Below are 72,089 nucleotides of genomic sequence, written 5' to 3' on the forward strand. Positions count from 1 at the left end.
TTAAGCTGGGAAGGTATGGCAATGTTCAGTACACTTTTCTGATCACTTATTACTTCAGCATCTATCACAATTTGCATGTCTTTTTCACTGTCAATGCATTACCTTACACTTACTTGAAGATAGGTATAACCTGACTTCATTACGTACAGTCCTGGCACTTACAAGAAGGTATTTACAACTTGACTTCACTCTATAGTCCTTACATTTACAAGAAAATATTTACAACTTACAATTACATGAAAATATTTACAAAATGCCTTCATAATGTACAGCACTGGGTAAGGCACACTGGCAGAGTGAGGCAGAGCGAGTGTGAGGGGGGAAGCGAGTGAGTGCATGGCCTTGACAGCCTGGGAGATGGTAGAGGAACAGTTACCTTACATGCCTGCCAATTTTTACCCACGAATCTTGAAAAATGCGGTCACAGTGAAGTTTTTTATTTTAGACCATTTTAAAACGGCACTGGCACTGGCCACAACATTACGTCAGACCGTTTTCAAATGGTACAGGCATGCAGTTGGTTAAACATTTCAGCAAAATTTACCAGCATTTCTCCTCTTTCATTCCTTTCTCCCACTCCAAATTTTCCCATACATGCTTCTGCATTTTTCAACTTCCCAAATTTTGCATTCAAGTTGCCCATGAGTACAGTATAAATGGTCTTTTCTTCTTCCACAATCTGGGAGATGTCATCATAGAGTATTTCTATTTCTTCATCTGAGCTTTGAGAAGTTGGTGCATATACTTGTATTACTTTCAGGGTATATTTTTTGCACAGTCTGATTACACCCACCGCTGCTCTGTCAGATACACCCCCTCTCTCACACACCTCTCCACCCCATCCCTCCATCTCATCCTCGGCCCCCCTCCCCCTCCCCCACCCTACCCCACTCACACACACTCTCCTCCTCAGTCTCCCACCCTCCACCCTCTCCACATCGCCAAACCACCTCGGTGTGTTCCTCATAACGCTTCCTATAACATCCACATCAACACCACAACACTCCTTTATATCCTCATTCATCAGCCTGTCTCTCCATGTGACTCCACAGGCTTCTCGTAAATAACTCATTTCCACTGCTCTCACTCTTGACTTGTGTCCTTCCAACAACGTCCAAGCTTCACTTCCGTACGTTAGAGTTGGTATCACAATACTGTCATGTAGTAACTTTTTCACTTCCATGCTCACTTCCCTGTTTCTTATCACTGCTTTCAAAGAACCAGCAACCTTTCTTCCCTGCTGTACCCTTTCAAGCACTTCACCCTCCAAACCTCCATCCTTACTCATCACACTACCCAAGTACTTAAACATACTCACATTTTCCAATTCCTCACCATCTAACCTCGCTGTACATTCACTGACTTCACCTCTCTCAAAGACCATCACTTTACTCTTCCCTACATTCACCTTTAGATTCCGTTTCTTACACACTCTCCCAAACTCATCCACCAAGCCTTGCAGCTCCCCTTCGTTTTCACCCAACAACACAGTATCATCTGCAGACAACAGTACAGTGAGTTTCCAAACACTGCCCTCTCTCACTAGGGCCACTCCAACATCTACTACCCTACCTTGTACCTCTTTTATTACCCCATCCATGTACAGATTGAACAACCATGGAGACATGACACATCCCTGTTTCAACCCAACTTTCAAAGAAAAAAATTCACTCAGTTCACCATCCACACGCACTGCAGCCTTAGCACCATCATACATACTTTTCACAGCATACAACTTCCCATCTACTCCGTATATTCTTAATACTTTCCACAATCCTTGTCTATCCACCTTGTCATATGCTTTCTCCAAATCCATGAAAGCCGCATACAACTTTTTTCCCTTCTCTAGAAACTTTTCCACTAAAGATCTAAGAATGAATATCTGATCTACACAACCTCTTCCCTTCCTAAAGCCTCCCTGTTCTTCTCCAACTAATTTCTCTGTTCGTTCTCTAACTCTGTCAATAAGTACCCTACCATACACTTTTCCTATTATACTAAGAAGACAAATGCCCCTATGATTACCACACACTTCTTTTTCCCCTTTTCCTTTGTACAAGGGAACAATTATACCTGACTTCCAATCCTCCGGGACTCTACCTTCCTCCCAGGCCAATCTGCACATCTTCCACATCCATTCTACTACTATCTCTCCCCCATGCTTCAGCATTTCACCACACACTCCATCAATTCCTGGGTCTTTCCCCAATTTAACTTTCTTCATTGCTTCCACAACTTCTATCCTACTGATTTCTTCCTGTCTTCTCACCTCCCTCCTTCTCCCAGCCATTCCCCAGCCACTTATACTCGCATTACTTCCATCCTCTACGTTCAACAATTCCTTGAAGTGTTCTCTCCATCTGCTCACTTTTTCTCCCTTCTCCACTAGTAATCTACCATTCTTATATTTCACTCCCCTGCTAACGTGTATATATTTGGTTTTACTAACATTAAATGAGACAAGGTTGTTTTCTCCCCATTCATTGGTCGCAGATAAATTTTGATTTATGGAGATGGCTGTACTGAGTTGAGAGTTAGAGATATTAGACTTTGAAAATGGGTGTTTGAGTGTGAATGAACTATGAAGTGTTGAGTCATCTGCATATGAATGGATGGGTCTGTGGGTGACAGATAAGAGATCGTTAATATGAACCAGGAACAGGGTTGGTGTCAGAACTGATCCCTTCGGCACACCAACGTTAAATGAGTGGAAATTGAAAAATATATCATCTACTTTTACTCTTATTTTTCTGTCGCTGAGATATGAGGAAAGGAGAGGAAAAAAAAAGGATGTTAGCTCATAGCATAGGTGTTTGGACACCAGGGAACAGTGCCATACTCTGTCGAAAGCTTTAAATATATTAAGGGCTACTGCATGAGTTTCTCCATGTAGGTCGATTGATTGATGGATGGTATGAGTCAGCAGACTGCGTATGTCAATGGTGGATATTTCGTTGCGAAAACACTATTGTCTATCATTAATTAAGCTGTTGGATTCAAGATGTTTAATTATGTGCTTATTAATAATAATTTCAAATACTTTCCCAAGAGAAGACGTGATAGCTAATGGTCTGTTATCAGAGGAGTCAGAGGAACTTCCTTTCTTTGGAATTGGGTGGATATTGGCTTTTTTCCATTAATTAGGGAATAAAGAAGTAAGCATGCATAGTCTGAATAATTTAGTCAGAACAGAGACAAGTTCTGTGGAACACTTTTTCAAACCAATTGGAGGAATTTCATCTGGGCCTGGAGCTTTGTTGGCTGGTAAATTGTCTAAGATGGATTTTATGTATCTTGTCTGTATTCTAAGTGGAACACTTTCGGGAGAGTCAAGTTCTAGTACTGGGACATTCTAGCTGACTTCCTTTACGGTAGACTTTCTGGCAAATATACTGGCAAAGATATCTGCTTTCCCATGCGGGTCATTTGTAATGTTGCCATCTGAAGATTTTAGTTAGAGAATGGATGATGACTTGTTAAAATTATTATTGAGAGAATTTAGAGCGGACCAGAACGTTCTATTGTCATTAGGATTGTCAAGTAGTTGGTATGCTTGGTTTTGAAGAAAGTTTGATTTAACGAGATTTATTATAGCTTTTGCATGGTTTCTAGCAATTTTTAAATTGACAGAGTGATTCAAATTTTTATTTTATTTTAAGAAAGAGTTATATGCTAATGACTTTTGGGCTGTTTCCCTGGCACAGTTGCTATCAAACCATTTTGGAGAGTTCGATCTTTTAGTAAACTGTTGACTTGGTTTGAATAAATCAATACAAGTTAGTATTAAGGATTGTGGAAAGTATTAAGAATACATGGAGTAGATGGGAAGTTGTTGAATGCTGTGAAGAGTATGTATGAGGGTGCTAAAGCTGCAGTGCGTGTGGATGGTGAACTGAGTGAATTTTTCTCTTTGAAGGTTAGGTTGAAACAGGGATCTGTCATGTCTCCATGGTTGTTAAATCTGTACATGGATGGGGTAATAAAAGAGGTACAAGGTAGGGCAGTGGATGTTGGAGTGGCCCTAGTGAGAGAGGGCAGTGTTTGGAAACTCACTGTACTGTTGTTTGCAGATGATACTGTGTTGTTAAGTGAAGACGAAGGGGAGCTGCAAGGCTTGGTGGATGAGTTTGGGAGAGTGTGTAAGAAATGGAATCTAAAGGTGAATGTAGGGAAAAGTAAAGTCATGGTCTTCGAGAGAGGTGAAGTCAGTGAATGTACAGTGAGGTTGGATGAGGAGGAAATGGAAAATGTGAGTACCTTTAAGTACTTGGGTAGTGTGATGAGTAAGGATGGAAGTTTAGAGGGTGAAGTGCTTGAAAGGGTAAAGCAAGGAAGAAAGGTTGCTGGTTCCTTGAAAGCAGTGATAAGAAACAGGGAAGTGAGCATGGAAGTGAAAAAGTTACCACATGACAGTACTGCGATACCAACTCTAACGTATGGAAGTGAAGCTTGGATATTGTTGGAAGGACATAAGTCAAGAGTGAGAACAGTGGAAATGAGCTATTTAAGAGAAGCCTGTGGAGTCACATGGAGAGAGAGGCTGACAAATGAGGATATAAAAGCGCATTGTTGTGTGGATGTGGATGTGATAGGAAGCGTTAGGAGGAACACACTGAGGTGGTTTGGCCATGTGGAGAGGATGGAGGGTGAGAGACTGACGAGAAGAGTGTATGTGAGTGAGGAGGAGTGGGGGAGAGGGGGGGATGCCGAGGATGAGATGGAGGGATGGAGTGGAGAGGTACGTACATGAGAGAGGGCGGTTTGGTGAGTTGGGAGAGGGGCAGTGAAATGGCGGAGGACAGGGCGACGTGGAGGCGATTTGTTTGTGACCACCCCGTATGGGATTGAGGCGTCTGGCAGTAGATAGACAGATTAAGTCTTTAATGTTGAATCTTTCTCTCATGTTAGGACGCGTCGCTTATATTAATAAAAAATTGTATTTCTGTAACGAAACTTTGCAACGAGGTTGTTTGTCACGAGAGTTTAACCATGTTTGTAATCATAATTATGTTAGGGTCTTTGGTAGTTGCATAAGCAATTAATTCATCTATCTTTTATATATTCCTTTTGACATTCATATACACAGCACGTATATTTTGGATGTATTTCGTGACGTCGCGGAATTCGCTTAATACAACGTCATTTACTCGTTCATGATATCAGTAGACCGCAACGTTTCCCTGGGAAAGCGGCTGACTTATTGTCTGTTGTCGTCCATTGTACGACTGAGTTGGCCAAGGACACTAGGACAGTGACTAATGCCAGGGCAGGCTTTTAAATCAGAGTGAAGGACTGTGGCAGTTAGTAGTGTGGGTTGAGCAGATATACTGGCTGGCAGTATGATCCTGTAGACTTAAACAGACTCATGCGACTAAGTCTTTCTGGACAGGAAGAACAGTCGCATAATGCTTCTGGGTAAAATCATTTAAATGAATAAGTAATGGCTAGAAACAACAGTAGGCCAGAATTCTGAAAAAACTGAAACAACAGCACGACGCAACTCCTTGAGCCACTGTCAGTATCCAAGCAATGTCTTTCTTGACCTAACTATAAAAGTTAATTGTTCAATGATGCTTGAATTAACGGCTGCTTCCTAAGTTATCGCATTTATAATGTGCATTCTCAGTCTGTCTGTCTGTCTGTCTGTCTGTCTGTCTGTCTCTGTCTGTCTGTCTCTGTCTGTCTGTCTGTCTGTCTGTCTCTGTCTGTCTGTCTGTCTGTCTGTCTCTGTCTCTCTCTCTCTCTCTCTCTCTCTCTCTCTCTCTCTCTCTCTCTCTCTCTCTCTCAAGGCTCTGGTAATTGACTAATCTAACCCCCAACATTCCATGAACCAATATCAGCCTGAATTTTTAGTTTTCATTTAAGCCGATAACAAGAAACCTCTCTGCCTCCTCCTTCCCTCCCCTGAACATATCTCACCTCCACCCTTCTTCGCCGCCACCATTTCCCTCCCATCACCCTCCCCTCCCCCCCACCACACTTTTCTCATCACCTTTTTTTTCACTCTTCCCTCCCATCACCCTCCTCTTCCCCCCACACACACTTTTCTCATCATCTCTTTTCTCACTATTCCATCTTCATCATTCCTCTCATCCAACTTCTAGCTCTTCCCCTTCGGCCCCAACCCACTCCCCTCCTCCCTTAGTTCTGCTAGGAATCTGCCCCAATAATCTTAAATGTCTCAGCTCAATCTCGCCCTCAGTACAGTTCCAGCGTGTTTGTCAAGGCAATGGGCAACGCATCCCAACCAAGTGCAGTTGTTACAGAGAATACATTAAGATAACAAGGAGATTTTTGAGAAGTAAACTGTGTAGCAAATTGTCCACCTCGCGACCGTCGTACGGAGATGCGGGAATCAAGGTCACAGGGAGGCTTTCTAGTCAGATAGGGAGGGTAAGACAACTAGCACTGTGAGCAGAGCCAGGATAGTGACTGGCAGTATGACCATGAACGACAGGACTGGAGCAATGCAACAATACCTTTTATGAACACGGTTGAAGGTCACACATTGTTGAAGCAGTATATATATATATATATATATATATATATATATATATATATGTATATATATATATATATATATATATATATATATATATATATATATATATACAGTAGGGATTTTTCAAGTCTTTATAAAGTAGGGAACCCCCGGCTAAGGACCTACGAGTTTCGCGACTATGAGCCGATAGGTGGAGGGCGGTACGCTTAATACCCTCCCAGTGCCATGCCTCGCCCAGCATCCTTGGGATCCAGTGGGTTAATGACTGGCAAACCTATCAGTCTCTTTAACCCATTGGAGCCCAGTGTCCAGAGTATTGGACAGAACTGGGATTTTCAAGTCTTTATAAAGTAGGGAACCCCCGGGTGGGGACCTATGAGCTTCGCAACTATGAGCCGATAGGCGGAGGGCGGTAGGCTTAGTACCCTCCCAGGCGATGCCTTGCCCAGCACCCCTGGGATCCAATGGGATATATATATATATATATATATATATATATATATATATATATATATATATATATATATATATATATATATATATAGCGAGAGAGAGAGAGAGTAACGATTACTGCACTTTATGAGAGACCTGGACTCGCGTTTACAATAGTGGAGGCGCCATTGTTATTATTTTCACTACACATAGTTTCATAAAGTTGCCTGATGAAGACAGAACATAATACATTGTATATACTTGAGTTGAAGGGACTAAGGCAATTAGTCCAGATTGTTTTGAAGCCATTCACATAGCCAGGTCGGTCTCTCATGAATACTATTCTCAGATGCTGTCAGTAATAATGATAAATGGCATGTAAATAGTTAACAACTTGATCAAGGTAGTTATAACCCATTAATTGTGAAAGTCTCTCAGTTACTTTAAGGCATCTGATGGCCGTCTTCTTTTATTTTCTTTCTCGTCACTTTAAGAATATTTTATTTTGTCTCTTTCTTCGGTTTCATTCATCCAATTGATAATATTTATTCAGTTCTACTACAGTCTCTCTCTCTCTCTCTCTCTCTCTCTCTCTCTCTCTCTCTCTCTCTCTCTCTCTCTCTCTCTCTCTCTCTCTCTCTCTCTCTCTCTCGCTCGCTCCATAGTTGATATCTTAATTTCTCCAATTTTTTTTAATCAACCAAAATTAGGCTGTTGACTATTAATTTTTTTTTTTTTAATGCGAGGAAGAAGGAACCAAAGGCCATGAGCCCGCAATAACAGTTTCCTCCAAGAGAAAAACAAAATACAATAGAGAGCCAAATTCAAGATCCGATCATTTTGAGATGCCTGAACACACTGTGTTTGAAAGATTGGAGATCACAGGCAGCAGGAAATACAGACAGAGGGAGACAGTTCCAGAGCTGACTTGTTGCATAAATGAAAAACTGGGAGTAACAGTTAACTCTTGCATTAGAGAGTTGGACAGAAAAGGGATGAGAAATTGCTGCCAGACGGGTGTTACTCGCCCGTCGTAGAGGTGGAGGAATGCAGGCAGACAGTTCAGAGGAGCAGTGACCATTAAAGTTGCGATAGAGAAGAGATAAAGATGCAACAGTGCGGCGAAGAGACAGAGGTTGAAGGGAGTCAGTAAGAGGAGGAGAGTTAATGAGACGAAAAGCCTTTGACTCCACCCTATTGAGAAGAGCTGTATGTGGGGAGCCTCCCCACACATGAGAGTTGTACTCCACACAGGGGAGGATAAAACCCTGAATAGAGTCAACAATTGTGCAGGGGTAAGGAAAGAGCGGAGTCGGCTTAGCACACCCAATCTCTTGGAAGCACATATTACAAGAGATGTAATATGATCTTTCCAAGATAAGTCCCGAGTAAATGAAACCCCAAGCATGTTCAAGGATGATGCAGGATTAAGCTGAATATTATTAAACATTAGTGGGTATACCTGTGAAAGATTTTGTCGGGTTGATAGGTGTAAGAACTGAGTCTTAGATGCATTAAAAACAACCATATTATTTTTACCCCAGTCAGAGATACGAGCCAAGTCAGACATTAGGTGTGCCATAGCCTCATCCCTTGTTTGTTGAAGTAACTGTTGAGATGGGCGTTGCGGGAACCGAATGGAAAAGTGAAGGGTGGAATCATCAGCGTATAAGTGGATAGGGTTAGATGTACAGCTTAGAAGATCATTAATGAATAAAAGGAAGAGAGTTGGTGATAAGACATAGCCCTGAGGAACACCACTGTTGATAGATCTAGGTGAAGAACGATGGCCGTCTACAACAGCGGCTATAGAACGACCAGAAAAGAAGCTAGCGATGAAGGCACAGATAGAAGGATAGAAAACATAGGAGGGCAGTTTGGAAATTAAAGATTTATGCCAGACTCGATCGAAAGCCTTTGAGATGTCAAGTGCAATGGCAAAGCTTTCGCCAAAGTCCCGAAAGGAGGATGACCAGGAGTCTGAAAGGTAAGTGAGAAGATCGCCAGTGGAGCTTCCCTGACGGAACCCATACTGACGATCAGAAAGAAGGTTGTGATAGTAAAGATGCCTTAAAATTTTTCTATTGAGAATTGACTCGAAAACTTTTGAAATACAGGACGTTAAAGCAATTGGACGATAGTTGGAGGGTTGGGAGTGGTCACCCTTCTTTGGGACTGGCTGAATGAGAGCAAACTTCCAGCAAGAAGGAAAGGTACAAGTTGACAGACAAAGGCGAAAGAGTTTGCCTAGGCAGGGTGTAAGCACAGAAGCACAGTTCTTGAGAACAACAGGAGGGACCCCATCAGGCCCATATGCCTTGTTAGTACTGAGGCCAGTGATGGCAGAAAATACATCAGCTGAAGAAATTAAATGTCAGACAAGAGGAAGTCAGAGGGGGGAAGTGATGGAGGAACAGCACCGGAATCGTCTAATGTGGAATTGGAGGAGAAAGTCTGTGCGAAGAGATCTGCTTTATCAGTAGAAGAGATAGCTACAGAACCATCAGAGTAGAAAAGAGGAGGGAAGGATGATTAGGTAAAGTTGTTAGAAAGATTTTTGCCAAGGTGCCAGAAGGAGCGGGAAGAATTCGAGTTGGAGAGTTGAGAGCATTTAGTATGGATGAAATTATTTTTAGTAGAGCGAAGGCTTCCAATACTTGTAGGCGTCTCGTATCTGGAGCACCCCTGATGACCTGTGTGTTCTCTTTCATTTGCCTGGTCAGATGGGTATTGTGGCAGTGTCTTGTGTGTGTTTTGGGGGTACAATTATGCAGGTGAAGTGGTATTCTTCGGCTAAGCCTGGTGGTTGAACAGCGTATGTATGAAATGAGAGAGACTCATAATTCTTTGCTGGTAAGTATATTAATACACAAGATGACTCTTCTGCAGGTACAGTGTTTAATTTCTAGTTGTTTTTCAAAAGTAGGTTAGAAATTTTCTTCTTTTTATTGTAAATAGTGAAGTTGAGTGTGGTCTTCACGCCTGGTTGTTTGGCATAACTTCTGATCATTTTTTTTTTTTTAATAACCAAACAGAGGAAGGAAAAACAAACAAAAAAAACAAAAACAAATCCATGCACCAGATTACTGGTGTCTGCTGTTCATTAAACATCTGTAACAGTTAGACTTGAACATCAGTAGGTTGAAGTCTGGAGGGAAACAACTCTGGAGAAGCAAGTTCCAGAGAGATGCAGTTCTGGGAATGAAAGAATTCTAATAGGCAGAAGTTCTGTAGTATGGCTGAGTGACATTTCAGTCATGAGCGCTGCCGGCTGCCCGTGTAGCGCGAGGGAAGGCATGGAGAGGTGGCACCATAGACGCAACTTCGTCTGAACATTTCCTGTAGAAATATCTGTATAATAACGCAAGGGAGGCAACATTCCTTCTTACTTGTAGGGGACGTAGTTTATTAGTAATAGCAGGGTTATTAATAATTCTAACAACTTTGTTCTGAATTTTGTCTACTTGTTTTAATGCAACCTCTCCACATCCGCTCCACAAGGGTGAGCAGTATTCAAACTGAGAGCACAAATGATTCTTATAAATTATAACTAACTGTTCGTCAGTGACCAATAATCCAAGTTTCTTTGAGGCGGTTTTAGCAAGTGATCTGACATGAGAGGTTCAGCTGAGGGCATTGTTAAGCGAGACGCCGAGAATTTCAATACTTTTGGAAATGGGAATATTTGTAGCATTGAAGGTAATATACGATTCTGGCAATACTTGCCTATTAGTAAATTGTATATATTTAGTTTTACTAGCATTAAATGAGACAAGGTTGTTTTGTTCCCATTCACTGATCGTGGATAAGTCTTGATTTAAAGAGATGGCTGTACTGAGGTGAGAGTTAGAGATATCGGACTTTGCAAATGGATATCTGAGTGTGAATGAACTATGAAGTGTTGAGTAATCTGCATATGAATGGATGGGATTGTGGGTGACAGATAAGAGATCATTAATATGAACGAGGAACAGGGTTGGTGCTAGAACTGATCCCTGCAGCATGCCAGCGTTATCTGAGTGGAAAGTGGAATATACATCATCTGTTTTTACTCTTCTTTATCTATTGCTGAGATATGAGGAAATCAAAGGAACAAAAGAGTTTAGTCCATAGCAAGGGAGTTTGGACAACAGGGAACGGTGCCACACTCTGTCAAAAGCTTTAGAAATATCCAGGGCTACTGCATGAGTTTCACCATGTAGGTCAACTGATTGATGGATGGAGTATGTCAATGGTGGATCTTTCTTGGTGAAAACCATATTGTCTATCACTAATTAAGTTGTTGGATTGAAGATGTTTAACTATGTGCTCATTAATTACAGTTTCAAAAACCTTACCAAGAGAAGATGTGACAGCTATTGGTCTATAATCAAAGGGGTCAGAGGAACTTCCTTTCTTTCCATGAATTAGGGAATGAAGAAGTACGTATGCATAGTCTGAAAAATTTTGCAAGAACAGAGGCAAGTTCTGGGGAACACTTTTTCAAAACAATTGGTGGGATTCCATCTGGGCCTGGAGCTTTGTTGGTAGGTAAATTGTCTAGGATGGATTTCACGTACCTTGTCTGTATCTTAAGTGGAACAACGTCGGGAGAGGCAAGTTCTAGTGCTGGGACATTCTGGCTAGCTTCCTCTAAGGTAGAATTTCTGGCAAATGTGCTGGCAAAGATATCTGCTTTCCCCCGCGGGTCATTTTTAATATTGCCATCTGGAGATTTTAGTGGGGGAATGGATGATGATTTGTTAAGGTTATTATTGAAAAAATTGAGAGTTGACCAGAATGTTCTATTGTCATTAGGGTTGTTAAGTAGTTTTGATGCTTGGTTTTGAAGAAAGTTTGATTTAGCAAGATTTATTACAGCTTTTGCATGGTTTCTAGCAATTTTAAATTGAGAGAGTGATTCAGATGTTTTTTATTTCAAGTAATAGTTATATGATGATGACTTCTGGACTGTTGCTCTCTCACAGTTGCTATCAAACCATTTTGGAGAGTTCGATCTTTTAGTGAATTGTTGACTTGGTATGAGTAAATCCATACCAGCTAGTATTAAATCACAAATGTGAGACTGGGTAGAACTGACATCACTAGAGAAGAAAGACTGCCATGGAATGTCAGCAAGATAATTTCTAAATCCATCCCAGTTTGCCCTATCAAAGTCCCATCAGGTCACCCTGACAGGTTCAGAATGGGGAGGTTTGGGGGGGCTAAGTACTTCGTAATGAGGCTTTGATGAGAGTGTGGTCAGAGGATCCAAGCGGAGACAATACCTCTGTCCTGTATTAATCTGGATTATTTGTGTCACGAATCAATTCGCGACATTTCCCTTTTGTGAGAAGCCGCGAACTATTAGTGGAAAACTCACTGTTTTTCGTTCAGTTAACCGCTCATTCGGACGGAAGCTTTGTCAAATCAGTTTTCCATTGTCATACGTGATCGTCTCTGTGTGAGACATTAGCGCTTCCGATGAGCGATTGTTTTGGGCGCGTTTCGTTCACTCGACCGTTAGAAAATACGGCTTAGTGCTCCGCCTTTCTTTCCCACGATTTGAACTGAGTCTTGTGTTTGCTGTGACGGAGAAAGGGTCTGTGCTCAGAAGTGGAGAGGTCAGCTAGCACCCCAAGCTCCATTAGTACAGTTAATCCCGGTACTCCCACCTTAGTGGTGATACATAGTATTCATCGACTGGTATTTCTTTTGTGTATTTTGTAGTTTTAAGAGCTTAGTTAAGGTGTTTTTCCCTAGGCGTAAGTATTTAGCTTTTGTGAGAGTGAGTGAGTGCGTCTCATTGATTTGATTTGAAATGTAACGTTAAATTTATTTTTTGTAATTAATAAATTTAACAGTTCTTTTCCTTGAGCTTCATGTAAAGTAAACTCGTGTTTCATTTCTCCGAATTAAGCTTATTTCCCACATAACTCCTAGCTTGCATAAACGTTTTACTATTCATAACTGGTACTTAGACCAGTCTTGTTGTATTAACTTAAAATCCGTTGTGCCAGGAGTTAATGCATCAGCAAGAACCTGATGTTATTATTATTAGTATTAGTTATTTATTGTCAGGGGTGATGTAACTTTCTCCAGAGGCTAACAGTACAGTAATTCAGCAATTGTGAGTAATTAGTCTCTGCTGTGTACTGTTGAGAAAGTTTATAAATTCTCGTTCTTGAGAATCTTAGCAAGTCAGCGTAAAGTAATCGTTGCTTGATGTAGCAAGACAATCATTGTCTTTGCTCTTCAATATTATTGAATATTATTATCAAATTAAATAATATTTAACCATTTATATCAAAATTACCGTAATATTCAAAAAAACCCCGTGACAATTGGCGATCTCATTCCAGGATATTAACTCCTAGCTCTAAAGCTATTCACGAGATAGTGCTCACTCATTCATATTTAGGTATTTATCATTAAAGTTTATAGACACAAGCTTACTGGTGTTTACCCTTAATTTAGCAAGTGAATTTTGCTTTATTAATCAATAGAATACTTAACTCTAGTTTATTTTTGGTAACGCCAGACAATTTTATTCGCTCCTGGGTAGTCGCCGTACCCATTGTGTTTATTATTGAGTCTTCCCAGTCATTTACATTTTTGATTTATTCTTTGCCAGTTAACTAGATAAGACTGGTCACCACTAGCTTGTGTCTGTATTCTTTACTTGTGTTTATTAGTATTCGTCGCTAAGCAGTCAGTGCTCAATTTCGGTTACTTAGTAAATTGAGCTAGCATCATGGCTACAGCTGTATATGTACAGGAAGCCAAAGATATTGGTCTCACAGACCCAGAGAAAATACAGAGTTACGTTCTCTCACGGTTCAATTACGAGCAAGAACGTGAGAAAGATGCTCGTGAAGAGCGTAGGATTCAGCGCGAATGCGAGCGAGAACAGCGCGAACACGAGCGAGAACAGCGCGAATACGAGCGTGAACAACGAGACAAAGAACGAGAACATGAACTTGAAGTGCTGAAGCTCAAGCGAGATTCCTTGGCTTCAGACACGTCTGGTGCAGTTGGTCAAAGCTCCACGAGCGTTCTCCCTGCACATGTCCTGGCGACCCCACGCATCAAGCTTCCTTCATACAAGGAAAGCGAGCGAATCGAGCCGTACATAGCTCGTTTTGAGGACATGGCAGACATGTATCAACTGGATGAGGCAGCTAAGCGGATCCATATCTCACATATGAGATGATGAAAGCTGCACTCATTAAGGCGTATGGTCTCACAGTAGACGACGCCAAAGTTCAGTTCATGCGAGCCCGTCTCCAAGACAAGGAGACAGCTGTTCAGTTCCTTGATCGTCTCACAGCTTACTTAAATGAGTGGATGGAGAAAGATGAAACTCTTTCCACGCGTGAGGGGATAATTGACCTAATGCTGCGTACACAGCTAGAGAGGTCGTGGCCTGCTGAGCTCATAGCACAGCTTAAGATCTGCCAGGTGCACCTGGAGCAGAAAAGATACTGCCAAGTCTGGGAAGCCGTCTCAGACTGAATCCCAGCAACAAGGCCATTCTCAGAGTAATGGCCAAGGTCCAAAACCGCAGTGGAAGGACCAGGGGCAAAACACTCAGAAACCTGAGTGGAAAAGATACAACAAGTACCCTAACCAACAGCAGTATCAGCCACGCAACCGACCGTCGGGACAAACTTTTTCACCACCAGCTCAAAAGAGGCAGGAAGCGAATGCAGCCTTCATTCCTCAGCAGCAGCCTGGAGGTCACGTCCCTACCAGTGTGGGTACTTCCCCACAGTTCACTAGTCCCACAGTGACAGTGAACCCCCCTCCACAGATGGCCAATGTTCCATCTTATAACTCACAAGGCACAATGTTTGCCACATCAATTCAGCAGCCTCATGAGTGGCTAGCTGCTTCCTCCACAGGTGACAGTACCTTCCTTGTACAGCCAGGGTTTGTGGGAGGCATTCCTGTGAAGGTCCTGAGAGACAATGGTTCCTCAGGTTGCTCTGTCAAGCAGAGTTTAGTTCGGCCTGAGCAGTATACAGGTCGACAGATCCATGCAAAGCTTATTGATGGATCAGTGAGATTGTTCCCTGAGGCATGTATCCAGGTGACATCTCCATTTTATACTGGTATGACACTTGCAGTTGTCATGCCAGAGCCTCTATTTGACTTGATAGTAGGCAATATTCAAGGAGCCAAGGATAGTTGCTCCGATGATGGCGCTACTCAGACTTCGGCTGCTGCGGTGACACGAGCCATGACTGAGGCTCCAGACTGTGTCACCCCAGTGATCATTGAATCGCCGCAAGATCTGATGTGCAGTCAACTTGTTGTACAAGAACAACATTCTGACCCGACACTTGCTGCCGTGCGGAATAAACAAAAGGGTCGAGTGATTAAGTATTCACGGGGAGGTCGAGCCAAGTTCCTTCGCAAACAAGGACGGCTCTACCGTGAGTCACGAACACCCGAGGGCGAGGTTCGACTGCAGTTTGTCGTTCCCGCCAAGTACCGCCTAGCAGTGTTACAATGGGGTCATTGTTCAGTCTCAGGAGGTCACATGGGCAAAAGGAAGACCCAGGGCCGTATCCGAGCTGACTTTTTCTGGCCAGGGATGGGGCGGGACATAGATAGTTTTGTCCGTTCTTGCAGTGTGTGCCAAAGTATCACCACTAATCAGGGACATGCCCTTCCTGTGCCATTTGTAACTACACCTGTAATCTCTGAGACAGTTGAGAGACAGGGTAGTGGTGAAGTGGGTGCAGACCTGATGTCTCGCCCATTGGCCCCACAGGACACATTATGTCCAGGGCCTGTACATACATATTGTACTGTAGGTTAAGGGGGAAGTTCGAGAGAGAACTCCGCAGAGGCGACTTGAGGCTATGGAAGACCCAAGTTTGCACAAGGATTCTCAGCTTCCCAATACTAATATAAGTATTGTAGGTTAAGGGGGAAGTTCGAGAGAGAACTCCGCAGAGGCGACTTGAGGCTATGGAAGACCCAAGTTTGCATAAGGATTCTCAGTTTCCCGGTACTAATATATGTACCGTAAGTTAAGGGGGAAGTTGAGAGGCGACTTGAGGCTATGGAAGACCCAAGTTTGCATAAGGATTCTCAGCTTCCCGGTACTAATAGAAGTACTGTAGGTTAAGGGGAAAGTTCGAGAGAGAACTCCGCAGTGGCGACTTGAGGCTATGGAAGACCCAAGTTTGCATAAGGATTCTCAGCTTCCCGGTACTAATAGAAGTACTGTAGGTTAAGGGGAAGTTCGAGAGAGAACTCCGCAGAGGCGACTTGAGGCTATGGAAGACCCAAGTTTGCACAAGGATTCTCAGCTTCCCGGTACTAATGTATGTACCGTAGGTTAAGGAGGAAGTTGAGAGGCGACTTGAGGCTATGGAAGACCCAAGTTTGCACAAGGATTCTCAGCTTCCCGGTACTAATAGAAGTACTGTAGGTTAAAGGGGGAAGTTAGAGAGAGAACTCCGCAGAGGCGACTTGAGGCTATGGAAGACCCAAGTTTGCACAAGGTTTCTCAGCTCTCCGATATTAATATAAGTACTGTAGGTTGAGGCACAGGTTGAGGACCCGTGTGCGGTTCGAGGCTATGGAAGACCCGAGTTTGCACAGGGATTCTCAACTTGCCGACCATAATCGTGTGCTATAATTAATGGCGACCTCGAATGTACGTCGTAGCACTGACTGCTAGGCAGAGAGAGTAATTGCAACTTAATAAGAATTTTGTCTCATTGACACTTTTGATGCTCCACCTCAATTGGTTTTGCAGGTTCAGCAATGGGTGTAGCAGTTTTGCTGTGCGGACCAGCTGATCGTCTGCCGCACGCTGCCGCCTCTTCTCCTCTGCCTTCGTCGTCGCCATATTATTTACTGTGTCATTTTACACGTAGGTACAGTTACACTACAACTGTCACACCTACACTGTGTATTACATACACCACGCTACACAACAATTAGTTGTCAGTGTAAATGTAGCGACTTTTCGCTCAGTTTGACCTGAGTACAGGATTTTCACCGTCGTCACGGAGTTTTTCCCTCAAGCTTGCTTCTATTAACGTAAATACGAGGTTTTTCCGCTCACTGACGACTGCGACTTTCTCCTGTAGCAGGATAGCACACACACCACAGTGTGAATCTTGTGTGACTGAGTTAGGATTTATATGTATGTAAATTGAAATCTTTCTTCTGAAGGAAGAAAGATTTAATTTTCATGGGGCGTAATGTCACGAATCAATTCGCGACATTTCCCTTTTGTGAGAAGCCGCGAACTATTAGTGGAAAACTCACTGTTTTTCGTTCAGTTAACCGCTCATTCGGACGGAAGCTTTGTCAAATCAGTTTTCCATTGTCATACGTGATCGTCTCTGTGTGAGACATTAGCGCTTCCGATGAGCGATTGTTTTGGGCGCGTTTCGTTCACTCGACCGTTAGAAAATACGGCTTAGTGCTCCGCCTTTCTTTCCCACGATTTGAACTGAGTCTTGTGTTTGCTGTGACGGAGAAAGGGTCTGTGCTCAGAAGTGGAGAGGTCAGCTAGCACCCCAAGCTCCATTAGTACAGTTAATCCCGGTACTCCCACCTTAGTGGTGATACATAGTATTCATCGACTGGTATTTCTTTTGTGTATTTTGTAGTTTTAAGAGCTTAGTTAAGGTGTTTTTCCCTAGGCGTAAGTATTTAGCTTTTGTGAGAGTGAGTGAGTGCGTCTCATTGATTTGATTTGAAATGTAACGTTAAATTTATTTTTTTGTAATTAATAAATTTAACAGTTCTTTTCCTTGAGCTTCATGTAAAGTAAACTCGTGTTTCATTTCTCCGAATTAAGCTTATTTCCCACATAACTCCTAGCTTGCATAAACGTTTTACTATTCATAACTGGTACTTAGACCAGTCTTGTTGTATTAACTTAAAATCCGTTGTGCCAGGAGTTAATGCATCAGCAAGAACCTGATGTTATTATTATTAGTATTAGTTATTTATTGTCAGGGGTGATGTAACTTTCTCCAGAGGCTAACAGTACAGTAATTCAGCAATTGTGAGTAATTAGTCTCTGCTGTGTACTGTTGAGAAAGTTTATAAATTCTCGTTCTTGAGAATCTTAGCAAGTCAGCGTAAAGTAATCGTTGCTTGATGTAGCAAGACAATCATTGTCTTTGCTCTTCAATATTATTGAATATTATTATCAAATTAAATAATATTTAACCATTTATATCAAAATTACCGTGATAATATAAAAACCCCGTGACAATTTGTCAGGAACAGATCCAAAAGATGGGCATTATGGTCAGGATTATCTGGTATTCTGGTTGGTTGCTTTACCAGTTGCGTGAGCTTAAACGATTCTGCAAACAGCTCGCACTCGAGACCAGCATCGTCAGTCCTGGCAGAGTGCAATAACCATTCCACATTATGTATGGTAAAATCACCGAAGATGGTAATTTCGGTGTTACGGGCAAGATTAAGGTTACTCAACTGTGTGGAAATGGAATCAAATACACCGGGTTCAGAAGAAGCATTGGGGGAGCGATAAACTACACAGATATATTTGGTGATATTTTGATAGTTTAGTTTATGCAGCGAGTAATCAAAACTGCATTAAGGGAAGTTTAAAATGGTATCAACTGCATATTGGGATTTTATATAACAACAGGTGCCACCCTTATTACGGAAGTTTGTGAGGAGATTGTGACCAGGAAAACAATATGGGGATATCTCAGTAGACTGTGAGATTTGTGGTTCAGTGAGGAACAGGGCCAGAGGGGATATGAACTGTACGAAAAAATGGACTGAAATTAAGTTGGTATTAAGCCCACGGATGTTGGTGAAGAATAAGGCGGCATTTTCACTTCTCTGCTGACGAGCATGGCCTGAAATCGCACTAGTCGCTGCTGGCACAGTCGCTTGATGGCGACTGGGAGGACCCTGTGCCGCCAGCCCTACCCTGCCGGTGGTGGAAATCCGAGGTACCACCTATTTTGAAAGTAAAATTGCAGCGGCCATTGCTAAGAGAGTGGAATAGAGGTGTGATGTCTTATGTGCATGTAGTGTAGTGTAGATAGTTGAAGACAGAGGTATTAAGAGAGTATGCTGGCCTACTCTCTGTGTAAATGAAAGCACTGAAAATATTCAGCAAAGGGGGATGGTCAGGATCAAGTCCTGAGGGCTGGTGAAACGGGAGTTCCAGCTCTCCCTATCACCAGCTTGCTATCCACCTTGGGAGTACTGCCCTGTTCGACTGGTGCTACAGTCTACTCCACCTATTCTTGCTTTTGTCTTGTACTCTCGATGCATGTGGACCTGTAAAATAATTTTATTCGTTGCCCATCCTGGTATAACTTACTAATATTTTCGGTTTGATGATAACATTTCTCTGTTTATCTTTGTACCATCCTATCATCTTCTTGGTTGGCATACTCATTGTTCACAAGGACTTTAGTGGCTCTCTCTTTGTCTTGGTAGGTGGCCCCCCAACCACTTGATTGTGTGAGGCACCTCCGCCTTGACTGTTGAGTCCTTGAATCACTGGGGCATTCACGTTTCCACTGAGGCACAGTCCTGGGTTCGTAGGTTTTGTGTATATACTTGTGTGGAATCTGCTGAGGTTCTGCCGGACAAACGCATCCAGGAAGGGGAGCTTTCCTTGAACACTGGATTCAGTAGCAAAATTGAGCTCAGACATCTCCTACAGTTTCTTCTTCAGGCTTTCTAAGCTTTCTTTGCAGTTCCTATTGACGTCAATGTTCCTGGCATGTACTGTATGTCTGGATTGTTGATGAAACTGAAAACATGTTTTTTAACCATTCCCATGAAGAAGTTAGCTAAGAGGACTCCCAAAGTGGAGCCCATAACAACTGCATCCATCTGTTTGACCATCCTTCCACTGGGACAAAGGAAAGGAGCTTACTTTGTGTGGGTTTCGAGGAAAGTTTTTAGAGACGTCATCTGCAGGTCAGGTTTGGACACATCCATGCTTTATAATATTAAAATGCAATGTATTAACTAATTAAAAAAAAAAAAAAAAAGGGCACTTGCTGTACTGTGCTTTAGAAGAGACATAACCTAGAAGAACCAAATCACATGCTCTACATGTAGCGCTAAACATGTTGTTTGAGCACAATAACAGCTAAAGTGAAATCACCTAACTTTTTCCTTATAATTTTTGCATTTTCTCAATAAATAAATCATTTATTATTATCGCTTATTACTACAAAACGTACAAGATACTGAAATAACATTTACAAAGACCTGCCAAGGAAAAACTCTTGGTGTCACTTATTTATGTATTTCTCTATCTTTTACAGTACTATGAATGTCATTTTCTCTCTCTGTCAGTATTTATTTTTGATCTTATCAAACGATAAAAAACAAGTACTGGCAGAGAGAGAAAATGACCTTCGTAGTGACAGAAAAATATGTAAATGAGTGACTGCAACATTTTTTCCTTGGCAGGTCTTTGTAAATGTTATTTCAGTATCTTGTATGTTTCGTAGTAACACAAGAAAATAAATAATTTATTTAATGCGAATATGCAAAATTATAAGGAAAAAGGTCTGTTTTCACTCTGGCTGCTATTATGCTCAAGCAACATGTTTAGCACTACGTGTAGAGCGTGTGATTTGGCTCTTATACGTTATGCCTTTTCCACAGTACAGCGCAACAAGTGTCCTTATATTCTGAAAATTAATTAATACTTTGCATTTTAATATTATAAAGCATGGATGTGTCCAAACCTGACCCGTAAAAGACGTTTCTAAAACCTTCCTGGAAACCCGCACAAAGGAAGCTTCTTTCCTATGTCCCAGTGGAAAGATGGTCAAACAGATGGATGCAGTTGTTATGGGCTCCACCTTGGGAGTCCTCTACGCTAACTTCTTCATGGGAATGGATGCAAAACATGCTTTCAGTTTCATCAACATACCAGACATACATGCCAGGTACACTGACGTCAATAGGAACTGCAAAGAAAGCTTAGAAAGCCTGAAGGAGAAACCAGATGTCTGGGCTCAGTTTTGCTACTGAATCCAGTGTTCAAGGAAAGCCAGGGATGGATCCACGGGGGGGGATGGGGGATGCATCCCCCCCCCCCACGGGCCATGCATAATTGAATAAAAAGGCAATTTCAACATTGAAATATCAGTATGTCCCGTCAAGTCTTTGGTTGAATCAGCGAATCAGACCCTCTCACCAAAAATTCCTGGATCCACCCCTGAGGAAAGCTCCCCTTCCTGGATGCGTTTGTCCTGCAGAACCTCAGCAGATTCCACACAAGCGTATACACAAAACCTACAAACCCAGGATTGTGCCTCAGTGGAAATGTGAATGTCCCAGCGATTCAAGGACTCAACCGTCAGGGCGGAGGTGCCTCACACAATCAAGTAGTTGGGGCGCCACTTACCAAGACACAAAAAGAGCCAAAAAAGTCCTTGTGAACAATGGGTATGCCAGCCGAGAAGATGATAGGATGGTACAAAGTTAAATGGAGAAATGTTACCATCAAACCGAAAATATTAGAAAGTCAAACCATGATGGGCAACGAATAAAATTATTTTACAAGTCCACATCCACCATGAGTACACAACAAAAAGAGTTATGAACTAACTGACCAGAAGATATGTCAAACAATCAGGTGCGAAGACCACCCTCAACTTCACTATTTACAATAAAAAGAAAATTTCTAACCTACTTTTGAAAAGCAACTAGAAATCAAACACTGTACCTGCAGAAGAGTCATCTTGTGTAACTATGAGTCTCTCCCTCCTCATCTATAAGCTATTCAACCACCAGACTTAGCCGAAGAATACCACTTCATCTGCAGAACTGTACCTCCAAAACACACACAAGACACTGCCAGAATACCCATCTGACCGGACAAATAAAAGAGAACACACAGGTCATCAGGGGTGCTCCAGATACGAGACGCCTGCAGGTATCGGAAGCCTTCTTCACCATGAATAGGGCCCTCAGGATGAACCTACAGGCAAGAGATTTCGCAATCATCATCACACCAACCTGTTCCTCCCCATTCGAAATCTCGGACGGAGTGACAACATCCCTTATATTCCCCCTACTCCTATTTGTTTGTTACAACACTTTATCTCCCTCTGCATAATCTCCCTCATCCAATTGCATGTTTACCTGATTCCTTGACCCACATAAAGTGTGTATATGACCGCTCTTCTTCCCTTTACTCTCAGTCACTTGATAATGTACATAGTTTGCGAAATGTCATGAATATATGACATAACTCTATATGTTTTGCTAAGGCCTTTTGGCAAGAGTATAATAGTATTTAACCAGGAGCAGAAGTCTGCTCCCAGGAAAGTTGAAAGCATTTGGATGATATATATACAGCTACTAATTGTCTTTATTCTACATGTATCCTAAGTCAGCGTCAACATGGGAGATGAACTGTATATTTTTCTTAACATTGCTACAAAAACCTGGTTGTTTGAACACCTATCTAGATAACTCTTTGTATATTACTGTGAAATAACTCTTTGTATATTACTGTGAAATCACTCTTTGTATATTAATGTGAAATAACCAGTTTGGAAGCTAAAAGGAATTCCATACGAGAAATTGGCAAAGGAAAAAAAATATGCAACTGGAATATATGTCTCCATCTTCCTTGTCATCATCATTCACATGATTGTTTTACCTAGCTGATGATGGTGTAAGTCATTATCGAAAAAGAAAATGATATAAAGTAGTAAGTATGAGTGTGTTTGTGCTCAGTGTGTGAGGTGATGGTAAGCTGAGCATAGTTCCCCGAGTCTGATGATGAAGGAACAAAAACTTTTATCCACCCATCTCATAGACCTCCCTGCCTCACTGATCCCCCCACCACCCCAGCCATCCCTATATATTTCACATTACCCAAGTAATATGTAGACTTTCTTTGCCCGGCTGTTAACAATGGTCTTCTTTAAGCTGAGTGAGGTTTTCTGCTTGTGGTAAAAATATAGTAAAAGTTGGTGAGCGTTAGGAAAGAGATAACTCAGTACATCCAAACATGTCCCTCTTTTTAGTGTATGTGTACGTGCTACACCTCCGAAAACGTACGCTGTATTCAAATAAAGAAGTGCCTTTCTGACCTGCGAGAAACATCTATTGACTCCCTGCTACATGATGACTGTGTTCTTACCCACCTAACTGTATCTTTACAGGAATGAGTCAAGCTCATACTGTCCCGTGAATTTGTGTGTGTGTGTGTGTGTGTGTGTGTGTGTGTGTGTGTGTGTGTGTGTGTGTGTGTGTGTGTGTGTGTGTGTGTGTGTGTGTGTGTGTGTGTGTGCGCGCGCGCGCCTAATTTGTGATGCTTGCATAAATATTTGCCAAGAGGCACTGCTGACAATGCTCAAAAGTGGTTAGTTAAATTTATGCATATCAGTGTGTGTATGTGTGTACTATTACGGCCAAAACTTTCCACTCTCGGTGGTGAGTCCACACGGCGTTACATCCTTGTTGGACGGCGGGTTCCTGCTACCTGAACTACCTTCCCACCACGTAAACTAGCACCGGGGCAGTTGAGTATCTTGCTGTATTATTAACATCATTCTTATCACTGTCATTGATTTTATTAATAAGAGAGTGTTGGATGCGAAAGGGATGTCTGTCGAGCATGGAAGGGCGGCTGTGTGTGATAGAAATGATTGGAGAGGAATTGTGAATGAATAAATGATGAGGCAGCACTGAGGGGATATACTCCCCCATCTGGTCTGATCAACTGATCAGGTTAGGTGCGGGTAAGATGGGTCCATTATGATGCGGCAGTGGTAAACTAGCTCTGCTGTTGGGCCCTGCTGTGGATGTCGCTGGTGCACTGCACAGTTGACCGTTGTGCGGTGTGGTGTCGTGAGGATCTGTCTCTTCTCCCCTTGGGACTAAAGTGAGAATGAATGTGTGTGTGTGGATGAGTAAATTGGGAGTGCGTCGTCCTGTCTTGGCTACCTCCCTTTCTTTGGGGGAAGTAGTCTGGGTATATAGGTAGATAGAATATGATTATTTCCTCGTTATTAATAATATAACACTACAGTATAAACTTGAAAAATTTGAGTCATATTGTTAATATACCGGTATATCATTAGGGTCAATGATAGCATGTTACGTATATTAGTATTACGATTTTTACTGTTATCTTTCTTTTAAAAAAACTGTCCTTGTCATTGGCTTTTGCCGTCACTAGACCCGCTTATAGCTCTCTCTCTCTCTCTCTCTCTCTCTCTCTCTCTCTCTCTCTCTCTCTTTAATTAGCGCTGTCCCCTACCCTCCCACCACATTGAGCACTCCTCCACCCCTGCCTCCGAGATACCTCCCAACCCTCGCCCTATAAACCCTTTGTCCTCGCCCCCGCTTCCCGTTTCCCATTCTGTGAGTGATGCTTAAGCGAACCGGTGTTGTTACAGGTGCCTTTGACCTGAAGAAGCAATAGCGAAACGTTTCATTAAAGGCTCCTCCTCACATGATGTTTTCTTCCACATTCTGTCTATGGATTTATGCTTTACAACATTGATTTTAATAGCAGATGGGATATGTGGCCCTGGACAATATTATATGCGGTAGCAATGTATAGCATATATTGTACAGTATATATTTTACAAGAAAATGTTATATACCAGCAAATCTCTCTTCTACATCGTGAAGTAATCATAGTGATGTTTCCATAATAATTATGAACTGGGCATGTCATCCTTACGTTATATTGTTAATCCAGTCCACAGCAAGCATACTATAAGGCAATAAAAAGCAAACGGCAAGCAAAAATATATTCAAGTGATGACCACTTGAAAATATATTCAGCACATAAAAGGTTAGTTTTGATCAGTTTAATTGTGCTCACTGTGGTGCAGCGGTATCGTTTCTAGGACTCGGTCCATCTTTGCTGGCTGATGGCCGCAGCACAGGTTCGAATTACGCAAACACAATGGTTACAAAGGTCACACATAGCACTGTAGCATACGAACATTGCATCATTTACGTAATCGAGATACTTTCCATAATTCATAAAACGGACATGGTGTATCACCTGACTGCTGCCACTAACCCTCTCTTGTAAGGAACCCTGTTGGTGACATCTACTGTATGAAGTAGGGTATTGCAGACCTTTCCAATGCCACTGTTATGGCAGCAAACCAATATAATTCACTTAATTCCGATTCTGGTGATAATAGATGAATTACGTATAATAAGAAACGTGTGGGGATACCGATAGCCGTATCGAATATAAAACAAAACAGGGGGATATCCCTCTCTCTTGAGCCATCCACAATAAAGAGCCTACCTTGGGAGACCACGACAACTAGATTCCCTTGCCTGCCAGTCTCCCACCAGCAACACACTCCCATCCCATCCAGTGCCCACCTCCCTCACGCATTCCCTCATAGTATCCTTCCATGTTGCTCACGTCCATGTCTCCTTCCGTGTTCCATATCACACGTATACTGTAGGCTACACCCTTTTACTCATCCTTTGACCATCGATTCACTCAATGTATCCCTTACAAATAAAAAGGTAAATACCAAACATTGGTTTATTATAACAGTCTAATGAAGCACAATACAAATGCATTTGATAAGCCATATGTAAAACATGAAAACGGTTCAAATGTATTTTGCACTACCCATAAAAACAAAACCGAGAGACTATCCTTCAGTTATTGAACGAAATGTGGCGTAACCAGATTCCATACCAATGGCAATATGTCTCTGCTATTCGGTATCTGGACAAAATATACAATTCCGCCAGTGACCACGAGAAGATCTCCGCTTACATTATTTCATATGTCTGGGATATATTAACTATTAATAGATAAACTTGTATAGCATTCGTAGCCTGACACATACAATAAGCAACCTGGACGGAGTCCAACGAGGTACTGCTTTTGGTCAAGTTTATTTGTTTGTTTGTTTGTTTTAGAAGCATTACTGAAATATGGCTTAATGAAATTACATGAAACTCTCAGGATACCTGGACACTGATCCCCAGAGAAACTGAATAAATTATGTTGGTACCATGAGTGAACTTGTAAGGTCAATATCAATATATCAATGTCAGGGATTTTCAGATAGCTACAACCTGAAAACAGTTGAAGATAGAGATATTTACTATTGGAACATACAGGAACTCGAAATATGGGCTTTCATTTGGCACCAAGGCCTTTGACCTTAAATGACCTTGAAAGGTCAAACTCAAGTTCATGCATATTCAAGGGGCTATAACTCGAAAATGGTTGACGATAGAGATATTTACTATTATCAACATATAGGAAATCCCATATCGGTTTTGAATTAGTGTCTTGACCTTTGACCATAAGCGACCTTGAAAGGTCAAGTTCAAGGTGATGGATATTCAGGGGGCTATAACTCGAAACTTGTTGAAAATAAAGATATTTACTATTACCAGGATTGAAGTCTCCCATGGGCTTTCATTTGGCAGCATGAGCTTTGACCATGAGTGACCCTGAAAGGGCAAATTCTAGATCACGGATTTTCAGAGTATGTAACTTGAAAAAATTTGCACCATCACCTTAGACTTTAATTGTGCACTGACACTAAATGACACAAATGATTTATTATTTAACAGCAATGAAATAACTGCTGTCGGGCGAGATTTGTTGTGCCAGGCACCACTTGTTATCAGTTGTATTACTCGAACCTCACCATCATCAATAGGTCGACTATACATGTTCTATTATAATCCATACATTAGGAACACTCCCAGAGCAAGAATAGCATGGTATCAGATATTTCTCTTCCACCTGCTGACCTCCCACTGAAACTACTACACTACCTGTCCTAATACATCCGCCCTAACCCACCCGCTCACACACTTCTTAGGTTTGTTAATCCGTCACGTCCCGACCACTTTCGCACCTATGACATCCCCCAGCCCTGACCACTTTTGGAAAATAAAAATTTTGGCTAAAACTTCCGCTTATGTTGAGAAACAAAGGAAAATCACAAAGAAAGTGCATACCGTGGTCCGCAACCGGTCAGAACAGGTGAGGTCCCCCGCGCCAGGTATCGTATTCAATCATAGAGGTGTGAGGCGCTCATGTTTTCTATGGTAGGTAATTTTGGGAGAAACAACAAACAACACCTCTACATTTATTGAATTTGAACTAATAAACAATAAGAATGACAATATAATGAATTTCAATGACATATATATGAAAAATAAGCATTGTACCTTTGCGCGAGCGTAGCGAGTTTGGTCCGATTGGTAAAAATCTATGTGCTAAGTTTCTTGTTTCAGTCAACATATCATTTTTTCTACTTGTATACTACTGTTTCAATGCCATTTTACCATTTTGTACTGTATGTAAATGTTTTCAGCTGTTTTCATTCATTACGATGACATGTACCATAAGTATAGCACACATATGCTTACTCAGCGCACTCGCTACGACTCGTATTTCAACATACAACATTGTTTTATCACTTTCATAATATTTTCTTCTTTACATTGAACCTTTCCTCCACCGCTATAAACGTTTTCAAATATTTATATTCATTACGAGGGCACTTAGCGAAATGCTAGCGCATAATCTCGTAGCAACCACACTCTCTAACACTCGTGTTTCCACTTTTGCTTTATTTCTTCAATCACAATGTACTTTATCACTTACATTACACCCATTTACACCCTATTCTGCACTATACATATTTACTGACATTATTTATTAAAGTGAGCGTCAGAATATCGCAGGAAAATACCCTCGCAATGAATGTTTCGACCAACATAATACTCATACACTTACATAGTAATATTCCACTTATATTACACCCGTGTTCACTTGTAGACTCCTATTTACATATTTACGGGCCTTATTTATTCCACTGAGCATCTGAATATCGCATCAAAATACCCTCGCAAGGTATGTTTCCACTTAGAAATTACTCATACACTTACATACTACTAGTCCACTTATATTACACCCGTGTTCACTTGTAGACTCCTATTTACATATTTACGGGCCTTATTTATTCCACTGAGCGTCTGAATATCGCATCAAAATACCCTCGCTAGGTATGTTTCCACTTAGATAATATTCATACACTTACCTAATAATTTTCCACTTATATTACACCCATATTCACTTCCATACTACTATTTACAGATCTACGGGCCTTATAATTACACTGAGCGTCTGTTTGTCGCATTTATTTCAGAGTATCAGCGTCCTATCGCATTCACACCTTATCAGAAGTGCAGGAGCATGTTAAACTCACTGAAACATGGGTGAATACACAGACCCACGTCACACTGAATGCACTCATAGCGGGTGTCCTTTCTCTGAGTGGTGGGTCTCACGCGGGAATTGCCACACACGTGACACCTGCGTTGGGGCCTAGGTCTATTTGCTTGGGGAGGTATGGGAGTGGGGAAATGGCGGGCGGATAATCTCAGGGGAGGGTGGGCACCTGGGGCTGTGCGGGTGCGGTGTTGGGGTCTTTCAACCGCATATCTTGCAACATTCTCTCGTGTCAGCTCCCTCACAAACCCTTCAAAGGTTTCCTGAACTCCTGTTGTCATGGCGTGAAGGTGGTGGCAATTCAGGGCAGTAATGACAAGCAGGTGAAAGAATAGTTTTTTGTACCACTTCATCGTGGTCCTGGCACACTCTACCATCGATATCATGGAGTCTGACTGGTCCACCAGGCGCAGGTTGATATTATAATCAAGCACACACTCAGGTTTCCATACATGGTGCCTGTTCTCGCTCCGATAATCTACCGACTCTGTACGGTGCATCAAGGGGCGGTGAACCGTGGACAAGAGGTGGACTTCTCTATTGTTGTTTGACACAGTTGCAAGGATACTGTTTGCCTGGAAGAAGACAACCTCATTCTTGTCAAGTTTCCGCCCCACCTTGATCATGTGACGCCGGTTCACCTTGATGGTTCTACATATCCCCATGTCATGCTTGTGTATATATCGAGCGAGAAGAGGGCTCGTGTACCAATTGTCAAGGTAAAGGACGTGACCACGATGAAGATAGTCTTCTATCATTGTCTTTACCACTGCTCCAGACAGACCAATACTCCGATCTTCTATTATGTCTGTCTGTGCACCGGTGTACAAGACTATGTCTTGCACATACCAAGTCCTGCAGTCACACATAACAAAGATCTTGAACCCAAAACGGTGCTTTTTGCTGGGTATGTACTGCCGAAATGAAATATCGCCTCTCCACAACACGAGACTCTCGTCTATGACAAGGTCTCTATAGGGATAAAGTGAGGAACGGAATGTCTGCCTTAGGTGATCAAAAACCAATCTAATTCGCCTCATCTTATCTGTGTCATTAGCATTTGCAGGATCAGCTGCATCATAGAAATGTAGGCAGCTTAGAATTTGCTGAAATCGATTATGGCTCATTACTTGGCCAAATATTGGTGTAAACATAATAGGGTCCCTTGTCCAGTATGCAGGAATTCGGTTCTTTTGTACAATACCCATCAAAAGTATCAAGGCCAAAAACAAAACATTTCTGCAAGGGAGACTGGGAAATCATAGAGGATTGAATGCCTGCTCCTATTGCCCTGTCTTTCACTCTCACGCAGCTGGCTGTTAGCGAACCGGTTTGTTTGATCCACTATTTCCTCCATAAAAGCCTTACTGAAGAAAAGTTGGAAAAAATCCAGCCTGGTTGAATTTGGGTGAATACCGGGAACAATGCATCCAGCACGCCCCTGCTCAGTGAATGAGTGAATGAGGGGAGTAAAATCACTCCCATCCTCCCAGTTCCAAGACACAAATTCCTCGTCCCGATCGTGCCCATCCTCGCCTTCATGAGGATGGGGAGATGATGGTAGGGGAGGTTGGGGAAGAGGAGTGCGTAGGGCTTCCCGACTAGCACTCCTCTTCCCTCTGCCTTTACCCTTCCCCTTTCCCTTACCCTTACGGCCTTGGGGAACATCAGGGGGCTGTGGGGAGGAAACCCGGGAATATTGGGGAGCATAAGACGTGCTGGGGATTGGCTCCTCCTCACCTCCCTGCTCCATCGCCACACCATGTGACTCACCACCCACCCTCACTGCCCCAAGTGATAAGCCCCGCCGCCTCACACCACCACGTGACTCACTCCTGCCACTCTCACTTTCCACACTCCTCCCAACACTTTCTCTTTCACTCCCCACTCCCTCAATGCCACTTTCGCCATCCCCAAACAAAACACTAGGCCCATACCTCTTAGAACGATGTGGTGTGCACTCCTGGCTGCGATGAGTAATAACTTCACGGCCATACCACGTGGCAGCACGTCCCACTGCTATGTCCTCGTCCTCGTCCTCGAAATTGGGCTCCATGTCACATAGGGGCTGGCTAGAGGATCTTGCATGTTTTTGTGCAGCCTGACTTCCTCATCACTGGTGCTGCATTCCACATCCTCTGGTTGGACATAATCTTTGTCCATCTCGTCATCGAGTGATGAATCACTATCACCAGTAAAGGCATCCAGGGTGACTTGAATTTCCCCCTCCGAGAGACCTTTATGCGCCATGTCTGAGCGGGACCGTTGCTAACAGGTGAGTGACCGAGCCGCAGGTGAGTGCGGGTCGCGCTGGGTCGCCAAGTGTCCCTGCCTGGTGGCAGGTAGGGGAAGGTCGTGCGACACTACGTACCAAAAATCAAGTGCGAATTTTGAAAATTGTGGAAATTATGCAACTTGCAATTGCAAAACGTACCGGTACATCGACGGGATTGGCAATTGCAAAATGTTGCAACGTATCCATACACTGACGGGACGTCTCGGGTTAAAACAGGTTGAAACTGGTGTGACGATTGTGTAGACTTTTATATAAATGCTTCCTTCCTACCCCATCCTCCATGATTTGTGAGTGTGAAAGTTAGTTGCTGTTTGCTTTCCTTTGTGTGTCGCATATGTGTTGGTGTTGGAGGGGAGTGGGTGTGGAGAGCAGCTCGTTACCAACAATCACTTGGTTTCCACCCTATATATCTCATCTCATCAGCCATTTGAGTGTCCACTGCAGGACCGGCCTATCCCTACCGAAGTGTATCTCTACCAAGTGGCTTAGGCTGTCTAGTAGAGATTGTATGTAGGGTGAGAAGTGCTTGTAAGTGTAATTGTAGTGTTGGAATGGCTTTGGATGTGTGTGTAGCCTGTGACCCAAGTGTAATCGGCCCGCGCAAGCCGACTGGGTGCAAGCATACTTTATAGTATGCAACGCTGGTTCAACCGCAGCACCCCTTGTGTCCGCCAATGCAGTATGTGGCCAGAAGAACGCTCCCAAAGTTTTTTACCCTGGCGGGGCACAAACTCTCATTCTTCAGTGTACTAGAGTGCACACTTTACCAACCATTGTACCACAGAAGCTCCTCCACCCTATGTATATAGATAGATAGGTAGATATATATATATATATATATATATATATAAATATATATAAATATATATATATACATATAAATATATATATATATATATATATATATATATATATGGGTAGATATATTTAGAGAGAGAGCGAGAGAGAGAGAGACGGGCAAACAGACTGAATCATAACCTGCCAAAACGTAAAAAATGATATGATGTTAAGCTGAACTATACAGCGAAAGGAAGATATGAAAAGGACAGAAGTCGTAAATAGAAACGGAAAATAATTAGTGTAATATTTAAAAGGAAGACAACCAAAAAGAATAGGAAAAGATATATTGAAACGTCTGAGAGAAAAAAAGAGAAGCACGGAAATGGGCAGATATGTGATGAAATGACGAAAATGAAGAAGTAATACTGACTGAGGTTCAAATACAGCGAGTGAGATATAGTTGAAAGGAAAGAAAAGAATAGAAAGATAAACTCTCCAGGTATGAGGGAAATATGAACACAGCAGAAAATATGAGAATGGAGCGAGGGAGACAAAAAATACAAAAGCTATTTCCAGTTCCTCCCTCTGACCGAAGTCCTGTTTCAATTTCCAAGTTGCCTGTCGAGGAGAAAAAGTAAATTAAATCGGAGAGAGAGAGAACGAGAATTCTCAGCATAAAACTTTGGAGGTATAAACCCACCAGTGCATCTGTCTGTCTATCTGTCTGTCTGTCTGTCTCTCTCTCTCTGTCTCTCTGTCTCTGTCTGTCTCTCTCTCTCTCTCTCTCTCTCTCTCTCTCTCTCTCTCTCTCTCAAACACGTCAGTGGCGCAGGTATAAAAGCAGACAGTTTACAAGTGTATTTCTTTAGACATATTATTTGATAACTGGTTTCAGTTTTTCTCGTTCTAATGTGCTGAACTTGTTCATGTTAATGAGTAAATATTTTATTTAATAACTGCTTAGCAGTTTGACCAGAAAATAATAATAATAATAATAATAATAATAATAATAATAATAATAATAACAATAATAATAATAATAATAATGAGAATAAGAATGCTGTAAGAATAAGAATAAGTGCCACTCAGAACTCAACACTCTCTCCCACCAGTGTGTCTAGGGGCTATGTAATCTTGACATCCGACCCATTACTCTCAAAATAGAATATCTTCATGCTGTCTAAACTTTAACCCTTCCAGGAAGTTTGGCTCGAATCAGGTCAAAACTGCTTGCTTGGATTTAGCCTAGCGAAACTGATATATGACCTCTGCTGGTGACCTTGGTCTTTGACTGAGTGTTCTAAACTAATCTCTTCATACCCGTATTATTCTAAACCGTTCCACAAGCTTTTGTATTAATCAGATAAAACCTTTTAATCTGACACTGCCATGTAACTTTCACCTCTGACTTATTGTTCGTAGATACAGTAGGTCAACCAGTTGGGAAATCTTCAACCCTTCCACCAAGAGTTGCTTTGATTATAGCTGTTTCACTTGTAATGTTAACTCAGAGACACATGGGTTGAAGGTTTGCATTACCCCGTGACCTTCACCTTTGACCATAAATGCCCCCACCATCCGCCCCTCTTCCAGGGATGACTCAACGTGCCTGTAACCACTGTCTGACTCACTTCTTCATTTCTGCAACATTCGCGGCCTTTCCTCTAACTTTCTCTCTGTTGACCACCACCTCTCCTCCTCTAAACCTCTCCTTCTTTTCTTAACAGAGACTTAGCTATATGAGGCAACTGACAGCAAACCCCTTTCTGTATCCTCGTACTTTCTCTATACTCATTTCAAAGCCAAAGCTGGCTGTTGTGCATATGTATGCAACGACCTATCTTGCTCTTGTGTTCCTGAACTTGATTCTTCTGAATTCTCTACTCTCTGGCTTCGGCTCTCCTCTCATTCTTTGACTAAATATATCTACACTATTTATCTCCTACTTCTACTATCAAAAATTCTTTGACTATCTTTCTTTTACGATGGAACACATTCTATCCATTTCTCTATTCTCTGAAATCTCCATTCTAGGAGATTTCAATGCTCACCACCACCATTGGTTCTCCTCTCCTTTCACTGATTCACCTGGTGAACGAGCCTACATCTTTTCTATCCTAATGACCTAGAGTAGCATGTACAGCACCCTACCCATATCCCTGGCCGCCTTGGAGAGAGCTCAAACATACTTGATCTCTTCCTTACAACTAAGCCTTCTGCTTGCATTGTTAATCTTTTCTCTCAGTTAGGCTCCTGCGATCATAACCTTATTACATTAACCTTTCCTATCACTCCGGTAAAGCCAATGGACTCTCCAAAGACACGTCATCTGTGGCACTTTGGAGCTGCAGACTGGGAGGACCTCAGGCAGTACTTCTTTGATGTTCCCTACAATGATTATTGCTTCCATGGCCAGGAGCCATCTGAGTGTGCCTTGTGCATTACAGAGGTTATTCTCTTGGGCATGGAAGCATACATTCCTTTCTCATATCCTTTGACTAATGCAAGAAAGCCTTGGTTTAATCATGCTTGTTCTAATGCTGTCTGCAACAAGGACAGGGCCTATGAAAGGCATTGAAGCTAACCCATCCCTGAATCACATCTTTTTTATGTTTCTGCCCGGAATCGTGCCAAGTCTATTCTTCGCTCTGCTAAAAATAATTTCATCTGTACTAAATGCTCTCAACTCTCCAACTCGAACTCCTTCCGTTCCTTCTGGCACCTTGCCAAAAACCTTTCTATAACAATTTTACCTCATCATCCTTCCCTCCTCTTTCCTACTCTGATGGTGCTGCAGCTCTTTCTTCTACAGATAAGCAAATCTCTTCACTCAGACTTTCTCCTCCAATTCCACCTTAGACGATTCTGGTGCTATTCCTCCATCACTTCCCCCCTCTGACTTCCTCATGGATGTCATTAAAATTTTTTCATCTGATATATTTTCTGCCATTCCTGGCCTGAATACTGTCAAGGCATATGGGCCTGATGGAGTCCCTCCTGTTGTCCTCAAGAATTATGCTTCTGTACTTACACCCTGTCTAGGCAAACTCTTTTGTCTTTGTCTTTCAACTTATCCCTTTCCTTCTTGCTGGAAGTTTGCTCTCATTCAGCCAATCCCAAAGAAAGGTGACCATTCCCAACCCTCTAACTATCGTCCAATTGCTTTAATATCCTGTGTCTCAAAAGTTTTCGAGTCTATTCTTAACAGAAAAATTTTAAAGCATCTTTCCTATCACAACCTTCTTTCTGATCGTCAGTATGGGTTCTGTCAGGGACACTCCACTGGCTATCTTCTCACCTACCTTTCAGACTCCTGGTCATCCTCCTTTCGGGACTTTGGCGAAAGCTTTGCCATTGCACTTGACATCTCAAAGCTTTCGATCGAGTCTGGCATAAATCTTTAATATCCAAACTGGCCTCTTGCGGTTTCTATCCTTCTATCTGTGCCTTCATCTGTAGCTTCCTTTTTTGTCATTCTATAGCTGCTGTTGTAGATGGCCATCGTTCTTCTCCTAGATCTATCAACAGTGGTGTTCCTCACGGCTCTGTCATATCACCAACTCTTTTATTTATCAATGCTCTTCTAAGCTGTACATCTATCCACTCATACGCTGATGATTGCACCCTTCACCTTTCCATTCGGTTTCCACAACGTCCATCTCAGCAGTTACTTCAACAAACAAGGGATGAGGGTATGGCACACCTAGTGTCTAACTTGGCTCGTATTTCTGACTGATGTAAAAATAATCGTTGTTTTTAATGCATCAACGACTCAGTTTTTACACCTATCGACCCATCAAAATCTTCCACATGGGTACACACTAATGTTTAATAATATCCAGCTTAATCTTGCATCATCCTTGAACATGCATGGGGTTTCATTCACTCAGGACTTATCTTGGAAAGATCATATTACATCTCTTATAAAATCTGCTTCCAAGAGATTGTGTGTGCTAAGCCGACTCCGTGCCATCTTTACCCCTGCACAGTTGTTGACTTTATAAACGGGTTTTATTCACCCCTGTTTAGAGTACAACTCTCATATGTGGAGAGGGTCCCCACATACAACTCTTCTCAGTAGCGTGGAGTCAAAGGCTTTTCCTCTCATCAACTCTCCTCCTCTTACTGACTCCCTTCAACCTCTGTCTCTTCGCAGCTCTGTTGCCTCTTTATCGCTATTTCAATAGTCACTGCTCCTCTAAACTGTCTGCTTCCATCCCTCCACCTCTACGATGAGTGCCTTACATGTGTCTCGCAAAATCCCTCGTCCCTTTTCTATCCAGCTGTCTAATGCAAGAGTTAACCATTACTCCCAGTCCTTCATTTATGCAACAGGTCAACTCTGGAAGTTTCTCCCTCTGTCTTTATTTCCTACTTTCTATGATCTCCTGTCTTTCAAACGTAGTATGTCCAGGGATCTCGAAATGAACGGATCTTCAATTTGGTTCTCTTTTGTATTGTTTTTTTTTTTTTAAGGAACGTTTTTGCAGCCTCAGCCTTTGGTTCCTTCTTCCTTGGATGAAACAAAAGATACCAAGTCATTCCTGGGAAGGCACTGATTTCTTCTTCTTCAGGCACTCGTTCAGCATATCCTTTAGCCACTAAGTTATTCACTTTAGGTCTGTAGTTTTCCAGCAGTCTATCATCCATAGCTATAGGTTGCTTCAGGGATCAAAGGGATTTCTCTGCCATGCTACGAATATCACGCAGTCCAGGCGGGTTGGACCTGAATGGTGTTGGTAGATCATAATGACCGTTTTTTAAGACAACTGATTGAGCCCAAAGGTCCAAAACCCTTTGGCCCTCTGCAGACATTGCTGGCTTCTCCTTTAACTGTTGACCTCCATCTACTGCCCAGAACCTTTCCACCTGAGTCTCTAGGCTTCTTTCAGGCACTGTCATAGAGCAAATGAAGTTGGAGAGGAACCTTTCTCTTTCAGAGTTTTTATTCACCAGTCTGCTAACCATGCAACCTAATCTTGTGCGGATAGCATAGTGGTACTATCTCTGGATGGTTCTGACCAATAATCATTTCAATGCAGATGTTGTTCATGTTGGGTACTTTGAGGCATTGTAGGTGCTCCCACTGCTCAAAATCCTTTAGAAGAACTATACTGTCATGAAGAACACGGATCATTTTCACTGCAAGCATTTCTGGTAGGCTTACTAGCTTATTGTTACGACTGGCAAACTTCAGTCCTTAAGAAACTGTCGCTGCATCTGCATCTGGCTCACTGATCTTTTTTTTTTTTATGTGACTGACTATGGGCATAAGCTTCACAGCCTGTTCCCAAGGCCCAGTATTCATCCTCTATACCATACACCTCCACATGTCACCACTTAGGTGCTAACACCCACCGTCCATATTACATACATGCTAGGGCTGTCACATGCAGGACTCGTGTTTAGGTATTAGTGGGGGTATTTTCATGATATGTTAGCAGGTCTTTTGGTATATCAGTAAAGTCTGAGTTTATGAGATTCAGATCCTTAAATTGTTCCCTGTCCCAGTGGCGATTTGAACCTAGGTCCGTTAGGATTGCAGGCCACCTCTCTACCAATTGAGGCACCGCCTCCCCAAGGGACTTATTTTTTGGTTCACCTTCAAGGTATAACTTTTCCGTCAAAGACTGAAAACAAAATGTCCTGTTACTTCCCGTGGCTACCAAAGCAAGAGCTCGAACAGTCTTGGGCCCACCTTTGTCTTGTACTAAAACGCTAACTATCGACAAGGCTATTTTGTCGTTAGCCCCTGGTGCCCTGCATCCATAGCTTCTCTGAGTAAACATCGACTTCGATGTGTTTTCATTACTTCCACTGGTTTCCTTACTCTTCTTGTCCTTACATTGAAATGCCTTATTCAGTAGCTTTGAATGCCATAGGTCGCAAAACTTTACACCACAGGTAGACCACTACCTACAATGATCCACCCAATGTTCTCCACTCAGGCAGTTGTAACAGAGTCCCCTGTTTCGGGCAAAACTTAGTTTCTTCTATGATGTCAAGTTCTGGAACCTCTCTCAGTCTGATAACCAATGTTCTTAATTACAAAGCTGACACCACGTTTCCTTGCATTCATATCTCCAGCTTCACTCTTGGTCTTTGTGGACTCAACCGAAGTGGTGGCAGAGTCCCTATCACTAACTTCAGTGCTGAAACAAACTTTATTAGACGCATTTTCCTTCTTTGGTTTTGTTCCCTTCCTTTCTCTGTATGGTATCTTAAGTTTCCATACTGTAATTTGTTCGCTATCATTGCAGTATCATCAATGATATCAGCAAGCTTTTCTATATCAGGGTATTCCTTATGAGTCCCCTTGAAATGGACCACCTCACTGACCCACTTACTTCTACAATCAAAGGGCAACCTCTCAACAATTTTGACGATACTGTACTCTGAGCCCAATCTGTCTCTCTTTCCAATAATTTTTAGCATCTCCAGGCAATCCTTGATGCTATTCGCAGGTTCTTGCAGCCCAGCCTTATAATTTGGACATACCTGGAGGCTTTGAATGATCTTGTTTAACTAGGCTTGTGATACTGTGACCTCATTACCAAACCCTTCCTCCAGGATGTGCCTCGTCTTTTTATACCCTTCTTCAGCTTTCATCATATAACAAAATGACACCGCTTTGGCAGCAAGTCCAGTCAACAACTGCAACAATTGGCTCTTCCTAATTGCAGGACTAAATGAAGCACTACCGATGGATTCATCAAAGTTGTTTATGGATCGCCAGTAATTGAGTTGGTTTTCATCAAAGACTTTTATTTCTATCTTCAGTAGTTCAAGCATTTCATTGAAACATGGTCGATCACACTTCGAGCCTTCTGCCTGTGAACCAATAAATTAATCATTTCTCTTGGATGGTTCCATGGGAGGAGGTTCCTCATGGCATCAGTACTCTGGCTGAGATGTCATCTACTCAGGAGGTTTAGATGGCCGAAATGACTCAACTTTGGTGCTTTTATCCTTCTCCTCACCACTTGTGTGCCATGATTCAGCATAAGGATCGAGTCTCCTGGGTCTGTTATCCTTGGCTGAACTCCAAACCTTGTCGTTCCATGGGACGCTCTCAAGTGCTGATTTCAATTTTGCTCCTATTTTCCTTATTTCTGTAGCCATTCCCTTGGACTTCCTATCTTCATAGTCGTCTCAGTTTTGTTTGGCAGCAACAGCCGCAGCAGCTGCAACTTGCAGCGCCATGTATTCTGATTTCAACTCGATTTATTTTCTTTGTTGCACTGACTTGTGTTCTTGTTCCTCAGACTCAAGTTGCCGCATCTTCTTTTGCCCTGCTACTATGTTTTCTTGTACTTCTAACTCAAGCTCATGCAGCTTATCCAGAATCTCTTCAGCATTCCTAAGCTTGGCCTGCTGCACAGCTCTATGTGTAATAGCACCTTTTAGATGGAGAATTCTTTGAGGATGCTTTTGCACCACCACGATCAGTGATCTTTAGGCCCTTGAATTTGCACTATCAGGCCTTCATGGGTCTGTCACACTAGACCCAGCATTTTCTTTTCCCCTCAACCAGCTCCTAGCTTGGTCTACATATTCATAAGCGCTTTTCCTAGTGAAGTCAAGGTAAGATTCTGCCAAAGACTGCTCATCCTCATTTTGGTGAGAGTGAAGGATTTCAGTGAGCTTCACGTGATATTCCTCAAGACTTACAACAGAGGCTTTAACACCATCTTTTTCAAATCTAACTGCTTCAGCATCAGAAATATTCGTAATGAGCGATTTTAAGGCTTTGAGTCTCTTGGTTAATATCCCTAATTTACCAGCTCTTGAGTTCTTTAATTACTGAATCTGTTCAGATATCATTCTATCTTCATTATCAGTTTGTTGACGTTCTTAATTACCTACATGGGCTACTAAATCCTCTGCGTCCAGCTCATGCTGCTCCCTTTCATTTTTATTAGTATTTTCATCCCACTCAGAGACAAGAGTGATAACACTAACAGCGCCATCTGAGTGACTTGCCATTGGCTGCTGGTTGAGGAACTCATGCACTTCAGCCCTATGAGACAATTTACTTCTACAGTGCTAGATAAATGACAAGCTATATGCAATTTACCGACAGTTACAGAAACTATATCCACAATACTTTTGCTGAAACCCAAACAAACGATGTCAATCAATACATCACCATACAGTTTAATCAGTGACAACGTAAGTGCATCAAACACAGGAATCAGTACTGCACAAATAATAATTCACAACAGCAATTCAGTAAGTAATGCACAGGAAGAACAATTTTGAAAATGAATAAACAAAGCACGTCAAGGCAAGTAATTGCAAATTTACTCAGTGATCTTTTCTATTGCTCAAAATCCAACACAACAATATTAACTACTGCACAGCACCAACACAGCAGTCTTAACTACTGTACAATACTTTTTCTTTAAGCATGCTATCGTGCTTCAAACAATACTAAGGTGTATCACAGTGATGCTACAGTACAGCATTCTAAGTAGCTGTTACAATGTAATGGCAGTTTGAATTTCCTCTGTTCCCACCAGTAAACTCTGTTCTTTTATCACAAGTTAAAACGGAAAAATTTTCAAACTGTGCCATTCAGGCATGGATAGTATAAGGCCAATGATGTTATATCACTTGGCTGCTCAGTTAATGTTTTCCCTGTGATGTTCAGTAGGTCCAAAGTTTCGTACACTGGGTGGGGCTCCACACAAAATGGCGGTCCTGGGGCCAGAATACATCAATCAATCACCTCACCCAGGGTGGCGATCTTCTTACATGAAGCAAATATTTGTACTTCGACGTGTAACGTCCAAAGACGTTCGCCATTAAGGTAGGGATTATAAAACACCTTATCTCTTACCATGAGACTTCTTTATTAGATGTTCATCTCACAGTTGGTATCGCCCCCTGCTTCCTTTCGGAGGGCCTCTTGCATAGCAAACCACGTCATAAATCTTGTCCACCTCCCCTCACCTCGGGGGGCGGCCCATACACAGACCCCCAACCTGGTACAACTGTATGGAATTTCATCAACTTTAACCTAACTTTTACACCAATGTAAAGTATATAACACTGTTTTATCAGTATCAGGTGTTACACAGATACTTCACAGACTAACATGAGGTACTTACAGACTGTAGCAGCGCTCAGTCGCTGGTTAATCGCCAGGAATTCACAGAGCTCCCAACACACGTCTTTCAAGTTAGGAGGGTGGTCTGCCTCAGCCTCTCCTGTATAAACAACTGGCATTTGTCCATATAAAAAAAGGAGTCACATGTATAAACTAAATACAAGCAAAGGCCCTCCTATTTTCCTTAGTTGAAGCACAACTTTCTTACCTAACAAAAAGGCAACTAGAGCAAACACTACAGACCAAATATCAAGTCACAAAATAAGAGAATTTATATTTATGTGATGTGCAGTAACAAATAACAACAACAACAACAACTATAATAATAATAATAATAATAATGAAATGTCTAGAGCTTTGGCCCCAAGCTGTCGACACAAAGCATTGCTTGACATGCTTTCACCGAGCCTAGAACACGGATTCGCCATACGAGCTCCCTGATAGGGTTTCTCGTGGGTTGAAATGAGACTGAAGATAAATAAAACTGACCCCATGTGAACTCTATCTTTGACGCCTTGACCTTGCTGACCTAATCAGTTCATCATCCCTTTCTATTGTATCACTGACAAAAGGTTGGTTGAAATCCATTGAGTGGTTCATTAGATAATAGTGCCTAAATCCATATGACCTTGACCTTTGACACCTTGACCTTACTAACCTAATCAGTTCATCGTCCCTCCATACTCTATCACTGACGAAAGTTTGATCGAAATTTGTCAAGGAATTCAAGAGATATCGCGCCCACACCCGACATTGACCTTGCTGACCAAATTAGTTCATTATCCCATCATACTGTATGACTGATAAAAGTTTGGTCGAATTCCTTCAAGGCATTCAGGAGATATCGCGCCCACACCCATACGACCTTGACCTTTGACCCATTGACCTTGATGACGTAATCAATTCATCGTCCCTTCATATAGTGTCACTGACAAAAGTTTGGTAGAAATCCTTCAAGGGCGTCAGGAGATATCGCGCCCAAACCCGTAAGACTTTGGTCTTGCTGACCTAATCACTTCATCGTCCTTTCATACTGTACCACTGACAAAAGTTTGGTCAAAATCAGTCAAGGGGTTCAGAAGATATCACGCCTACAAGGATAAACTGAGTCGGCCCCATGTGACTTTGAAATTTGACCTCTTGACCTAGCTAACCTAATCAGTTCATTTTCTCATACAACATCGTTGACAAAAGTTTGGTGGAAATCCGTCAATGGGATCAGGAGATACAACACCCACAGGAGTGTTAGGCACACGGACTCACGCACCCATGGACGCTCCCAATCACGCTTGGACGGACAGACCAATCACTAAATGCCTCCTCCACTACAGGTGGGTAGAGGAATAATAATAATGTATCCATTTTTTTTTTTCTTTTTAACCCCATCAAGAGCACAGTGGTCCAGGTCTTGTCTACTCAGTCCCAACATTTTTTATGGCAAGGACGACCAGCCAAGCCCGTTCGTGAGTGGCATTAAGTGAGCAATACTGTAAACCCCCATCATCCCACAATCCCTTATATTCTCCACCCCGTTGCAGTGCCTTACCTCACCAGACCACCGGGCATCACTGATTTTGCTTATATGGTTACTCCCAAGTGTAGTAAATCGTTTTCTGGGTTAGAGGAAACTTTTTGGCTTCCTAATCACATAGTGCCTTTTGATGGCCGCATTTCATCGAATGAGAGACTTTCTGAACTGCATTGATCGATTCTATCCCTCATTAACCTTCATCTGAATTGAAGACACAAGAAATCGTCTGACTGTAACAAGGAAAAAAAAAAATCTGAAAAGGTAAGTGTAGCTTTAATTAGTAACATTGTCATCAGAAAAATGGAAATTGCATTGTACTGACTAGTCGCAGTAAGAACACAGTAAAAAAAAAAAAATGTATTCTAATGTTTAAGGAGTCTTTGTATGTGTCCTTTTAACCAACTGAGAAATCCCCTAAACACACACACACACACACACACACACACACACACACACACAATGGTCTCGCTGTAGAATGAAATGTATAAAAACACACCTTTTCCTCTCGGGGATTGGGAGATCATTTTGAACCTCTTCACTTGTGGGACTCCCCCTAACCTAAATATGTGGTCATACACACACACACACAAAAAAAAAATCGATGTGTAGAATGTGTGTGTGTGTGTGTGTGTGTGTGTGTGTGTGTGTGTGTGTGTGTGTTTCCTACCTTCCTTTGAATCCTAATTTTGTATATGTTTGCTGTTTTTAGTGTCAACACGTAATGACAAAAATGGAAATGAACAAAGAAGGAAAAAAAAGGAAAATAAGGAAACGAATCTGTTCAAAGTATAGTGGCATAATAAAATATTTCAATTTTTTTTTAGAAAAGTAGGCTATACAAAGAGTGTTGTGACATTTTTCAGATATATGAAGCTGGTTCGTAGTATGGAGTAATGGTGAGAGTTTAATTCGTGTTCACAATACCCCAATAATCTTCGAAGAATATATCTCATATTATTTATTAAATATTTTTATTCTCATCTTTTCCACTTTCCACTAAGCTCATATTTTTTGACGAACATTTTACCAAGTGTTTCCATGCTGTTATAAGTATACTGCAATGAGTTTTATAAACCTTGATGGACCTATGAGGTGCTAATAAACAGCACCGTTAATCTAATGAATTAAGCAAAGTCTACCTCTCTTATCACTCTCAGGATCCTGTGTGCCACACTCAGCTGAATTTAACAGTCTGATGTTGGCTGAAATTAAATATGATACAAGAAGAGGCTGTAAAAGAGTTACATAATTGAATTATATTACGTAAATAAGAAGTCGTTCAAATATTATGCCTTTCCTTCCGCCCTTGGCCAACACGATTATAGTAGTGTCTGTAAGCAACAGAAAAAAATTCGAAATGCTATTTTCTTCACTTATCTCCTGATGGTCGCGTCCTTTCTTGTTTTCCATTATATCTGCTAACGCAAGGCAGTGTTACTGTATTTAACAGAGTATTAGCCACACGAGTCATATAATATTTATTCGATCAGTAGTAACCATCTCCACGGCAGGGATGATCCTCCTATTCTGATCCAGCGAACGCCAGGTATTTATGTCCATCTGAGTGAGTCATAGGAACCTGGATTGAAGGGTAACTTACAGTAGTGACGAGTATCCATCATCATGGTCACCATCAATATCATAACACATCCCTTTATTTCCCGAAGAGGAACGTAGTAAGGCACGAACAAATAATTTAATCTGTCATCGAGAATTACATTATGTGACCATTAAATCCCAGCCATCCAATATACTTCCAGGCCACATCCTGCTGTATTTTAAAGTCATGTGAATTCTTTCAAAATCTCTATATTTCCTACCTCACTCAGAAGGCACTCCAGGAAATTACACACACACACACACACACACACACACACACACACAGAAAGAGAGAGAGAGAGAGAGAGAGAGTTGACACAAAGTCTGTAAAAGGGTACACAAAGAAAATTTTAAAAATAATGAAAACTAGAAAAGAAATGAAACAAAACGGAGGGATAAGGGGAACATATGAGCACCATGCACCAAGGAAGAAAGGTGACGGTTGTTAAAGAAACACCTACTTCGGAGAAGCTTTTGTTGAAATGTGTGAGTATGAGTGCGGCCACATTTTCTCAAAACATGTGACTGACATGATGAACTAAGCACCGGGTTACAGCTGTTGCAATATCCGACACCAAACGTTGGATGGACTTGTCAATCACATGTTTGAGAGAGGTGTGAACGCACACTTAGAGTAATGAAGCAACTGACATACATATAGAAAGTCTATCTATCTACCTCTAGCTAGACCCCATAATCTCATAATGGGTGGCAGTTTGACTCTGACTTAATTGTTTTACGGGGAGAGGCACTAACCCTCCGTCAACTCTCTTGTTTACACGCAGGGAACACGTGTGGGTTGGTTATATGGTTACCACCCAGCATTGTACATGGTTTCTTCGCCTACAGGAAACCATTAGGCTCGTCACTCAATGTAAACCCACCTGAAATGGAAAGAATAATAATAAAATGTTAAAGAAAGATGGGAGAAATAGGAATAGAGGGGGGCAGATACAGAAAAAGAATGATAAAGGTGAAGGAAGAAGTAGTCTGTGTTTTTCGTGGTAATTTCCCTTCTCCTGGTAACGTGGAAATTCTAGTTTTGTTGCCTTTTGATGAGAGGTATTCATTATTCTGTGATGTTACGGGTTTGAACCCTAGTCCGTAACATTACGTGGGGGCATGTCTGGGAACATTCCTTTTATACAGCAACTAAGTACCTAAGTCTGTGGTTAGATGGGTGAAAGTAATTGTGTGAAGCCAGGACACACTGTTTTTTTTTTTTTTTTTTTTTTTTTAAACAAGAGAACAGGGGAGGGAAAAACAAGGAAATAAAAAAATAATCCATACACCAGTTTACTGGTGTCCTCTGTTCATTTAATATATGTAACAATTAGACTTGAACAGCTGTAGGTTGAAGTTTGGAGGGAAACAACTCTGAGGAAGCAAGCTCCAGAGAGATGCAGTTCGGGGAATGAAAGAATTCTGATAGGCAGAAGTTCTGCAGTATGGCTGAGTGACATTAAAATCATGAGCGCTACCAGATGCCCGTGTAGTACGAGGGAAGGCATGGAGAGGTGGCACCATGGACGGAACTTCGTCTGAGCATTTGCCATAAAAATATCTATAAAATAATGCAAGGGAGACAACATTCCTTCTTACTTGTAGGAGAGGTAGTTTACTGGTAATGGCGGGGTTGTTAATAATTCTAACAGCTTTGTTCTGAAATTAGTCTAGTTGTTTTAATGCAACCTCTCCACATCCATTCCACAAAGGTGAGCAATATTCAAGCTGAGAGTGCACATGACTCTTATAAATTATAGGTAACTGCTCTTCAATGAAGAAGTTACGGACTCTATACAATAATCCAAGTTTCTCTGAGGCGGTTTTAGCAAGTGATCTGACATGAGAGGTCCAGCTGAGAGCAATGTTAATTGAGGCGTTGAGAATTTCAATACTTTTGGAGATGGGAATATTAGTAGCACTGAAGGTAATATACGAATCTGGCAATATCTGTCTTTTCGCAAATTGTATATATTTACTTTTACTAGCATTTAATGAGACAAGGTTGTTTTGTCCCCATTCACTGATCGTAGATAGGTCTTGATTTATGGAGATGGCTGTATTGAGTTGAGACGTAGAGATATTAGACTTTGTAAATGGGTGTCTGAGTGTGAATGAACTATGTAGTGTTGAGTCATCTGCATATGAGTGGATGGAATTTGCTTGGCATGAGATTTCTATGATTTTTTTTTTTTTTTTTTGCTCTCTTGAACTTTCCATCTTTTGCTAATACTGTTTACCCTGAATAGAATTAAATATGGAGTTTAATATTGATTATTTGTGTTAGAAACCTTTTAAGCACTTTGGTTGTTTCTCATGTTAAAAAAAAACAATGACTGGATGGCGTCAGCAGCCAAATATGTTCCTCACAATAGCAGTAAGAGTATGACAAAAGCTGAAATAAACAAGAGTGTGATCGATAGAATGGTAAAAGATGAGTTGCTACCCCTTGAAGCATATAGTCTGTGTTCTGGTGTTGGAGGTAGTGCATCTTTGCTTATGATAACAAAGTTTGAATTTGAGGATAGAAAGAGACAGAGAACATGAAAGTGAGAAGCGACAGCATGAAAGGGAGGAAAGCTCAAGAGCACTTACATGAACTTCAAGTGTTGAAAGTAAAGGATGAAGAAGGTATGAAAGGCAGAGAGGCTAATGCAAATGAATCTATCTCTGATCTTGGAAACACTTTAAAATTTATGCCTCAGTTTGATGAGAATGATGTGGAGAATTTCTTCAACCTCTTTGACCATGTGGAAAACAACTTAAAATGCCAAACGACCAATGGAGTTTCTTTGCTCCAACAACTTTTGGAGGTAAAGCTACGTTGATTTACCCTAATCTGCCTAGCTATGACTTATGATCATCTAAAAAAGACTATCATCAAGTTCCCGAGACACATAGACAGAGTTCCCGTAATCTGAAGAAGGGAGAGAAACAAACATATCTAGAATTCATCAAAGAAAAGGAAAGGCTCTTCAGTGCTTGGTTGAGGGCTAGTAAAGTATCTACTTTAGAACAACTTTGTCAGTTGAGTTTGCTTGAAGAAATTGTTTGCAAAGTTCCATATTCCTTGAAATTATATGTACAAAAGAGAGGTTAGTAATGTAAACATGGCAGCCGCCTTAGCGGAAAATTACAGGTTGAATCACGGTGACTCGTATGTCAGGCAGAAGCAGAAGGGGACCGACCTTGCAGGCAGTTCTTGAGGCAGCTGTGGAACTCACGTAACAGGTGGTGGGAATGGTTCTGGTGGCTTCCAGCCATCTACTAAGTTAACTTCTGGGAGTACTGTAAGTGGTAAGACTGAACCAGGTAAAAGCCCAAACTCATCCACATCCACTTTGATTTGCGCCTACTGTAAACACCCTGGTCATCACATTAGGGACTGTTCTAAGCTTAAAGGGAAAGAAAGAGGCTCTGAACAAGTTTTGGCTACCTCTAGCATTCCCTCTAATTTGCCTCCTAGTGAACCAGGTATTTCTAATCCTAAACAAACTTTTGAACAGATGTTCTAAGTGACTGTCTTAATATCCCAACAGAGACTCAAGACAGTGTTTCTGGTGGTAGTGACCATCCTAGCTGTTCTGTTAATCAGTTTCAGCCCTTTCGTTATACATTGCACTAACTTGTGTTCCTGTTCCTCAGACTCAAGTTCCCGCATCTTCTTTTGCCATGCTGCCATGTTTTCTTGTACTTCTAACTCAAGCTCTTGCAGCTTATTCAGAATCTCTTCAACATTCCTAAGCTTGGCCTGCTGCACAGCTTTATGTGCCATAGCACTCCTTTTAAACGGAGAATTCTTTGAGGATGCTTTTGCACTACCATGATCATTGATCTTGAGGCCCTCGAATTTGTTATATCAGGCCTTCAAGGGTCTGCCACACTAGACCCAGCATTTTCTTTCCGCATCAACCAGCTCCTAGCTTGGTCTACATGTTCATTACATTCCTCAAGACTTACAACAGAGGCTTTAACACATTCTATTGCAAACCTAACTCCTTCAGCATCAGAAATATTCGTAATGAGCGATTTTAAGACTCTGAGTCTCTTGGTTAATATCCCTAATTTACCAGCTCTTGAGTTCTTTAATTACTGAATCTGTTCAGATATCATTCTATCTTCATTATCAGTTTGTTGACACTCTTAATTACCTACATGGGCTACTAAATCCTCTGCGTCCAGCTCATGCTGCTCCCTTTCATTTATATTAGTATTTTCATCCGACTCAGAGACAAGAGTGATAACACTAACAGCGCCATCTGAGTGACTTGCCATTGGCTGCTGGTTGAGGAACTCATGCACTTCCGCCCTATGAGACATTTTACTTCTACTGTGCTAGATAAATGACAGACTATATGCAATTTACCAACAGTTACAGAAATAATATCCAAAATACTTTTGCTGAAACCCAAATAAACGATGTCAATCAATACATCACCATACAATTTAATCAATGACAACGTAAGTGCATCAAACACAGCAATCAGTACTGCACAAATAATAATTCACAACAGCAATTCAGTAAGTAATGCACAGGAAGAACAATTTTGAAAATGAATAAACAAAGCACGTCAATGCAATTAATTGCAAATTTTACTCAAACAATGATCTTTACTGTTGCTCAGCATCCAACACAACAATATTAACTACTGCACAGCACCAACACAGCAGTCTTTACTACTGTACAATACTTTTTCTTTAAGCATGCTATCGTGCATCAAACAATACTAAGTTGTATCATAATGATGCTACAGTACAGCATTCTAAGTAGCTGTTACAATGTAATGGCAGTCTGAATTCCTCTGTTCCCAGCACTAAACTCTGTTCTTTTATCACAAGTTAAAAGGGAAAAATTTTCAAACTGTGCCATTCAGGCATGGATAGTATAAGGCCAATGATGTTATATCACTTGGCTGCTCAGTTAATGTTTCCCCTGTGATGTTCAGTAGGTCCAAAGTTTCGTACACTGGGTGGGGCTCCACACAAAATGGCGGTCCTGGGGCCAGAATACATCAATCAATCACCTCACCCAGGGTGACGATCTTCTTACATGAAGCAAATATTTGTACCTCGACGTATAACGTCCAAAGATGTTCGCCATTAAGGTAGGGATTATAAAACACCTTATCTCTTACCGTGAGACTTCTTTAATAGATGTTCATCTCACAGTTGATATCGCCCTGCTTCCTCTCGGAGGGCCTCTTGCATAGCAAACCACGTCATAAATCTTGTCCTCCTCCCCTCACCTCGGGGGGCGGCCCATACACAGACCCCTAACCTGGTACAACTGTATGGAACTTCATCAACTTTAACCTAACTTTTACACCAATGTAAAGTATATAACTGTTTTATCAGTATCAGGTGTTACACAGATACTTCACAGATTAACATGAGGTACTTACAGACTGTAGCAGCGCTCAGTCGCTGGTTAATCCCCAGGAATTCACAGAGCTCCCAACACAACGTCTTTCAAGTTAGGCGGGTGATCTGCATCAGCCTCTCCTGTATAAACAACAGGCATTTGTCCATATAAAAAAAGGAGTCACATGTATAAACTAAATACAAGCAAAGGCCCTCCTATTTTCCTTAGTTGATGCACAACTTTCTTACCTAACAAAGAGGCAACTAGAGCAAACACTACAGACCAAATATCGTGTCACAAAATTAGACAAATTAGGCAAAGGAAAGGCAAATGCTCCTAACAAAATTTCAAGTGCAGAAGAGTTGAGCAGATGCGTATATTTAATTTTCAAGGAATTCTTAGGTCACGAAAACTATCTGATATCTGGAAGAAACCAAACATTGTTCCCCTACTCAAGAAAGAGAATAGTCATAATGCACTCAACTACCGACCAGTATCACTGACCATTGTTGCGAAATAATAGAAAACCTGATGAGAAAAGTTTGGGTAAACCATCTAGAAGAACACATTTGATAACAGAAAGGCAGCTCGGTTTTAGAAAGGGAAAATCATGTCTTACTAATCTATTAAGCCACACTGATAGAGTTGCAGAAACATTACAGCAATGAGACAGATGGGTGGACAGTATCTATTTAGATTTCAAGAAAGCAAATGACAGAGTACCGCACCAAAGACTTTCATGGAAACTGTACCATCATGGAGGAATCCAAAGCAACCTGTACAGTTGGATCCAGGATTTTCTCAGAAAAAGGGAAATGAGAATAGTACTAAGGGGAAATTACTCATCATGGAGGGAAGTGACTAGCGGAGTTCCACAGGGTTCAGTGTTGGCACCAGTTATGTTGTTAGTATATATAAATGACATAGAAAGTAACAATGGAAATAGAAGCTATCTAGATATGTTTGCTGATGATGTAAAAATACAAAGGAAAATTACTAATATAGTCTTGCAGAGAGCTACAAGATGAAATAACCCTTCGTTAGTCCTGTGGGGTATTCAAACGTGGTTAGTCCGGTGAGGTGTTATAGCACCCCAGTACAAAACTACATATCGTGTTACTAACATGTAAAGTAAATTCATACTGCCGCTTCAGCATATCTCTGTAATCACTAATGAAAGGACTGAGTGCCTTGTAGGTGGTGTTTATTTATTTATAATAATTAAATACAATAAATTATAATATCAGTAAAAATATAACAAATGGACTCATATCTCATTTGTCAGGTAAACACACACAGGAAAAAACATTTTCTGATTTTAAAAATCAGTATAATGATAAACAAATCTCCAAAAACAAGATAAAAAAACAAACCAATCTATATCACAATATGATCTAAATGGTTAGTTTGATGGGGTGACTGGACACCCCAGGGGGGGGGGGGAATTCCCTTCTCTCTCACTACAGCAGAGGCAGGACTAAACCAATCCACATGCTCCCTCCCCCACTGAATGAGGAGAGTACTGGAACAGAGAGAAATATTCGAATTACCGGCTAGGAAGTATGAGCTAAAAAAAGGAAAAAAAATTGGGGAGGCCAAGACCCCACCAGACTAGCGAAGGGTTAAATAAACTTCATGAATGGAAATTTAATGTGGACAAGTTTCATGTAATTAAGTTTGGTAATAGTGTAAAAAGACAAAACGCGGATTATAAGTTAGGAAGTTCAACCCTACACATATCACAAAGGGAGAAGGACCTAGGAGTGATTATCAATAATAGACTATCTCCGGCTAACTGCATCAGTGAGAAGGTACGTAACTGCTTGCTAATATGAGAATAGCATTCACATAAATAAATGAAGACATGCTGAGAAAGATAATAACATCATTTATCAGACAAACACTGGAGTATGCATCAATAGTCTTTAATCCTCATCTAAAAAAACACATAGATAAGACTGAAAAAGTACGAAGGGCAGCTACAAGATGGATACCAAACTTAAGGGATCTAAGCTAGGAAGAAAGATTTGAAATATTGAATCTACCAACTCTAGAGGAAAGAAGGAAAGAAGGATGATTTAGCTATACAAATGCATCTTAGGGAAAGAGAAAATGGGTAAAAATTAATACATTCCTATGGGAAAGCATCAGCAAGAGGACACTGCAAAAAAACTACATAAAAAAGAGAGACAATAACCTCATTAGGAAATTCAGTTTCCCAAATAGGGCAATTGATCAATGGAATGCGCTACCGAATGAAAGAGAGTGTGCTGAAACAGTTCATAAGTTTAAGAATCTGCATGTTAATAATGGTTTATTACACGGGACAGTACGAGCTTGACTCATTTCTGTAAACGTGCAATTAGGTAAGGTGAGAACACAATATGTCTGTCTGTCTGTCTGTCTGCCTCTCTCTCTCTCTCTCTCTCTCTCTCTCTCTCTCTCTCTCTCTCTCTCTCACAAACACACACACACACACACACACACACACACACACACACACACACACACACACACACACACACACACACACACACACACACACACACACACACACACACACACACACACACACTGTCTGTCTGTCTGTCTCTGTCTCTGTCTGTCTGTCTGTCTGTCTCTCTCTCTCTCTCTCTCTCTCTCTCTCTCTCTCTCTCTCTCTCTCTCTCTCTCAAGAAATTCAAAGCAAATGGAAATGAATGAGGACAGATGAACACACATCCAGATCAAGGCAGAGGCAGTGGGATGATAATGACGAGAAGAGGAAAGAAAGAAAGGGAGAAGGGACAGAGAGAAGATAGAAGAATGGAGGAGGGTGAAGATGAATAGAAATGAGTGAATTACAGGAAGCACTTGGAGAAAAGTAGTGGTTGGGGGGGGGGGGAGGCGTCGTGGAGGGAGTGGAGGGAGGTAGGAAAACCAATAGAGAACGAAAGGATAGGAGGGGCTGAGGGATGAGGCGAAATAAAGTAGCTAAGGGTGTCAATGGGAGCAGGGAGAAGGGGTAAAGACAACCGATAGGAGAAGAGACGGTAAGGGGAGATATAAGGAGCAAGGAAGGAAATATGGAGGGGAGGAGAGACTGGAACGCGGAGGTGTAACGTAGGAAAGCATTTATCTTTTTATACAAGTGGACTGTTGTACTGATTAAGTTAGAATCCCTCGGCTCCTTTGACTTATTTCTAGCTGAATAAAATTGTCCCCACCATGAGAGTATTGTTAATACTGATATGAATGTATACTGGCTCCAGTGACTCGCACACACGTCAGTAAATAAAGCTTGGCGTCTCATGACATAAAATACTAAAGTGATTTCGAGGAGGAGAAGAGTGATGGTGACAGTATTAATATACTTAAGTTCCCGTGACTCAGTCTCAGCTGAATTAAATCGTCTGGAGTTGGCTGAAATCAAATACTCAAGTTGTTCTAACCACCAGAGCCATACTAATAAGGCCGTTAATCCCCCTTCTCTTCCCTCAAACTTCTCCACTTAGTATTTCCCGTGCGATGATGGCAAATACGCTCTGGAGAATCAAACTTTTCCCATCCCATAAAGCTTTCTTGTTTCATCATCACACTCAGTTTAATGGCCTGTTGTTTTGTCCCCCTCCCCCTCAGCTCTCTCTCTCTCTCTCTCTCTCTCTCTCTCTCTCTAAGGAACTCCAAGGCAATGACAAGTCCATAAATTTTCGTTTACCTCCTACGAATTGCAATTTTAATAAGGGTTTTAATAATCGGATCTTAATACCAAATAACAAAGTTTCACAAAACTAAGTAAGAAGAAACTGTAACTGGGAAAGTTTGGACGCTGACTCTAATGTTCTGGTACACCACGAGCCTGGAACCTTATGTAAGATCTTTCTCTATATAATATTTTAAAAATATTTATTATTTTTATGATCGAAAAACCCGATCCATACAGAAATAATCTTTCTGTATCCCACAAATGTAATAAAGGTGTGAAGAAATCTGTTATTAATTGTATATTCATTGCATCGATAATACCAATGCCTATAAAGGTCTATCATTATGAAAGTCAGTGCAAATACCACTCGCTTTCATGGATCTGTGTTAGACTTATGTCTGAGGAAGGGTCTAGTAGGGAAAAGAATTGGTATCACTGACCTTTAATGGAAGGTCGCTCTTCCCTCCACTGACTCTCCCAAATACCAGTTGCACGCACCTTCATATCCTCTTAACTTTTAACTCCTTCTTTACTACGACACATTCTTCAATTTTTCTTATTGTCTTCCTGCAAGTTTACTCAACTTTGGAGAGTTTTTCGCACTTGAAATGTTACATACTGCACGGGCCTACTATTTCACTGCAAGATGTTTCTTCCAAACTAAATAAAAATAATCGAAAATGGCAAGAATCAAGTAAAAGAAATCTTCACCGGAATCAAGGAGGTAGTCCATGGATAGCAAGAAACATCACTGCACAAAAACTCTCATTGTTATTCACCTTTACAGAGTACACCAACGAGTGGGATCAGCAAGGCTGCTCATCAGCATGCAATCTAAACTGGGCAGAAGGAACGAATCATAAGCTTTAAAGTGTATTAATTTTTCTTGTTATAATTACTTTAAGTCCTAAACTCATAAAATTAGCTTCACATTTTCACAACACACACATTACATTCAAGGCGAAAATCTTTTGGAACTTTTAGATCACTGCATTAAAACAGGCTTTACCGCCATTGCATATTTCTTTTGCTCCATTAGCTTCCATCTCAGAGTATCCCTCGAAGGCTGACATGCACTTGATTGACGGTCGCTGGATAAGGAATACCAATCGGAATCCGTCATAACGGTGGTAAAAACGCAGCATAAGACATGAAAACGGGGGGGGGGGGGTGCGAAGAGGAGACTATAATTGTTAACGTGACTAAATTGCAAGGCTGCCCGAGATGAGGCCGTGACGCACTCTCATCGGTGGGGATGGGAGACTCAGCCACTTACTCTTGGTTGATTGTCTAGTGGGTGGCTGGGCCTTGTTGAATTCCGTCCTTCATCCTGCTTCAATGGACAACTCAATGCTTTGGATTGTTTTTACAGTTGCTTCATGATCTGATGATGCTCTGTCATTTGTTCTAATCCCCTGCATGCAACCGAGTTTGGGGGTTGGATGCCTACAAACTGTCTCCAGTCAGGGAATTTCAAATAACCAATGCTACACCATACCACTGCATACTACCACAATCTTCTGCTTCATCATCTGTGCCTTGTATCTGCCGTACACTTTTCCTTAACCTCTACTGCTTTATATGCATGATGCTGGAGCCCTACATTAGAACACAACTGTTGAAAATGATGGGGTGGATATATATCTTTATGGGGTTAGACCAGGGGTGGGGAACCTTTCTCCTGTTAAGGGCCATTAGGATATTTTTAACATCATTCACGGGCCAAACAAAATTACCAACTTAATATCAACTATAGCTCAGCACATAATATATATATATATATATATATATATATATATATATATATATATATATATATATATATATATATATATATATATATATATATATATATATATATATATATATATATATATATATACATATATATATCTATATATATATATATATATATATATATATATATATATATATATATCTATATCTATATCTATATCTATATATATCTATATCTATATCTATCTCTCTATCTATATATATATATATATATATATATATATATATATATATATATATATATATATATATATATATTTTCGTTCATGAGTTTATGAAATTGCATTTATGAATTGTCTCGCGGGCCTTATCAAATGGTCTTGCGGGCCTTATACGGCCCGGAGACCGGACGTTCCCCACCCCTGGGTTAGACTATGATTCCTGGTCGTATATCTGATTGTTTGGGGACAAAAATGTGAATTTGAAGACCTTGGCAACATGGTAGAAACCTTATTTTCAGATCACTGTTTGATCGATACAGTCTACATTGTTGAATATCTTAATACTGTATGTATTCTCTGTATTAATTTTGTAAGTCAGATTTCAAGCGATATAGTGAGAATAACATACATATAACATTCACTTGCTCAGAGCAACTCGAGTATTATACTCCAGGCAACGCAAGATGATTTTATATAGCTGAAAGAGCATAGGGGCTGGAGACTATTAATACGGTACTGTCACCATTAGCCCTTTCACTGTAGGCATAACTTCAACATTGTTTTGACGGTAATGCCAGGCGGATTTATTCTTGTGAAGGTGAGCAGTAGTCTCCTGGGAGTGATATAATATAACGACAGAACGACTATTTCTCTTTAAATCTTATTTTTCCCTCTTATCTTATTTCTCTCAAATCACCAGCCCTTGCAGGCCACAGGACGCCTTTTGTACTTTGCTGTTGCTCCCACAAGACGATATTTTTCCGTTCGAACAATTTTTCGAGGAGAGGAAGTTATATTTGGCATTCATTAACCCCTCCACTACCAAAGAGACATGCCAAGGTGAATGAAATTACTTGCAGCGGTGAGCATATGCAAAAAAAGTATTGGAAACAAAACGTCAGCACACATTAATGGACTTTATGAGATCAGAGAGAGAGAGGGAGGGGGGATGACATATGGAAAGACAAAGGAGTGGAGTTGATACTGAGGGACAGAAAGTGAGTTTAAGTTATGAAAAGATTAAACATTTCTCCATCTCCAACTTTTCACAATTTTTTGCCTTTAGTAAATGAAATTGTCTGAGGATAACAATAACTTAAAACAGGAAAGAGAACGCAAAGTGCAACACCGTCGCCCCCTAAATGATTTCATATTTGTCTAACACTTAACCCTTCCATCAAATTTCATTCAAATCGGATCAAAACTGTTTTATTTGACGTTTAACTTGCTTAAGAATTGTCCGAGGTGATCTTGCCATGTGACCTTGATCTTTGACATAATATCAAAAGAAACCAACCCCTTCGGTGATCATCAACCCTTCGACCAAGTTAAGTTCAAATCATATAAAACTGTTTTGGTTAATTTTCTACATAGCCACATGGATGTGAACGCGACTTTTGACGAACTGTTTTAATATACAAATTCTTTTGTCCTCCTTTTCGTTTAAACCTTCACGAAGTTTGGTCTAAACTGGACAAGCACTGCTGAGACTGACCTTTTTAGGCCAAAGGTTGAGCTAGCTCTGTGACCATAGCCGTTGACTTACTGCTGTCAAGTGTAATATGCCTGTCCCTAGGCTTTCCCTCATGCCTTCCTGTATTTTGCTCTCTCTCTCTCTCTCTCTCTCTCTCTCTCTCTCTCTCTCTCTCTCTCTCTCTCTCTCTCTCATTCCCTCCCCCCTCCACACACACACGACGGGCAAAATATAACATCCCATCTTGTTTCGCGAGCGTGGATGTAATAAATGATGTCTTTGAAGCACTGAAGTAAAGGGGTTAACAGCTATGAAAGTGCAATGTTGAAAATAACCGGACAGGGCAAAGAAAAGTGCTGTTCGATACAATACTGCAACGGCTTCATGGATGGACCTGTATTTCGAAAATGCCTCCCAGTTATATGCAGTCAACTTAAATTATTATGTACTGCGAAAATAGAAATCTGTTGGCATACTGAGCGGAGACTGAATTCATAAGGAGAGAATGAGGAAAAGGTGAAGTGATGCGAAAAGACTGAGGGTAGAGGAGAGAAAGAGGGGTGGATGGGATGATGGGAGGAGAGTGAGGTGATTAAGGTAGAGTGACGAAAGGATGGGTGATGACCGGAGAGAGAGGGGAGAAGAGATTGAGGAAAGGGATGATGTGATGTGAATAAAGTGACGAGAGACAGAGAGGTGATAGGGAGAGAGTAAAGTGATAAGGAGAGACTGTGGTGATGAGGAGAGACTGAGGTGGTGAGGGGAGAGGAAAAGTGAGGACTATGAGAAGGGAGGATGAGGGAACAGTGGGGAAAGGGTGTGGTAATGATAGGAAAGTGAGAAGAGAGAGAAAAATAAGTATGGGGAAATGGGCTACAGAAGGGAGAGTAAGGTGAAGAGAGTGAGGGGAGAAGGTGGATACGGGTTATGAGGGAAAAATGAGCGGCAAATGAAGGGAGTAATGTGAGAAGGAAGGGTGAATGTGAGAGAGAGAGAGACAGACAGACAGACAGAGAGTGTGAGAGAGAGGGTCAAAGGCCAGCAGATGTCACGATTATATGGCCTTTATCGCGCAAGCCGACTGGGTGCAAACATACTTTATAGTATGCGAAACTGGTTCAACAACAGCAACTCTTGTGTCCGCCAATGCAGTACGTGGCCAGAGGAACGCTCCCAAAGTTTATTATCCTGGCAGGGCGCCAACCCTCGTTCTTCAGTGTACGGAAATGCACACTTTACCACTGGACCACAGAGGCTCCATATATATATATATATATATATATATATATATATATATATATATATATATATATATATATATATATATATATATATATATAGGCCGACGCCCTAATCCTGCAAAGGGTGGCCGCAGACAAAACGCCTCCAAGTCGCTCTGTCACCCACCATTTGACTACACTCCCCCCAACTCACCCTCCCTCCCTCATATACCTCTCAACTCCATCCCTCCACCTCATCCTCGGTCTACCCCTCCCTCTCGCTTCCTCCACCTCACCTACATACACCCTCTTAGTCAGTCTTTCACTCTCCATTTCTCCACATGGCCAAACCACCTCAGTTTATTTCTCCTAATCTTCTCAACCACATCCACATCCACCCCACAACGTTCCTTCACTTCTTCATTCGTCAACCTGTCCCTCCATGTCACTCCACATACTCCTCTCAAGTAACTCATTCCCACTGCTCTCACTCTTGACTTGTTTCCCTCTTGCAAGGTCCACGTCTCGCTTCCATATGTCAGGGTAGGGATCACAATACTATCATGCAGTGACTTCTTGACTTCCATGCTCACCTCCCTATTTCTCATCACTGCTTTCAGTGAACCAACAACCTTCCTTCCCTGCTGTACCCTTTCACGCACTTCATCCCCCAAAGTTCCATCCTTACTCATCACACTACCCAAGTACTTGAATGCACTCACATTCTCCATATCCTCACCATCCAACCTCACTGTACATTCTGTGACTTCATTCCTCTCAAACACCCTAACTTTACTTTTGTTTACATTAACTTTCAGCTTACTCCTACACACTGTCCCATTCATTCACCAAACCTTGCAACTCCCATTCATCTTCACTCAACAATACTGTATCATTAGAAAACAGCAACACCGGCATCTTCCAAGTCTCACTCTCATTCATTAGAGCCACCCCCATATCCACTGCCCTGCCTTGTACCTCCTTTACAACCCCATCCATGTATATATTAAACAGCCATGGAGACATCACACAACCCTGTTTCAGTCCCACATTGAGATCAAAGAACTCACTCAACTCACCATCCACTCACACCATAGCCCTAGCACCTTCGTGCATACTCTTCACATCATTTAACAATTTCCCCTCCACTCCATATATTCTTAATACCTTTCACATACCTTGCCTATCTATTCTGTCATAAGCTTTCCCCAATTCCATGAAGGCAGCATACACTTTCCTTCCCTTCTCTAGATACTTCTCCACTAAACATCTTAGAACAAATATCTGATCTACACACCCTTTTCCCTTCCTAAATCCCCCTTGTTCTTCTCCAACTAGCTCCTCTGTCATATGCCTAACCCTATCAATGAGTATTCTATACCATATATTTTACTAGTCACACTAAGAAGCCAAATACCCCAATGGTTATCACATTCGTCTCTCTCCCCTTTTCCTTTGTATAAAGGAACAATTATACCTGATTTCCTGTCCTCTGGAACCCTTCCCTCTTCCCAAACCAATCTACACAATTTCCATATCTACTCCAAATAATCTCACCCCCATACCTCAGCATTTAACCACACACTCCATCGATTCCTGGGGCCTTTCCCAACTTGATCTTCTTCATTGCTTCCACTACTTCTGCCCTACTGATCTCTTCCTCCATTCTCTCATCTCTTCTTCTCCCAGCCATTCCCCAACTACTTATACTCGCACTGCTGTCATTCTCTACATTCAACAGATCCTCAAAGTGCTCCTTCCATCTCCTCAATTTCTCTCTCTTCTCCACCAACAATCTATTATTCCTATCTTTCACTCTCTTACTATTTCCCCTTTCACACTGCCTTACTTTCTTTACCTCCTTCCAAAACAACTTCTTACTCTCCCTCCATTTCACACTCAGATTCCTCCTAAACTCTTCATCCACTTTCTTCTTACTCTCCTTCACCAGTCTCTTTACCTCCCTTCTTCTGCTCACATATACCTCTCTCTTTTCTCTCTCATCTTCTCCCCTACTTCTACTCGCTAACCATTCACTATATGCCTTCTTCTTTTGTTCCACAGTTTGTTTCACCTCATCATTCCACCATGCTGTCCCTTGCACACCCTTGCATCTCCTCCTTACTCCACAAACCACCTCACACGCTGCGCCTATCTCTTTCGTAAATATCTTACATAAGTCTTTCACCCCTTTCATCTACTATAGCTCATGCCTTCCCAATCTTTCTTCCACTATGCTCTTATATGCTGCCATTTTCTCACTATCTTGCAAATTCTCCACTCTTCTCGCAGGAGCTGTTTCCTCCTGTTTTCCCCTTCGTCTCCTCAAGCATTTTCTTTGCAGCTTTACCTTGGCCATCACTAAGTGATGGTCCGAGACTCCATTTCCCCACCCTCTCCATACTCTTGCATCCAACACTTGTCTTCTCATTCGCTCATCCACACACACGTAGTCTATCATTGCCTTTCGTTCAACAAGTTCACCATCCATCCTCCTCATTACTCTCCATGTATACCAGTGGATCATCTTATGTTGGAAGTAGGTGTTGGCTACTGCCAACCCATTACCAGCAAAGATGTCCACCAAAGCACTACCATTCCCATCTACTTCAGCTGGCACACCCCACTGACCAACCACTTCATCCACTCATACATTCCCAACTTTGCCATTCATGTCTCCAATCAAAAGCACTCTCTCGCTCCTCTCAGATTTGTCCATACATGCTTCTACTCTCGCCCAAAACTCATCTTTCACTCTTGCCACTCGGTTCTCTGTCGGAGCAAACACACAAACAATCGCTCACGCTTGTATACCTACTTTCGTCCTCACCCATACAGTCTTTGCACCCACGTTTCCACACTCTCTTATATTCTCCTTTCACTTCATGCTTATCATCAGACATACTCCCTCTCTTGCCCTCTCATTCTCATTAACACCCACACATACCTAAGCCATATTCCCATTCTCTGACCCTTTCAAAGCCATTTAGTTTTAGTCAGTCCACATATATCCACTCTTGCATCCTCAGTCACCTGAACAATCTCTCTTTCTTTCATTTCATCTATATATATATATATATATATATATATATATATATATATATATATATATATATGTGTGTGTGTGTGTGTGTGTGTGTGTGTGTGTGTGTGTAGTATGTATGAAAATGTTTAGCTGCCAATTACAAAAATGCCGTTCAACTTTTTATCGAACAGTATGCGCCTCCTAAATGTTGTTAATAGTTTATTAGGCTCCTAAGATCGCCCCACTGGGTTTCAAAAGTCCATACTCACAGTCTCGTTACGTACAAATAGCGAAATGAAGTGAAACAGAAGTGTGCAGGATGACGTATTTTGCATTCCTTTCTTATGCTGGCAGCTGCAGGGATGATCAACCTCCCATACGAAACAGGCACTTTAAACACTGAAGGGGTGGCCACGATAAAAGCTCCACCTTATGTCACTGTTGTTCGACATCTGGCTGCCCTTCTTTCGATTCACACAATTCTTGAAAACGTAGTATACCAACCGACCACATTCCTACACAAAATCTTCGGCATCCTCCTCCCCATCATCCCCTCAGTCTCTCTCACATATCAGTCCATTGTCTTAGACTTCCTCTGTCTCCATTATATCCACATGGCCAAATCGTGGTGGTGCTTGTACAAGTTTCCAGCACACCTACATCAACATTGCAGGGTTCCCAGCTTTCATGTTTCTTTGTCTATCCTTCCACAATGAAGCACATTCTCTTGAGAATTACTGGCTGTGATATGCTGCCAAGACATGGAGGAATTGGATGGTGGGAGAAATAGTACACTGTATTTGCCCAACTCACTGATCACTCTTGATTGGTTTAGTAAATTAATGTTTTCCAGTCCAGTCTGTCATATCCACACCGTTTATAACTTGAACACAGGCCTGGTTTAATAATAATAATAATAATAATAATAAAAATAATAATATTTTATTATTATTATTATTATTATTATTATTATTATTATCATCATTATTAATATCATTATTATTGCTTCATTATTATTATTATTATTATTATTATTGTTGTTATTATCATTACTGTGTTCCCTCCTGTGGCCGGGGGGGGGGGGCAATCTGGCTTCACTATGAGGTGGCACTACCACTCTGCAGCCAAGTTGTATGAGGAAGAATTCTGCCACCGCATTCCCCACGTATTGAAAAAGGCGAGTAAAAGGGGCGGGGTGAGGGAATTAGGTCCTCCCTCCTCTGTTTTGTAGTTCCTAAAATGAGATAGGGAATAGGAAGGGATGGAGGATTGAGTTATCTCCGTACCCTGAAGATTGGGTCTATGAATGTGGGTGGTTGTAGTACGATTGAGGCTAAAAGGGAGGAGATTGGGAGAATGTTTGTGAGAATAAAGGTGGATGTGTTAGCTTTGAGTGAAACAAAGATGAAAGGGAAAGGTGAGTCAAAGTTTGGAAGTGTGAATGGAAAGATGTCAGGCGTAGATAGGGGAAGGGAGAGAGAAGGTGTGGCCTTGTTGGTGAGCCGGAAGTGCAACAGTGTGTGTGACCGAATGGAAGGAGGTGTCATCGGGACTGATGTTGGTGAAAGCGAAATTTGGACATGAGCTGTGGATATTTGTGAGCGTACATGGGCCTTGTAGCGAAAGGGATGCAGAAGAGAGGGAGTCTATCTGGAATGGTGTTCATGAGTGTTTGCTGAGTTTTTGAGCAAATGTGAATGTGGTAATGATGGGAGATCCGAATGCCAAAGTGGGAAATGTAGCAGTTGAAGGTGTAATTGATATGCATGGTGTGCCTGGAAGAAATGAAAATGGGGAACTTATGATAAAGATTTGTGTTCAGCGAGATACGGTGATTGGAAATATCTTGTTTGAGAAGAAATATATTTATAAGTATACATGGGTGAGACAGGAGGATGGAAGCGTTGTTGATGGAGCATTGATGGACTATGTGGTTGTGTCCAGAAATGTAATAGAAAAATTGTTGGATGTGAGAGTTTTGAGAGGGAAGGGTGGAGGTATGTATGACCATTACCTGGTGGATTGAAAGCTATGAGTAGGTAAGAGATGGATAAGAGCTAGGAGAGTTAGGTGTGGCAGGGAGATTTTGAAAGTGAGTGAGTATGATAAAAGAGAGAACATGATAGAGTATCAGGAGAAGTTGAAAAATGAGTGGAATGCAGTGCAAGATCGGGAAAATGGCAGTGTGGAGGAGGAATGGCAGACGTTTAAGACTGCTGTGGTGGGACATGTGGAAGAGGTGTGTGGTATGTGACGAGTGGGTGATGGTGTAAGAAAAGGAAGTGTATAGTGGTGTGAGGAAGTATGGCTGTAGCTGAGAAGAGACATGCATGTGAAGTGTGGCTGCAAAGGAAGGATGAGGTGTCATTATGAGAGATACAAGGAAAAGAGGAATAGGGCGAGAAGAACTGTGCATGATGCTAAAGTTGCAGCAGATGAGAGGTGGGGTAGGCAGTTGACTGAGAATTTTCAACAGAATAAGAAAATGTTCTGGAAGGAGGTGAAAAGGGTGCAAAAGGGAGAGTCTGGGAAGGAAGAGCAAGTACAAGCAGAGGATGGAAGGATTTTAATAGAGATGGATGCACTAAGGAAGAGATGGGCAGAGTATTTTGAAAGACTGTTAAATGTAGAGGAGGAAAAGGAGGCTGAGATTGTGGCAGATAGAAGGATGCAAGGAATAAACGTTTTGGGAGAGTTGAATGATTCCTTCATCACGATGGAGGAAGTGCAGGAGGCAGTAAAGGAGATGAAAGCAGGGAAAGCTGCAGATGTGGCTGGGTGTGCTGTGGAATGCATGAAAGGTGGTGGAGTGACTACTGTTCAGCGGTTAGTAAGATTGTTGAATGTGTGTTTTGTGAGAGGCATACTGCCAATTGACTGGGCAAGTACTTGTGTGGTCCCGTTGTATAAGGGTAAAGGTGATATGTATGAGTGTACAAGCTTCAGGGTTATAAATCTGTCGAGTGTTGTAGGTAAGGTGTATGGTAGGGTGTTAATTAAGAGAATTAGAGAGGGTACAGAGGGAGTGATTGGTGACTAGCAGTGCGGCTTTAAGAGAGGAAGGGGTTGTGTGGTTCAGATGTTTGCTGTGAGACACGTGTGTGAAACGTATTTAGCGAAAGGTACTGCTATGCTTTGGGTGTTCGTAGATTTAGAGAAAATGTATGATAGAATTGATAGGGAGGCTTTGTGGACTGTTTTGAGATTGTGTAGACTTGATGGTAGGTTGTTAAATGGAGTGAAAATCTATCTATCTGTCTATTGCCAAACGCCTTAATCCCGTACGAGGTGGCCACAAACAATTCGCCTCCACGTCGCCCTGTCCCCTGCCATTTCACTGCCCTGCTCCCAACTCACACACCCCTCTCTCATATACCTCTCCACTCCATCCCTCCATCTCATCCTCGGCCTTCCCCTCCCTCTCCTCCCCTCCACCTCACTCACATACACTCTCCTTGTCAGTCTCCCACCCTCCATCCTCTCCACATGGCCAAACCATCTCAGTGTGTTCCTCATAACGTTTTCTATAACATCCACATCCATGACACAACGCTCCTTTATATCCTCCTTTGTCAGCCTGTCTCTCCATATGACTCCACAGGCTCCTCTTAAATAACTCATTTCCACTGATCTCACTCTTGACTTGCGTCCTTCCAACAACGTCCATGTTTCACTTCCATACGTTAGAGTTGGTATCACAATACTGTCATGTAGTAACTTTTTCACTTCCATGCTCACTTCCCAGTTTCTTACCACTGCTTTCAAGGAATTAGCAACCTTTCTTCCTTGTTCTACCCTTTCAAGCACTTCACCCTCCAAACTTCCATCTTTACTCATCACACTCCCCAAGTTCTTAAACGTACTCACATTTTCCATTTCGTCACCATCCAACCTCACTGTACATTCACTGACTTCACCTCTCTCGAAGACCATAACTTTACTCTTCCCAACATTCATCTTTAGGTTCCGTTTTTTACACACCCTCCCAAACTCATCCACCAAGCCTTGCAGCTCCCCTTCGTCTTCACTTAACAACACAGTATCATCTGCAAACAAAAGCACAGGGAGTTTCCAAACACAACCCTTTCTCACTAGGGCCACTCCAACATCCACTGTCCTATCTTGTATCACTTTTATTACCTGATCCATGAACAGAATGAACAACCTTAGAGACATGACACATCCCTGTTTCAACCCAATCTTCAAAGAGAAAAATTCACTCAGTTCACCATCCACACGTACTGCAGCCTTAGCACCATTTTATATACTCTTCACAGCATTGAACAACTTCCCATCTACTCCATATATTCTTAAAACTTTCCACAATCCTTGTCTATCCACCCTGTCATACGCTTTCTCCAGATCCATGAAGGCCGCATACAACTTCATTTCCATCTCTAGAAACTTTTCCACTAAAGATCTGAGAATGAATATCTGATCTACAGAATCTCTTCCCTTTCCTAAAACCTCCCTGTTCTTCTCCAACTAATTCCTCTGTTCTTTCCCTAACTCTGTCAATAAGTATCCTACCATACACTTTTCCTGTTACACTAAGAAGACATATGCCCCTATGATTACCACACACTTCTTTTTCCCCTTTTCCTTTGTACAAGGGAATAATTATACCTGACTTCCAATCCTCCAGAACTCTACCTTCCTCCCAGGCCAATCTGCACATTTTCCACATCCATTCTACCATTCTCTCTCCCCCATGCTTCAGCATTTCACCACACACTACATCAATTCCTGAGGCTTTCCCCAATTTGACTTTCTTCATTGCTTCCACAACTTCTATCCTACTGATTTCTTCCTGTCTTCTCACCTCCCTCCTTCTCCCAGCCATTCCCCAGCCACTTATACTCTCATTACTTCCATTCTCTATGTTCAACAATTCCTTAAAATGTTCTCTCCATCTGCTCTCTTTTTCTCCCCTCTCCACTAGTAATCTACCATTATATCTTTCACTCCCTTACTAACTTCTCTGCCACCCTGTCTTACTCTCTTCACCTCTTCCCAGAACATTTTCTTACAGTCCGTCCACTTTACACTCAAATTCCTTCCAAATTCCTCATCCACTCTCTTCTTACTCTTACTAATCTTTTCACCTCTCTCTTCCTTACCATATATAACTCTCTCTTCTGCTTCTCAACTTCTTCTGCGCCCTTATTTCTCAACCATTCATTGTATACTTTCTTCTTTTGTGCCACAGCCTGTCTCACCTCTTCATTCCACCATGCTGTTCGTTGCACCCCCTTCCGTCTTCTCTTCACCCCACACACCAAATCACATTCTGCACATTTTTCATCTTTGAGTGAATTTTTTTTTAATGTAAATACAGTAGTAGAGCATATTTAAGAGTGGAGAATACGAAGTATTGTGAGCGACTGGTTTCCCGTGAGAGTGGGGCTGCAGTAGGGATATGTGATGTTGCCTTGGTTGATTAATATTTATATGAATGGTGTTGTAAGGGGGGTGAATGTGAGAGTGTTAGGTGGAGATTTGAGTCTGGTGAATGCTGATGGTAAAGAGTGGTAGCTGAACCAGCTTCTGTTTGTGGGTGATACCGCACTGGTGTTTGATTCGGAGGAGAGATATAGACAGTTGGTAAAGGACTTTGGAAAGGTGTGTGAAAGGAGGAAATTGAGAGCAAATGAGAATGAGAGTAAAGTGATGACGTATACAAGGTAGGTAGATGGTAGGAGGATGAATATAGCTTGAAATGGTGAGCTGCTTGAGGAGGTAGAGTGTTTTAAGTATTTAGGGTCACATGTTCCTGTGGATGGAAGAATAGATGCAGAAATGAGGTTTAGAATGAATGAAGTAGGAAAGGTGCTGGGAGGAATGAAAAAAGTGTTAGATGCCATTCGCTTAGAATGGATGTAAAAAGATGGCTGTATGAGAGTGTAGAGGTACTGACTGCATTATATGGGACTGAAACATGGAATATGGGTGTTGCAGAGAGGATAAGTTTGAATGTAATGGAAATGAGGTGTCTAAGGAGTATATGTGGTGTGATGCGTAGGGATTGAGTGAGGAATAATGAAGCACGAAGGAGAACTGGAGTTATGCAGGGGATGGCTGATTGAGTCGAACAGAGTGTTGTGATGATTTGGGCAAATGGAGAGAATGGATGATGAGTGATTGGTCAAAAAGAAAACTGGATCAAATGTGAGAGATATAAGGCTGAGAGTAAGACCATGAATAGGATGGATGGACAGTGTGAAGAGAGTGTTGGATGTGAAAGGGATGTCTGTTTACCAAGGAAGAGTGGCTGCACATGATAGGAATGACTGGACAGAAATTGTGAATTAATTAAAGATGACACAGTCCCGTGGGGATATTCTCTTGCATTTGGTCGTATCAACTGATCAGGTCAGGTGCGAATAAGGGGATGGGTCCATTATGATGTGGTAGGGGTAAACCAGCTCTCCTGTTGGGCTCTGCTGCAGATGTCGCCGATTGCACTGCACAGTTGACCCTTGTGCAGTATGGTGCTTTGAGGATCTGTCTCTTCTTCCCTTGGGGCTAAGATTGCGAATAAATTTATGTGTTTGGATGAGTAAATTGGGAGAGTATTATCCTGTCTCGGTTACCTCCCTTTTTTGGGGGGAAGCAGCCTGGGTATAAAATGTGCTACCAAAAAGTTCCAATAATTTTGAATATTGTAGGAAAATAAGTTTCCTTATCTCCTAGTTCTCACTGTTGCCTTCGAAGTAGTCCCCATGGGCATGTATACAGTGGTCCCAGTGTTTTTTCCACGAGTTCATGCATCCCTGGAAGGCATCAGACGTGATGGTCTTGAGCACCTGCGATTCTGTCTGGATCTCCTCAATCGAGTCAAGTCGACTCCCTTTCAGTCATAATTTCAGCTTGGGAAGCAGGAAAAACTTGCAGGGGACAAGGTCAGGTGAATAAGGTGGGTGAGGAATGACTACCCTGTTAGTGGAAGCCAGGAACTGCCGGACAACAATTGATGTGTGGGTGGAGGTGTTGTCATGATATAGGACCCAGTCCTTGTTCTTCCACTGTTCTGGACGTTTGCGGCGGATATTCTCCCTCAGATGCTGCAAACCTTCACAGTAAAACTTTCCACTGACAGATTGACCAGGTGAGACGAATTCCTTGAGAACAGTCCCTTGGATATCGAAGAAATCGATCAACATCGACTTGACATTGCTGCACCGTTGATCCGCCATTGCAAAACTGCCAAACCACCTACACACCACGTTACAGTAGTAAGCATAGCTCAACAACACGTCCGCTCACAGACACGGCCTGGCCCATACTGACTTACAAGGGGTACTGCTGACTCCTCCTAGCGGTACAAGGCAAAACTGCAAACGGTTGGCTCCCTCTGTACAGATTACTGGATCTTTTTTGGATAGCACCTCGTATAGATGGATAGATTATTATTATTATTATTATTATTATTATTATTATTATTATCATGGAAAGATTATTATTATTATTATTATTATTATTATTATTATGATGATGATGATGATGATGATGATGATGATTGTTATCACTGTTATTAGATCAGATGAGGTTTAAAAAGTTGCAAACAAAACCGGGAGAGGAAGGAAAAGTTTAACAGAAAAGAAATGCTTCAAAGACGAAGCTGTGAGAAGGGTGGAAACGACTGAAGAAGACAAAGGACCATTGACGAGACAAAACGATTGGATGTCTCTGGAAGATGAAACTAATCAGACTTTGAACTTGTTATAGGGGAGGAGAAAGAAAGCAATAATTTTCTCTCTCTCTCTCTCTCTCTCTCTGGGTTGTTGCCGAGATGAATAAATGTAAGGGTGATAGAAAGAGAGAATACAAATTAAAGGGAGAAGTCGGGAAGAAGGTAATGGAAGAAAGACGAAACGAAAGGAAGGAAATAAAAAAAGTAAAGAGAGAAAAGAAAGAAGGTGTTTGAAAGTTGGGGTGATAAAAACAAAAGTAAATTAAGTGTGGGAAGGAACAGCAAATGAAAGAGCATCAGTGAAAATTTGGGCTGAGAAAAAAATAAATAAGAGACAATGCGGAAAGAAAGTGGGAGAATAAGTGTGAAGGATGAAATGAACTGGGGGACACAGACGTTCTCCAGTGTAATTCAGTTCTGGGTCCCTGTCTGATTATTAACGTCAGTGATATTGATGAATTTATATGTTGTAAAGATATTCTAGTTTGCTAACGACATAAGAACCTGTACCAGAGCAGACACACCTGCAAATAATTCAAAGTCATCATGATAAATATTTCACTTTTCCTTACGGATGCTGATCGAGGGATTAGTGTGGAGGAGAATTCTTGCCTTAATAAAGTTATCATTAGGTGCCCTACTATATGTATTTCTTTGCATCCCTTCGTACTACTTTGAGAAAAGTGATGTAGAATGCGACAGAACGACAGAGAAAGGATCAGAAAGAATGAAGTGAATGATCATGCATAAAAATAGTAGCTTGGATGAACACAAGGAGACTAACTTGACAAGGCACTTCTCACTGCACAGTGTTTTTTGTTGTGCTTGTGGCGTCAGGGGAACGACAAAAGCAGAGGGGGAGGGAGGCATGGAAATAGGGAGAGGGGGGGATAGGATGTAGACAAGAAGAAAGTGGGAAAGACGGAGGTGGGAAGGGAAAGGTGAAGGAAGACGGGAACGAAAAAAGAGGGAAAAGAGCGAAGGATAGAAGATGAGGGAGAGTGGGAGAATGTGATGGGAGAGAGGAAGGGATAGTAAGACAAGATGTAGGAGAGCAGGAAGAACAGAAATGAATATGAAGAGGAACTGGGAAAGAGGAAGACAGGAACGGACAGAAGTACAAGACGGGTGGGAAAGGGAGGGACAAAAAGAGTAAATAGAGGAGTGTGTAAAGAGAAGAATATGGATAACTAAAATGATTATAGAAAAAGAAAATAGCGATGCGGAAAAAAAATACAACAATTTAATTACATGTACAGTAAATGTGTCTTGAGAACTCCGAGCTGGAGAGAGACGCGGGTGATTAGTGAGGAACTGAACAAAGATAAATGAAAGTCAGATACAGCAGCAAATTTGTGTGTGAGTGTGTGTGTGTGTGTGTGTGTGTGTGTGTGTGTGTGTGAGAGAGAGAGAGAGAGAGAGAGAGAGAGAATACCATCACAGACAGGGAAGAAAGTTACCGTCTAATTGCCATTTTCTTACGTTACAGGGAATTTGTGTAACCAGTGATTTCATGAAATACCAAGGGAATTCTTGAAATGAGTTTAAATTAGGGTGGGTTGATTAAGGTTAGGATAATTTGGGCTGCAGTTAGGTTAGGCTGGGATAATCTTGGTTAGGTGTATGTTAGGTTAGGTTCGGTTAGTTAGGATTGGCTAGATTAGGGTAATTTATATGAATGGTAAGTTATGTAAACGTTCATATAAAGTAACCTAACCTAACCCAATTATCCTTGCCTAATCACACGTACACTTATCCTAGGTTATCCCAGCCCAGCCTAACTGACATTGTCTAACCTAACCCAGACTTAACCTAAATTAACCCAGACTAACTTAACCGCAGCCTAAATTAACCTAAATTTAATTAACTCATCCTAATTTAAACTCATTTCACGAATTCCCAAGGGATTTCATGAAATCACTGGTTACACAAATTCCCCGTAACGTATATAAGTCTCACGTGTGTGTGTGTGTGTGTGTGTGTGTGTGTGTGTGTGTGTGATGAATGTGTTCACTAAGTGCAGTCACTTGTGGTAAAGAAAATTAATGAAGGCTGTATCTAAACCATCAATTTCTAAACGTCTTCTCTACACTGACCTCACTCGTCTTCTGGTGTAAAGACTAAAGTAAAAGAAGGAAAGATCAGGCGTACTGAAGGGTTAAACTAGCTAAGGAAGACGCACCGTAGAGAGAAGGTTAATTTTTTTTTTTTTTTTTTTTTTGCCTATCGACCATTGAGGCCGGAGCCTCTGGTCATTAAGGCAAATATATATATATATGTATATATATTAACACATATATACATATATATACATACATACATACATACACACATCCATGCATATGAACATACACACTTTCATGCACACGTACATATATATATAATAATTTTTATTTTATTATTTTTTTGTAGTTTTATTTTTATTATTTTTATTTATTTTTTATATTTTTAACCTTATATTACTTATAATAAAAAATACCTAATCTAAAGACCCTAAAACTAATCACCTAACAGACAAATCGCTAACCTATACTAAATCCTAAGAGACAAATAACTAGACCTACACTAATGGTAAAAAAGCCTCGACCAAGAGAACACCATCGACTGCAGATATGTAATGCCTTTCTACATTACACACCTGCACTCATCACCTGGTGACCGTCAGTCGAGGAACAACCTAATATAGGGGACATCAATATATGAAAGGGAACCAGACGAGTCAGGAACATTTCCATATACGTCAGCTGTCGTCCCTAATTAGAATAACTTAAGCAAGATAGTATAATGTATTTACATAATTTGTACAAAAAGTGAAGAACCTCGCCCAGCAGACCACCATCGACTGCAAGTGCCCAATACCTTCCTATATTGCACACTTGCACTCATCAGCTGGTGACTGTAAGGCGAGGAACTTGGCTTAATGTAGGGGACATCTATATTAGAAATAGATCGGTGGGAGGAGGAACTATTTCAAATATGTCAACTGTCAACCCTAATTAATATTACAATATATACATATTTACTGTTGATAAAAGCCATAACCACACAGTAAAAAAGTCACATCACTCTGATCAGTCCAGTCTCTCTCAAGAAAGCCATCAATTTATCAGTCATAACAATGTCCCCATCACCCAGGATGGTGGAAAGGGTGAAGGGGACGTCTACTGCGCCGCAGTAATTTATAAGTGAAGCACGTTCACGAATAAATCGCCGACAGCGCAGGATGATATGACAGATAGATAACACCGCATTACAGATGTCACAGTGCGGTGGGAAGCGTCTTTCCATATATGGTTTCATGTGGGTTAAAATGGTGTCATTGAGCCGTAGCCGTGCCAACACTTTTTCTTCTAGGCGACTGGGACGGTTGGCAGTGTCCCAGTCGCCCAGGTACGGCTTACAAGTTGGAATATTTAGTCTGGTCCACTGACCTTGCCACAGAAGATTTATTGATTTATTTCCGAGAGATAGACTCGACCGTAGATCACGAGGAACGTCCCAAGTCTCCTCGAGCTCCACAGCCGACTTTGCAAGTAAGTCAGCCTGCTCATTGCCGTAGATACGACAATGACTAGGCACCCAGATCAGCGTGAATGACTTGTTGCATGAATGCAACTTATTAACGATGCGGCCCTGGATCTCGTGAGAGTCCGTAGTGCAAGATGCAATTGCCTGAAGGGCTGATTTTTAATCTGAAAATATGACAAATGAGTCATGCCTAGAATTGAGAGCATAGTCTATGGCTTTGTCAATAGCAAAAAGTTCTGAAGTAAACACAGATGTATGAGTCGGCAACCGAAACCTGAGGGCACATTCAGTCGACCACACACTTGCACCCACACATTCACTCGACTTGGAGCCGTCGGTGTACAATTGATGGGACCCCAAGTGACGAACAATGATGTTAAGGAGGCGCCACACTGATTTATCCCTCCAGCCTGAGCATGTGCCTTGGATCTCATACCCGACACACCCTGGCCATTTAATTAGGTACAAGAGACAGCTCTCCAACTGCAGAGTTTTATGAAGCTTTCAGTTACCTTTTCAATGCAAGACGTCGTTCCCAAGGTGAATAAAATGGCCAGGAGATACCAAGCATCAGATTATAGATCCTTTGGTTGTAATGATTAATGTAAATTTTATAAATTCTGTAGCCGAATCGTCTCTTCTCAGCCGAGT

This window comes from Coenobita brevimanus, chromosome 35 (genome assembly GCF_032717465.1).
Source record: "Coenobita brevimanus isolate Jiangsu-jjx chromosome 35, ASM3271746v2, whole genome shotgun sequence".
NCBI classification, from domain to species: Eukaryota; Metazoa; Arthropoda; class Malacostraca; order Decapoda; family Coenobitidae; genus Coenobita; species Coenobita brevimanus.